The following is a 69,838-nucleotide window of genomic DNA, read 5'->3' as shown; positions in this document are numbered from 1 at the left end:
GGGGGAGGGGAAGACCTAGGTGAAGGCTCCCGGCTGTGAACTCAGCCCCACTATGAGAGATGGGTGTGGGCAGAGGATGGCCAGTGGGAGGTGACAAGGGCAGGAAATTGGGGCAGAAGTCCCCCCCACGGGGTCCTGAGAGCTTTGGTGTCCCAGGTAAAAGGTCCTAAGAAAAGCCTCTGGCTGCTGACCACTCCCCGCTTCCCCCCTACCCCCCTTCCTGGGGCCTGCAGAGTTGGGGAGCAGATCCTGGGTTTAGAGGAACACCCCTCTTAACTTAGTTGCTTGTAGTCTCTTGCCATCCTGCCAGGCGACTTTGCCCCTTCCCCCAGGGCGAGGGGCGAGTAGAGTGTCAATGCGCAGTGGGGGCTGGCGTGGACAGAGCAGGCCATGGCGGCAGCTTGCGTGTGCACCGGGCTGGCGTGCGTTGCCAGAGGCGTTCAGGCCGGACTGACTGTGTGCAGGGCTCGAGAGCCTTGGCAGAGTGAGGACGCGAAGGTGGAGGACCATGACATGCGTTTCCAGCGGCAGGGGCAGCTCCTAAGGACCCGCATTGTGGGTGAGGTGGTGCAGGAGGTCATCAGTGTGGATATTTATACTGCTCCTTCCCCTGTCTCGATGTTCACAGACCCCCCAATGTGTGTGCGCTAGGGAGATGCTCTCTGGCGTGGTGCGTGGCAGCCGGGTGTGCGGGTCTAGGTGCTAAGTCCGGGTGCTAAGTCCGGGTGCAGGAGCCTGTTCCTACAGCCGGTTGGACTGGAGGCTCTGTGCGCGTGCCCTAGGTCTGAACATGGTGTGTGCACACAAGGGGACACAGGAAATAAAGTCCAGTGTGGAAGTGCCATTTCTGCGTAGAGCTGTTATTATTGCTGTGATGGTGATTACTCTGGCTGAGTGTCTCCGTGTGTCCCGGATGGAGGGTGGGTTTGAGAAGCAGGGTCTAGGTGCAGTGATGGAGACGTGAGAGGAGAGGTCGTCCAGGGCTTGTGGGCCGGCCTGACAGCCACCTCGAGGCTGGGTTCAAGAAAACAAAACAAGAAAAAAAAAATCCCTCCTCCTCCCCAAAGTCCGCCAGCCCACAGAAAGCTTCGCAGGCTCTTTCCTGCTAACAGAGTATCCCATGTCAGGGGTGGCTAGCCGGCCAGGGGAGAAGCGGGGAAGAGCCACAGGCAGCATCTCCACTTGCTGGTAATTCTGTTTCTACTTTCCGATTTTGGGGTAATGCCGGGCAGAGGCCCACCTCTGCCCATTGCAGGGGTCCCATCCCTGCTCCCCTTCAGCTGCTGGCGAGGGCTCTGGTCTGTTGCAGTGCCATCCCCGGGTATGTTGGTTGCCTTCACTTCCCTCTGCCAGTCTTTACAGGGGAAATGGAGGGCGTCTGTGGCAGGGGAAGAACTTGGCCACAGTGTGCATGCGTGTGTGTGCGTGTGTGCGCGATGCAAGTAGCCACGCTGTGTGTGTGGTAGAGGTTCGCCTATACATCCTAGACAGCACGCGGTCAGATTTTTCTCCCCCCGGCGGGTCCATCCATGGCTACCTCCATTCTGGTTTCTACACGCTCGCTCCTTATACACAGGGGCCACACACCCTGCTTTCGCAGTGTTACAGCAGAGCTAGGGGCCCCAACCTCAGCACCCCGCTAGGCAGAGCTGGCCGAAGCCCTGGTGCATAATCCTAATGTGTGTGTGGGGGGTGACAGAACTGGGGGACGAGATGGCCACACCAGGGGCTGCTTGGATGTCAATGGGATCGAGGGAGAAGTTTCCCTGTCTGGTATGTGCTGGTTAATTTCTAGGATTTTTGGGCTCGGCATGAAATGGTTGAGAAACCTAGATGCGGAGAATCATAGTATGGAAAGAGTAAGTGTGGGGTCTCGGTCTAGAGGCTGTCCTTTCTTCTATATACATCACTTATCATTTTCCCCTTGGGCCCAGCACCTCCTGATCTGATAATAATAATGATGAAGACGCCGCCCCTTACATCAGCCAAGCTCTTACCGTAGCTCTGATGGTGCCCCTTTCACAGACGAGGGTGTGAGGTCCACACCGTTCTCTCCCCCGGGGAAGCAACCGAGCAGTGCTAGGATGGAGGTCTTTGGTCTGTCCAGAGAGATCTATCCCAGCCCTATTTCTTTTCTCTGGCTCAGCCCCTTCCCCCCTTGCTCTCTGCCCCTCCAGACGTCCATCCACAGACCTATCTCCAGACCCTGACAAGTGGATGGATGCCTTACGTGGCTCAGCAAAGGTTCTGAGGATGCGGGTCTTGCTTTGTGTCCTAAAGGGGAAGCCAGCAAATGAGCAAGGTCGAGCGCCCACTCTGGCGACAGCTTAGGACCCGGCCTGTTCAAAGACAGGGAGGTGGGTGAGCTTACATCTCTGACGTCCCAGCTGGGGAGCCCTGCGCGGTGCAGCCACCTTCCCAAACACACGTGGCAGCCTTGGGGTGCAGGTACTCCTTCCTCCCGCAGCCACAGCCCCACTGTCATCTGTGTCCTCGGGACGGAGAGCTTGCCTGGCTGACAGGTTCTGAAGAGGCTGGTCTGTAGGGGCCCCACATTGTGGGCCCCCATATTCATAGGTATTTATTGAGTGGTGTGAGTCACTGAGAGAATAAAGTACAGTTGGTTCCCGGAGGTAATCTGGTGATGGCGACATGCTCACTCCTTATCTGAACACGATTACTAGGTGCCAACCGTGGCCTCTGATGTGGACACCCTCCTGGCCCAGACAAGATTCTGTTTGCCTGGCTGGCGAGCACAAAGAAAGCTTCCAGGTCATCAGGAGTCTGGAGAAGGAGGGACCCTAGGGTCTTAACAGGGTGGTGGGTATGTGAGGATGCTCAGGGATGAGGAGGGGGAGGCAGAAAGATGACTGAGGGGTGTGGCCCAACTTGGGGGCCTGGCCTAGGGGACAGAGACTGGCACGGCACCATAGGGCCATCTGCAGAAGCAGTGAGAAGTTTGAACTTGACCTGTCTGGCCCTGGAGACCTAACACGTGTGTGAATGCTCGTGCACACACATGTGTCTTGAACACCATGGTGTAGCCCATGAGCCTGGGTGAGCACACATGCACACATAGGCCCTTCACCCTGGCATCTGTTCAGACACACGCTCCCTCTTGGAAACCAATAAGGGGTGTAGGCTAACCCGCGCCCCCAGGATCCCCTGCGGTCCAGCGCTGCGGCCTGCACGCTCAAGTGTAAGAGTGGGCTGGGGCCCTCCCCCACCAGGGTGCGGACTCATGTGGCATTCACAGACTTAATCCGCCGCAGTGAGGCCAGCGAGGCAGCATCTGTCACTTTCACAAACACAGGCAGTGGGGTCTGGAGAGACACACTCCACTTGCTCACACCCGCTTGAGAGGCAGACACTGTGCCGAGCTGCCCCCACCCCCCACGCCCAGGACAGAAACAGGCCCTTGTGACCTCCTCCGCCCAGTCCAGACCTCTCCACTGAGTCACTCCTGCGTTACGGCACATGCATCCATGTACACACGTGAAGCACAGCCCCTGACACCCTAACTTCCCACATGCACAGCCACACACTTGGACACGCTTGACTTTAAACACAGCTGCTGACATCCTAACCCCGTTCTCTCTCTCTCTCTCTCTCTCTCTCACACACACACACACACACACACACACACACACTTTCTCACATACACTCCTTTTGGCTTGAGGCACAGCTCTAGCCGTCCCGCCATCCATACACACATGCCTATGAGCGGACTCACACGCACACACGCTAACACACAGCCCCGCCATCCACCAGAACCCCCGTGGCCAGCGGTCACTGAAGAATGACAGCATGAGCAGTGTGCCGAGGGGGGTGGCCCTGAGGCCCGGGCCACGGCCACACAACAGGGTCCATCAGACTCCCTTGAGGAAAGGGTCAGGCAGCTCCTGAAAGGGCTCCGGTGGTCTGGGCGTTTCTGCAGGTAAGGGAGATTCAACAAATGCAGGCCAGAGGCGGGAGCAGCTAATGGCCGAGGCCGCTGATGACCGAGATGGCCGGTCAGCGAGGAGGGGAAGCTCGACAATTGATGTGACTCGGGGCTGGACAAATGATGGCGCATGTGCCTGGAGCTGGCCGGGGGGCCACGGGCCGGAGACCAGGCGGCCATTCTCGCCTCCGTGGGGAAATGGCCAGCGCGGGCGGCTTTGCAGGAGGGCCCGGTTCCCCTGCTCGGCTCCACCATGAATCCTGCCTGGCGTGTGTCTGGGTCTTTATAAGTGTGAGTGCGAGTGTGCAGGCGTATGCGCACCCACGCACGTTTATCTGCAGTTGTCAGTGTGCACCTACCTCTGTAGAACTTTGTGTCTTTGGGACTCTTGGTTTGCATCTATGGATGCTCCTTTGTGTGTGCGTGTTTGCATGTGTGTTTGTGTGTGCGTGCATGTTTGCGTGTGTGTATGCTGACATGCTCACCCACAAAGTGTTCAGCGACCTTTCTTGTTGGACTCTGGACACCTTTGTGTCCAAGTGTGCGTGTGTGTATCGAGTGTGGAAGGACCGTTCTTATTGTGAGATGGCCATGTGCTCTTGTGTGCTTGTCTGTTTTGGGGGGGCATTGGGGTGAAGGCTGGGGTGAGGGAGAAGGGGTAGGTTTCAGCTATCCATGCATCTGATGGCCCACGAGGCTGCCTTTGTGCATCCTCGATACCGTTCGGGGTCGGCGGCCGTAGACTTGTGTGCTCGCCTGCTCCAGAGTTGGAATATCTGTGTGTCCACACGGCACCTCCTTGTGAGCCTGCCTGTGGGTGGGGCGGGCCAGGCCAGGACGAGGGGGTAATCTCCCTGAATCTCCATGTCCCTCTGGAGGGGTCACACAAGCCTGACTGGGACCCAGCAGCACGGTACAGGGCAGACCACCCCTCCTCCTCCTTCTCCCCCCATGACCTTTGAGCACAGCAGCCCCAAATACATATTTATCAGAGGGGCTGTGGGGACCAGCTCCTCCCCCAACTCTCCCCTCAGGGCCCAGCCTGCCTGGCTGCAGAGAAATTAACCTTGTGACACAGGAGCTCGCTGACACCCTGGCCCCCTCCCCACCAGCACAGCACACATGAGCATGGGTGTGTGTGTGTGTGTGTGAGAGAGAGAGAGAGAGAGGGAGAGAGAGAGAGAGAAAGAGAAAGAGAGAGAGAGCGAGAGAAAGAGAGTGAGCGCGCCAGGAGAGGTACTATCCAGGCAGGGAGGCAGCAGCTGTAGGGAGAGGAGAGACACAGGTATATGTGTGTCCGTGTCACCCCTGGCACACACACACACACACACACGCACACTCCAAACTACAGAGTCCATGTGCGTCTTGAACAGAGGCACAGGCCAATTTTGCAGTAGCTACGTGGACAAATGCGGTGGTGCTGACAGACCCACACAGGTTCTCAAACATGTGCTGGGTGTGTGCATCCGTGGGCCTGAGATCCAGCCACATTATACCCTTGGTCAGAGATTCTCTTCAAATGCATAGATGCTGACAAGGAAGCAAGGATCAGCGCCCCCGCATGGGTGTGGGAGTCCAGAAGTCCACGCATGCACGTTGGCACTCGGTCATCACAGGGCGAGACAAATACCCAAACACCAGGGTGCTTCTCACTGGGGATTTTCATTCAACAGAAAAGGCACAGGCCCTGAATCTAAAACACTGCCGCATCCTGGGGCACATGCTCCCGGGCACGCATGGGCCAGGTTCAGAGGCCCCACAGGGCGGCCACACCCAGTGAAGGGGGGGACACTTCTTGAATCACTTTTGACTCATCGTCCCTTTGGAGCGAGATGAAAATGGGTAGATTCTCAAGTTTGAAGAGGTTCGTGGGATGAATTCACTCATTGCACAAGAGCTGAGCCCTGCGTGAGCCAGACCCTGGCAGAGAGGCTGGGGAACGGCGATTTACAAGACAGAACCTGCACCCGGCTCTCACTGAGCACTGAGCCAGTGGGCCCTGATAGGACTAGGGTGTAGCCAGTTATAAGCGGTGACAAGGTCTGGGGAGGCGAGGAACGAGGGCTGTGGGAGAACCTGGTTTAGATCGGCAGGTCAGGTCAAACACCTCTGAGCATTAGACACAACACAGACTCCAAAGGTGCATACACAACCTCCCGACACTGGACTGAGCCCCCACAGGCACACATAATGCAGGACACGATGCCCCCGCCTCGCACCACTGGGCCTCAGTGCCCCTCTAGAAAATTTCTCTGGTGGTAAATGGGATCTCCTAGCTTCGACTTCTTCTGTCTGGGCTCTGGGAGAGAGGCTGAGCTGCCTGGGAGGTAAGATGGAAAAGGGTGGGTAGGGTCCAAAGGAAAAGGGCAGGAAGGGGGGCTTCCAAGTGGAGGCAGGGAGGTGTGAGCAACTGTCACTGCACTGGCAGGTGCATGCCGGGAGGAGGTGAGGTGAGACCTGACATGAGTGGGAAGGGCCCGGTGGTTCCGGATTGATTCCAGATGCACTTTGCAGTCCTGGAAGGGTTTTGAGGAGGGACTGGACAGGATGTGAGCTGGGCATGAAATCAGGGATCTGCTGTGGAAGAGGGAAAGGAGGAGGGGAAGGGCCTCCTGCCCTGCCTGTCCACTGCAGAACCCTGGGCAAGGCCTGGTCAGGGAGGTGGCACAGACCACTTGCCCCACTCCCAGCCCCATCCCTTGCTCACTGCGCAGAGCTGAAGAAGCTGCAGTTTGCCCCCACATGGAGAATTGCTGGGGCTGGAGGTCAGAGCTTACAGTTAGTTCTGTAACCTCCTATGGCCAGTCCTGAGCGGGGTACATGGAAGAACAGACCCTTCATGATCCAGAAGTCTCAAGACTGGGATGCTCAACCCAACAGAGCCCAGGCAGGGCCTCCACAGGTTGACTGGAGGCTTCTTGAGCTTGTTCTTAGAGAATGAATGGGTCAAGGACCTCAGGTGTATGGATGGAGCCTGGCTTTTGAAGGTGAAACTAACCCTCACTTGCCACATTGAGAAAATCTGTCATCTCCTCATTGCACATAGACATCTTTCTTTCTTTCTTTCTTTTCTCTGAATTTTTTAAAGATTTATTTACTTATACAAGTATCGGGGTACAGGCCAGATGTGCAGGAGGGTGAGAGGATTCACCAGAGACAGGCAGGCTGACTGAAACACACTGCTGAGGGGAGCAGCAGGCGATTCAGGAAAGGTCTGCCATGCCATGTGGGTATCTCCCCAGCCGCCAGGATCGAACCCGCACTGCAGAGGCTGCGAACAGCTTCACAGCGCTGTGCTCAACCGCCTGTGCCACCGGGAGGCCTAGAACATCTTTCTTAACCTAGAAACCCTACATGAGGTGGTGCCAACCTGCCTGTTTCAACCTCTGCTCCTTTGCTGCCGACTCCAGAAGTTCCAGCCACGTTGGTCTTCTTGTTCCTCAAACATACTGAGCTTTTTCCTGCCTCAGGGCCTTTGCACCTGCCATTTCCTTTACTGGGAAATTTCTCACCCCAAAGTGCACTTGGGCTGCTCCTTAAAACTTCCCCGCAGGCTTTCCTGACCTCTTAGCCTGAAGTAACATCATCCTGTAACCTTCCCCTTCACCTGCTTGATTTTCCTGCTTGGCTCTTAAGTATGTAGTCTTGTCTACCATGTCTCTTCTTCCACTAGAAGGTCAGTGCTGTGAGGGTGGTGCCTTTGTCTCCTTTGTGGCTGTATCCCCAGTGCCTAGAACAGTGTTCGACACACAGGAAGTGCTCAGATGTGGTTGTCAGAGGAGTCCTGTTCCCTGTCATCCTAGTTGCCCAATGTAATAGTGCAGGTGGGTGTCTGTTGCCCTGGGTCAGGGTGGAGGGAGTTCATTGTAAGGGGCGGGGTTCTGCACCTACTAGTGCTGTAGGGGCACTGGCAAGTCAGGCTCCGTCCTGCCTGGGCCTCTGAGCAGCCAGGATCCAAACCCACTCTCCTGAGCCTGTGGCTCCATTCTGCCTCCGTCCAGTGCTACCTGAGCCCAGCCGACCCATACTTCCCCCATCATCACATCTGTACCCTCCCCCCCAACACACACAACACACTATGGGGGAGGGGAAGCCTCAGACTCCAGAGTCACCTATCCTGTGTCCAGCCCCCATGGCCATGGCCTTGGGCAAATCATCATCTCTGCTTTTAAGCCTCAACTTTCCTCCTCGGCAAAAGGTTTTTGTGGGGATGAAGAGTGATCGCATGCTTGTGACGATGAGACTAATAATAGCTGCTATTTATTGAGCACCTGCCAGGTGCTGGGCATTGTGCTAGGCGCTTGGAAGTTTTTTTTTTTCCTGTGTAAAAAAAATGGAGGAAAAACACCCCCCACCCCCACCCCCAGCATGGAGTATCCCTAGAGTTTCCTGCCCGGCTCTGTGCCGTGGATGACAAGGCAAACACAGGCCGTCTGCACAGAGCTCATGGTGCCGATGTGTGCTCACACACGCAGCTGAGGGCCACCCCATCAGACGCAGGCCTCAGGCTCCTGTGCTACGCCCTTTTCTGCAGAAGCCCCAAGGGATGGTTTGGAGACATTGGCGGCAGCAACTCTCACAGAGGAAAGACCAGCCCACCCCAGCCCTGATTCCCCTTTGTGAACCTTGAGGGACTCCTGTCGCTCCTATCTGGATTGCAGGGCTGGCACAGGCTCTGGCCCTGGACCGGGAACGCTTATTTCCAATTTCCATTTCCTTGGGAAATGCTTGCTTTAAGTCCATGAATACGTGTATGAATGAATGAACAGGGCATATTTAACCAGGTGTCTTTGTTGCGTTTGCTCATTCCAAGACAGGTTACCTGGACACGCTGTCTCCCTTCCCCTCCTGCCCCCTTCACATCCTACTTGCCTGCAGCACTCATGACTGATAATCGTATCATTTCCACCACTTGCTTGCCCCTTTCTGTGTCAGGCGTGTGTTAAGTTCTTATCAGCATGGTCTTATTGATTCCTCACACCAACACTGTGAGACAGGTGTCAGTAGCTCCATTTTTCCTTTGAGCAAACTGAGGTTCAGAGAGGTGAAGCCATTTGCCAGCGTCACACAGCAAGGAGACACCATCCTGGTATTTGAAGACATCCTCTTCTGCCCCAGAGAAGCACATGCTGTCACCATCCTCTGGCACACTTGCTCTGGCAGTTCTCTCTGCCCAGCATGGAATGGCACAACCCCAGAGCCAGTAGGCTGAGCTTCTGGTGCCAGCTGGGTCACAGTCTGCTGTGTGACATTGAGGCATCCTTTCCCTGGACCTCAGCTTCCCCTCCAGCTGTTCCTCCTCTGTAGATTCTCAGCCAGCTTCTTGAGGAGGGACAGGAGCCCAGCTGGGTCCTACCCTGCCACTCTGGGAGGGGAGAAATGAGAGGAGAAGCCCTTCACTTTCACTCACATGCCCAGGGCCCTGGAGTCCGAGGGCTGGACTCGTAACTGAAGACAAGCCTGGCTGGGGGAGGCAAAGGGCATGGAGAAACTCCACTTGGAGGGTACCCATGAATGCCTGGCCACACTTCATCCCACATTTCATGACTGCAAACAGATGGTAACCAATGAGACTCATGGTCATTGTAGAAAAAAAAAAAAAAAAAGAAATGCTTCAGTGAGATGAAGAAAAACCCACCACTGTAATCTAGTTAAGTAGGGAAAATAAATCTGTTTTTTTTTTTAAATTTATTTATTTATTTATACAAGAACTGGGATACAGGCCAGATGCATGGGAGGGTGAGAGGATTCACCAGAGACAGAGCGGGCAACAGAACAGGCAGACTGACAAAATTCACTGCTGAGGGGAGCAGTGGGTGCGACAGGAGGAGTCTGCCGTGCCATGTGGGACCCTTGCCGGCCGGCCGGGATTGAACCGGCGCTGCAGAGGCTGCGGACAGCTTCACAGCGCAGTGCTCAACTGTCTGCGCCACCAGGGGAGGCCTTCGACTTTTTTTTTTTTTTAAAGATTTTTAAATTTATTTATGCATACAAGAACTGAGGTACAGGCCAGAGGTGTGGATGGTGAGAGAATTCACCCGAAACAGAGTGGGGAGCAGAGCAGGCAGACTGACTGAAATACACTGCTGAGGGGAGCAGTGGGCGAGTCAGGAGAGGTCAGCTGTGCTATGTGTGTTGCTCCCTGGCCTGCTGGGGGATCGAACTCGTGCTGCAGTGGCTGCAGATAGCTTCATAGGTTGTGTCTTCACCCCTTGCGCCACCAGGGAGGCCCCAAAAATTGACTTCTTGATGTCTAGTCTTCTGGATAACTTTTTCTCAAACAGGAGTGTGACTACGTGTTTATCCAAGGAACTTACTAAAATTCAGATGCCTGGGACAAAACTCAGAATTCTGACTTCTGCTGTAAACCTTTTTCTTTGGGGGTGGAAGGTTGAAAGAGAACCTCATAAAAATGGGATCATATGCTACAAAACGGGGTTATAATCTGACTTCCCCCCCTTCCTTACAATGGATTATGAACACCCCTCCTTTGTCAATGAATTCATTTCAGGCACTTTCCCTGCAACCCCGTAGTCTTCCTTTATGTGGCTGATGTATTTCTTTTATCTGTCAGTCCTCTGTGGGAGGACATCCAGGTTGCTTCCCAGAGTTCCCTGTTAGAATCATCCCCAGTTAACAGATGAAGTGATTGAGGCTTGGAGAAGTCCCTCACATGTGTGAAAAGCTAAGGCACGATTCCAGGGCAGCCGGGGATGGTTCCCAGCCTCACTCAGGCTGAGACAGAGGGGCCTGAGGCACCTGAGCAGAGAGAAGCTTGGGTAGAAGTCCCGGACAGAAGACATGTGGCCTGTCAGAGGGGAGGTGGGTGGGCACTCGAGGAGGAGACCACCCTCTTCCAGGCCCCCAGACCCAGACCTGCTGCCGGCCTAGCACTGCCCTATCCGGCTCCCCCAGCCCTCTCGCTGCCTCCTGCCCTGGCCCGCTCACTGCCTGCTCCATGCTTGCCAGCTTATCAATAGGTTAAGTGGTCAGGTCAGCGATATTGACCATTTGATTAGGACCTTGTCAGATCAATCCCTGACTCATCTCATGGGCCTCCTCCCCTGCCCACTTCCTCCACCCTGTTCTTTCGAGTCAGGGAGCAGGTGGCTGAAGATGCCGCCATCCTCCCCATGCAGCACCCCAGAACTGGGAGCCCTGGGGCAAGTTCAGGGGAGGTGAGAGTAGGCCTTGGGCTCACCATAGCCTGTCCCAGGCCCGCCAGTGCAGAACCCAAAATGCCAGCTCTTGTGCTTGCCCTGGGTTGCTCTCCCGGCTGCTGACCTCCTGGCCCCGTGAGACCCTTCTGGCCCCTCATGGAGGCACCAGGCTGCTGCACCCCCTCCTTGCACCCTCTTGCAGTCATTAGACCTTGTTGGCTCTGCATCTCGTGTGCATCCGAGGCCAGTCGAATGGAGCTGTCCCCTCCTGGCTGTGTGACCTTGGGTCAGTGACTTCACTTCTCTGAGCCTCCATTTCCTCATCTATATCATGGGGCACCTCATACCCACAGAGCTGCTAGCCTCGCTTGGCACAAAGCCAGCGCTCAGGAAAGGGGGGCTGCTGTCTCCAAGAGCTAGTCCTGAACTTTCCAGATCCGATGTGTCTGTAGGCATCAGTTGTTCTGTCTGTCTGTCCCACTGGGAGGGTATGTGGGGAGTCTGTGTGGGACCCAGGGACAGTGTCCTCCTCAGGTCGGTCCCAAGCCCCAGCTCGAGGTCATGCCCTGCCCTGGGCGATGCTAGGGTCCCCCAGAGAAGCCAGGCCCCTCTGCTCCCTGTGTGGGTCCCTATGGGCCAGCTGTTTCCCTTTTCTGTCCCTCAGGGTCCCCATCAGTGAAATGGGGAGAAGGCATTCTCTAAATGGCCCCCCACTCCACCAGCTTCCAGTCTCAAGGCTCACGGCAGGCCCTCCCCCAGGAGATGCTCTTTCCTTGGGAGAGGGGTCTGTCTGAGGGCTTGGGGGGTGCAGGGCCTGACATATGGGAGGAGGGAAGAACAGGAGGCAGAAGGGCCTGGATAGTGCCGCCCACCAACCTTGCAAAGGAGGGGCAGTGGCAGAAGAGGGCAGAGACTAGGGGGGGCACTGCTTAGGGGAAGACCCCAGCCCTAAGGCGCGGTCTGAGGCGGACCCCTCAGAGGCCCGGGGATTCCCCGCCCGCCCCGCCATCACTTACACCAATATTGACGGTTAATGCCGTGTCGCCACCGTGTTCAACACTCAGCGCGGCTAATTGTTTTGACTGGGAATCGGCAAGGCGATTAAACGCCATCGATTTTGCCCTGCGCGCTGCATCGATTTTTAAATTTCCTATTGATCCCGGCCCTAAATCTCCTTAACCAAGACCTCACCGTGGAGATGACAGCCGCTGATTAGCTCCGGGGCGGGGGGCTGGGGGGGAGCAGCCCCTGAGGGGGAGAAACCCCAGCCCCTCCCTACCCCCAGGGAGCAGGGGTCTTGGGAACCCCCTCCACCCCGAAGATGGAGGCCCAGGTAGAGCAAAAGGGGCAGGAGTGGATTTGGGGCAGACCCCTTGTTCCTTTTACCACCCTCCTGCCCCCGCTTTTTTCTTTACCATTTGGGCTTTTCTCTGGTCTCTCTGACTATGGCTTCCTCATGCCTCCTCTCCGTCTCTAGATCACCCATCCTTTTGCCTGCCTGTCTCCCGGTCTGTCTGTCTAGCTAGCTAGCTAGCTAGCTATCATTTCTCTCCCCATTCTCTCAGTCTCTCTTTTTCTTTCTCTTTTCTCCTGCTTAAACTCCAGCCCTGCCTCCACTAATGCCGCGTGTCTTGGCTGTTCCCAGGCCTCAGCCTCCCCATCTGTACCAGCAGATTTTTCTTGAGATAAAAAAGTAGTCTGCCAAACTTAAAGGTCTGTCTTCCCTGTCACCCTCTGGCCTCACCCCTTGGGGTACCCTCAGACATCTCTGTGACGCACAGATGTCACATAGTTGTGGGTGTACTGCCCTGTGATCCTGCCCCCAGGGCTCTCCCTCTCTGAGCCCCTGCCCCTGGTGTGGTTAGGCCCCTGGTGTGTCTCACCGGTTGCCCCTCTGTACTCACCTGGTGGGCAAGTCTCCCTGGAATCCTGTCTCCCCTAGGAAGTGTCTCCTTGGCCCATTTCCTTGGCCCCTTCTCTGAATGCCCCCAGCAAACAGGAACCTTTTGCAGGATCGGACAGCTTTTCCAAGAAGGCTCCATGCCCACCAGGCAGGAGTCTGGGTTCAGTAGGAGACCCACAGGCCGGGGCTCTCTAACCAGCTCTGCCACCTCTCAACCAGAGCTCTATCCATGCAAGCCGCTCCTCCTCCCCTCCTCGCCAGGCCCGCCAGCAAAGTGAGCTGTTCTTCCTCCTGGCAGGGCTGCAGAGAGGCTCAACAAACTCTCTTTGGGGACAGGTCTCTCCATACGCTCCTTCCCTCCCTGCCTCCCCATCTTTTGCTCAGCATACATTGGGACCTTTCTATAGACAAACCAGATCATTACCCTCCCTCAGCTGCTGGGACCAGGGTCTGTGGGTACAGCCCCAGCTCTCCTTCCCACTGTCTTTTCCTTCCCACTTCTGGACCAGCAAAGCTCTGATGTTCTTCCTGCCTACTGCCTCTCTGCCTGACTAATCTTGATTTGTCTGCCAGGCTTGGCTTGGGCCTTATGTCCTCCCTAGACCTTCCCTGCCCTCCCCTGGGATCCAGCAGCCCCCTCTGCCTAACCCAGCCTGTTAGCATGAGCTTATTATTTGGTTACTCCAACTTGCCTGCGAGCCCCCCGGCAGACAGGGCAGAGACCTTGTTTAATCCATCTCTGCACCTCCCATCCTTGGCCCAGAGCCCTCAGAGAAGTCTCGATATTTGCTGATTAACCAAATGAATACATGAATGAACAAGTACACAAGTCAGAAATGCCACCGTGACTTTTATTTCCATCTTCCCTGCAGTACAGAGATGCCTAATAACAAGTAACTCTTTTAAATTCCTTTCGCATTGGCTCCTGCCCGAAGTCCTTGGAGATGCATGGTTGCTTAATTCATTAATTCCTCCATGGGTGCCTGTAGTCACTCAGTCACCCTTCACGTACTTTTTGAGCACCCTGCATTTTCTTGGCCTCCTGCCAGAGGCAAAAGTTGTCAGGCACAGCCCTGGCCCTTTCAGGGGCTTCCAGTCTGATGTTCAACAAGGGCAGGCTCCGGTGTGCCCATCTGTGAGATGGGAACACTGAGGCTCAGAGCACGGAAATCTGTGCGGCTCCTCTGCTCCCTGGCGCCCGGGCACTGTGTGCCCCTGAGGACAGCAGGCGCCTGTCAGGAGCTGAGTCCCAAGCCCTAGACTCCACCTTCCCCAGCATGCAGCTCCTGATGACACCACAGGGCAGGGACCCCCTGCAGAGGATTGTGAGTCCTGCACAAGGTGGAGACTTGAATCCCCAGGATGCTGACTCTCCCGTCTCCTGTCTCTGCAGGTTCTCGGCTGGACCTGGACCGGGTTGGTGGCCTGAATGTATTAGCTTCGCTGTGTCTGCCCAAGAGGTAAGGACCGCGGCCTCAGAGCTCTGCTTAACTGCTGGGCTGTGGCTCCTCTTCTCCTGGAAAGCCCCTGCTTTCCCACCCACTGGCCTGGCCCCCCTCCCCCAGGGTGCCCTTCCTCGCTCTGCTGCTGCCCTCCCGCAGTTCCCTCTGACTCATGTGTGTTGCATCCTCTGTGCGTCCTGCAGCTTATTGGCCAAACCTGTGGTTCTGGGTGTTGGTGACTGTGGGGGTTGCTCCTGACCAGTGTTTGGGCTCAGTGGGAGGAAGATGATGTGGACTTGGTGGCTCAGCTCACCGCTGGGGGTCAGGCACACCTGTATTTGAGTCTCCGTTCTCTTCTTCCTAACTGTGTGTGATTTGGGACAGGCAGAGCCTCCATCTCTTGGTCTAGAAGCAGAATCTGCCATCAGGGCTGGCCTGTGCACAGGCAGCTCAGATACCTGCTCCACAGTCCCGTGCCAGCGACGTGAGCCTCAGTTTCCCCACTGGTCAGGGGAGGATATAATAGCATCCACCACACAGGACAAAGGAAGTCACTGCATGAAAGCATGTAGTCTCCAGAAGCAGGAGCTTGAAATATAGCTGGAAGCTCCCTTAAACAAGCAAGGGTTTGTAAAGCCCCCTGGGAACCCCTGAGACTCCCAAACAGAAGCTGGACGTCTTCAGAGGCTCAACTCTGCGGGAGTTTGCTCTGGGGATTGCTCCACTCAGCTTGGTGAGACCTCAGCAGGGAGCATCTTTGGGGGGATGAAAGAGGCAAGGCCTCTAGGGTGAGAGGCCTGGTACTACCACCCCTGTTCTAAGCCAGCAGGCCTCAGGGCCTTGGGGAGACTCACAGGCCTCTTACCCAGGGGTCCTTGCTGCTCCAGGGGTCACAGACTCAGTTGAAGAAGCAGGTTGACAGCTGTGGCCCAGGATTTGCACTTGGTGTGTGGATCGGGACCGGGGTGGATTAGAAAATGCCTCGGTGTGGGCACAGTCCCATTGACTGTCCCCCTGCAGAGAGGTAGCCCTCACTTGCCAGATTTCCTGGTTCTAAAGAGAAGCCAAAATTCTAGACTTGTATGTGAAACCTCTTGATTTTTAAATGTTGGCTACTAGTGCAACATTTCAGCTATCTCCACGTGGTCCAAATCACACGTTTCGGCCAACCTTTGGTCCATAGATTTCTAGCTTTGCAAAATGAAAAATAGACTTTTTCCCAGGAAAACACAGTCCTACGTCTCCCCAGTTGTCCATCAACCTCAGCGTATTCACAGACCTCCTTCTCCCCCCGAAGCTCACCCATGGACCCTGTTCTAGCCGGTAAGGGACGTAGGTGTGAACTATAGGATGAGTGTTTTCTCCAGGGGACGGGAGTTGCAGCTGCCTCAGGAACCCTTGCTTCCTCTCATGCTCTTGATGTTGAAGGGAAGGTCAAGAGGCGTCTAGGATTCAATATTCCTTTGGGGGCTAGAGGCTGACTTTGAGCAGTGCCTGCAAGTTGGCCTAAAGTAACAGAGGTGTTTAAAAGGAATGATGTTGCAGAGTTGGTGGAAGTCGCTATCAGATCTCTGACTTCAGTTCTTTGTGTTCAAATAGATGTTTGTTAGGAATCCAAGGTCTCCTGGACAAATGCTGAATGAAGACTTGGTGACATGTGCAGGGAGTTGTTATCTCCCACGGAGGAAACTGGTATTTCTTAGGGGCCACCTCTGTGCCAGGACCTGTGGTGGGCACCCGCAGCCACCCTGTGTGGTGCACATTCATCCCCTGTGCAGGTCGAGGAAATAGGGGCGCAGAGAGGGAAGGGAGCTTGCCTCAGTTTACCCAGCAAATGAGTGGTGGAGGGAGAATGTGGACTCAGAGCTGCCCGAGCGCCTGTCTCTCCCCCTCCCCTCCTGAGAATTTAGGGGACATCTTCATGCTTTGCGAGTGAATTAGATTTGGGGGTGCATATGAAGTCTTATCGGGTACCCACTCTGGTCCATTTAGCAGTGAAGGGGTTGGATGATATTGGGGTGACTTGCTGGGGACATGACCAGACAGGTAGGAGTCTGTAAACTGGCCTTGAAACCTGTTGCCAAAATATCTGAGAGGTTCCAGGAAAAATTCCAGCTCCCAAGAAGGCCTGTTTACAGGGGCCCATGCTTTCTGAGGTCTGTAATTTGTGGCAAAGCAATAACCACAACACGCTGCCTCCTCTCTCTGCCTCTGCTACAACCAACTTGCCTTTACAAAGCCTCACTTGGAAGGCGAGTGAATGAGGCCCGCTCCTGCCCAGTGCTGGCTGGGCCTCTGGGGACTTACCCCTCACTCCTGCCAGATGCTCTCTCCACTCTTAGCTGGGGTGCCTCCTCTGCCTCTCTCAGATCTCCATCTCCCCAACACTGCCCCCTCCCCACTGGATGCCCCCCACCACCCCCGTTCATACCCACTTCCTGAGCACTGTTATCTCTGATCATGTATGGGGCAGCTCTCCCCATAAGCCTTGTGGTGGGGGAGCAGTCCACCGTCCCCATATTTGTCCTGCATGCCCGTACACGGTCCCCAGCACAGAGCCAGTGCTCGGCGAGTCTGTCGAATGCTTGAAACAGTAAGCACGCAGACACAAGAACCCACATCCACCCATTTATTCCTTCAGCTGACATTTCCTGGGGTTTTCTGTATGTTGGGCCTTGTCTGGTGACACAGAGGGGTTGCCCTGAGGGCCCCCAGGCTCGTGGGGAGACAAACACAAATATACTGCCAACCCGAGCCAGCAGGTCTTCAGGGTTGGGGCGATACAGTCTCCGGGGGTCTTTTGGAAGAAGGGGGTGTAAGAAGGACTCGTGACCAGTTAGAAGAAGCTGAGGAGTAAGTCACAGTCTAGGTAGGTGGGAAGGGCTGACCAGTCTGTCGGCTCTTTTTCTCTTGGGGACTGTAGATGCCAGCCTACCCTCAGAGTCCCCACAGCCAGCTGCCGTCCTCTGGGTATCCGAGGTCTTGCCAGTGCCTTGGGGTGGGGGCAGGTGGGCCTGTTCCCACACCTGGTCTCTCCTTCCTTCTGTCCTTATATCCTTCCACGGCAAGACTTGGTGGCCTTGGATGTGAACCAGGCGTGGGGTCACAGGGGAGACTCAGACCCAAGCACCAGGGTATGCCAGGACACCCCCCACCCCCTGGGCCCTAGGGATGCTTGGGAAGCTGGAGCTGAGTTGTGAGTACAGGCTTCCTTCCTTTGCTGTTCTGGTGAGATGACTTGGGATGAAGCCAGGGCTGCACTGTGGAGGGACCATGAGCGCAAGGGGGGCTCGTCCTCTGGTGTGAGAGGGTGTGTGATGTGGTGGGATGCAGCTCAGGTGTTCTGCTCGCCGAAGCTGTGGAGTCAGGGATTTGTCCATCTCCCAGGCCCAGCTAGCTACCCCTGATTGTGCCTTGGGCCGGGCTTTAGGAAGGGGGCGGAGGCTGTTACATGTGGGAGCTTCAGGTGGTGGAGGCTCCTGGGTGTGGGAGGTCCCCCTGAGCAGGCCGCAGGCGGTGGCACTCCTCGCAGGGTGTGGGCTTGGTACGCGAGGGGCCGTTTGCCATTGTGGGATGCTGGGAGGTGACAAGGGATGTCCTATTCCCTTTTGATTGCTTTTGCTGTCATTGGGTGGGCGGGGACAGCTGTCACCCACTCAGAACTAGGCGTTTCTGTCAGCCACGAGACAGGACACTCAGCGATGCAAGATGTAAACAGGACCTCATCTCCAGCACCTGTGAGGACAGGTGGGTCCCTGGCCCCCTGACAGGCCCTCAAGTGCCCACCGACTGGTCCCAGGGGTCAAGAATAGGCACTGGCCCCACCTTCAAACAGAGGCCACCGTCCAGGGCTGGAAGCCATGTGCAGGCCACGGAGTGGGATCTTGGGTGTTCTTAGTAACAAGCGCCCCGACCCCCACCCGCCACTGTCCTGTTCAGGGCGCCCTGCGGATCTCCACTTCTGGTTTCCACTTCTGGTTTCCTCCTGCTCCTCTTCCTGGCCTGCACGAGACTCCATCTCCTTCTGGCTGCTTCTTTTTTCCCTTTCTTGCTATTCCTCTGTGGCTTGGCCTCTCTCCTCCTCTGGGGCTGCACCCCTTTCTCTGAGTCTGGGTCTGTTTCCAGGCTGGCGCGTAGAGCGTGTGGGTCAGCAGTCAGTGTCTCTGGTCAGTGCGTACGAGACGTGGACCTGGCGGGTGGGGAGAGGGGCCTGAGGAACAGGGAAGGAAAAAGGTGCTTGAGGGAAAAGCAAGAAAGGAGCCCCCCCACCCCCAACCAGGACAGCACAGCCACCAGCTTTCCTCCTCTTGGGACATGCGTGGACGGAGGGCAGAGGGGCCATCTGAGAGCGGGGATTCCAGAGACAGGACAGAGAGGAGTGGAGTGGGGAGAGAGGCTGGGGGTGCTCAGAGACCACCCCATGGCAGAAAAATGCCTGGAGAGGAGGAGCTGCTGAGGAGAGCAGAGACAGAGAGCAAACAAGTCAGCGGGCGAGCAGAGTGAGAGAGCCGGGGGCTGTGGAGAAAAGCGCAGAGTGTGGACTGTGGAGACAGAAGGCCAGACTTGGGGCTAGGGGTCCCCTAGAAAGATGAGGGCTGAATGCAGCCGAGGAAGAGGGGCTCCTCAGCCCGTTACCAGTGCCTGCCGAGTAAGGAACTGGCCAAGGCCCCTGTGTGGGTGTCCCTGAGTGTGGAGGGGCAGTGTGACGGGAACCTGGGGGACGATGTGCCGCGCTCCCACCGCCCCTGTCACATCAGCGCAATCCCAGTCCCCACTTCAGCCCCTCCCTGCCTGGGCCCCTGGGGCCTGGAGGACGGAGTGGAAGGTCTTGGGCCTCCTGACCTCTCCTCTGGTCTGCATGGTGGGGGGGGGGAGAGAGAGAGAGAAAGAGAGAGAAAGAGGGGTGTGTGTGTGTGTGTGTGTGTGTGTGAGAGAGAGAGAGAGAGAGAGAGAGAGATTGAGAGAATGAATCACGGAGAAAGATCACTCTGGACTCTGGACTCGGTCTCCCTGTCCCTCCTGCTCCCCCAGCGTGGCTGTCTCAGTCTCCTGCCCCATCACTTCCCTCCAGTCTAGTCCTGTCTCTCAAGGTCTCACCTCTGCCTAGCTCTCCCTGTGTCTCTCTGTCTTTTATCCCTCCGGCTCTCCTTTCTCTGTCTCTCCGAGGCTTCCTCTCGTCCTCTCGCTCAGTCTTTTTTCCTGTCTGCACGTCCGGCCTCCCTCTCGGTGCTCCAGCCCTCCTGCCTCTCTGCCTGGCTCCGTCATGGGGCTTCCTCTCCGCCGTACTCCTGTCCTCTCTGTCTCTCTGGTCTCTGTTCCTGCGTCTCTCTGCTCGCCCTTCCTCTGCTCTTGTTCTCTGCCGTGGCCTCCTCTGCCCCTCCGAGTCTCTTTCATCTCTGTCTCTCGCACTCTCTGTGGGTCTCTGGCCATCCGTCCCTGCCTGTGTGTGTGTCTCTCGCTCCCCCTCCCTTCCCCCCTTTTTTTCTCTTTCTAACACCCACACTCACATCCTACCTCAGGAGTAATTGCTTTTGTCTGGGTTGGACTGGACTTGTGGTGGGGGGAGGGCGGGGGGAGCGGGTGGCGCTGGGGGGGTTGGGAGGGACGGAGGTCGCTTGGTGGAGTTGAGGTGGCCTCTGCCAAAGCAGGGGTGCTGAGGAGCAGAGGGCCAGCACCCAAGAGGGAGGGACTGGGGCCCCGGGGGTCCATCCTGGAGGGGGTCCGGGGCCTCTGGCAGGGAGGGAAGGAGACAGCGGGCCCCACATTGGGATTTGGAGACATGGAGCTGTGGAGCAAGCTGGACAGCATTGGAGGCAGGGGAGACAGAGACCCTCCCTCACTCAGAGACCCCCCCCCAGACACTGTTGTGGGCCCGAGTCACTGTGACATACGCTTGTGCGGACCACCCAGAGCCTCCCGACCATCGTGGACACACTGGGCCGTGGGCACGCGGGGACACACCGAGTCACGTAGACACACAGCAAGCACACGGGCTTTCTGACGCTGACAAAAAGAATGAACCTCCATCATGCACAGAGACAGCCTCCCGCTGACCCTAGCACCCGTCCACATTTGGGGACACCCCAGGATCCGCACCTAGTCCCCCAGTCCTCGTAGATGCTCGCCAGGGCCCGGCTCCCACACAGCATGCGTACAGGCTTCCTGGGACCAGGAGCAAGCACATGGCCACCACGCCACCTGGCACAGGGTCACAGGGATGCTCCTGGCATGCTTCCACGGCCCTCGGGGACAGACACATATGCCTACGCACAGATATTTGGGACACCGGGGCAAGGGAGACCTCGTGGAGGCACACGCAGTCGCTGAGTGCCCTGGACACACCCACAGACTCACAGCCACACAGATGTGACTCAGTAGCTGAGACACGCGGGGACAGTCTCAGACAGAGCTCGAAAACTGGAAGGCCTGCGGCCACCCCGGCACCCAGGGACACGCAACTCGGACACTGCCCCTCTCCCCTGAACTTTCTGTCCGGAGCCTCACAAACCCCCCTGCCCCAGCACGCATGTGTAGGACAGGCCCTGGGATGAGGCCAAGGCAGCTTCTGCCCACAGACACCCCAGGATGGAGCAGCAGGGTCTCTGGGCGTGAGCAACAGTCTGCTTGGGTGTGCCCCCCTGCTCTTTGCATCTATTCACCCTGACTTACTCCAGAACCCTCCCCAGGCCTTCTTCTGCCCCATGGGCTCAGGACAATGGCTTCCCAGCCCCCAGCTGCCCTCTGCCCATCTCCCAGAGGTCCATCCCTCTCAGACCTTCAAAAGGGCCCTATCTCTCGGAGCTGCTCCCGAGGGGCTACCTGCTTTCTCCCGGGGTGACTGCCCCCAGATTCATCCCGACCCCCTTACCTGCCCGGGTGACCCCCATCCCCACATGCTTCCCTGCCCCTCCCATACTCACCCCCTCTCCTGGCTGTCCAAGCTCTCAGCCTCCCTAAGCTCTCCCGCTGCAGGGGAGTAGTGGCGAGGGGCCCTGGCCCCTCAGAGGCTTGGGGAAGGGGTACGTGAGGGTGGGGGGCCTGGGTGCGGCTCCGGGAAAGGGAAGCTAGGCAAGCGGGGAGAGAGAGAGAGGCAGAGGCAGGCAGGCAGCCAGCCAGCCGGCTTTATATCCCTGCCGTATTGATCTACCATGTCACAGCCCCGGTCGATAGCCAGCCGAGAAAGAGAGGGAGAAAAGGGAGGGGAGGTTTGGGGGAGGGCAGCGGGACCCCTATAGTCCTCGGCCCATCTGGGGCCTCCTTGGCAGGGGTATGGGGGCACGCGTGAGACAACCACCCCCCCAAAAGAGGCCTGCGTGTCGCCCCCCTCGTCCTCTTGGTTGCAGCTCTCTCGCTGAGAGCCACCTTGGTGGAAGAATCAAGCCCAGAAGACTGGCCTGTCTCTTTCTGTCTCTGCTGTCTCTTTATCTCTTGTGAGTTGGGAGTCGGGGGGTGCCCTCACATCTGTTCACTGTCTCGGCTCCCCTCTGCTGTCCATAGTCAGGCTGGGCCGGTACAAGGCCCGGGGGTTGTGCTCACTTCTGGTTTGGGAATGGAAAGGAGTGTGACTCCTCCTTCTCTTTTGCTGTGTGACCGTGGGCAAGAAAGACAACCTCTCTGAACCATCCCTCCCTAGCCTTTGCTAGCCAGGCGCTTGGGAGGCCCTGTCCAGCCAGTGCAGGAGACAGACAACATTTACCATTTCACTCTTGTGGTTCTCCAACCCCACGGCCTGAGAGAGGAGAAAATTCGCCCACTTAGAGTTCCCAGCATCCTCTCCTACTGCCTGCCCCTCTCTTAAGCCTCTCCTGACTGGGGCAGGAAGGCCAGGTAGGAAAGGGAGAAAGGGAAGAGGCTCTGGGCTGGCGCTGAGAATCCTGAGACTGCGCCTCCATCCTCGACACCTACCCTGGCTCTATCGCCCCTTTCTGCCTCAGTTTCCCTCTAGTCCCATCCAACCTGCTCAAACTCAAAGGTTCCCTGTAGCTCTGGGATCCTCAGGGATTGGTGCAGAGGGGAAGCAGGGCTGTCAGAGGGGTGAAGTCAGAGCCAGAGGGGTGCCTGCTGCCCCTCCCTCAGCCTGGATGGCCAGGGTCCCAGGTGCGTACCCCCAGCCCCCAACTCCCCGGGGCTCCTGTTCTTTGTCTGTCTGGATTCTCCTCCCCTCCTAGCCCAGCCTCCGAGAGAGGTTGAGGAATCACCTTAGCCTTGACCCGAGGGGGAGGGCAGAGGAGGGGCAGGCGGCCCCCACCCCCGCCTCCTGCCCATGGCCATCCCAACAGCCTCGCTCCCTGCTTCCCTGAGTACCAGGCTGCCCCCCGAGCATGGTCAGGCCGCTGCTCCCTTTGTTCAGAAGGGGGAGGGGAAAGAGCCGAGCTGAGGGGACGTGGCCTGACCCTCGACCTCTCCCCTTCCCTCCTCCCATCTTGGTCCCCAGGGGCTCAGAGCCCCCTTGACGGACAGTTCTGACCATCAGCCAAATGGCTCTGGGAGTGAGCAGGGGGCCAGGTAGGGGGAGGGGAAGAAGGGCTGGCCAGGGCCCTGAGCCCAGGGTAGGGGGGCATTTTATGAGGGGGGAGGCCCTTAGGATGAAAGGTCCAGGGAGATAGGTACCCACAGAGGACAGGCTTTAGAGGGGGGGATGTCTTGATCGAAGGGGGTCTGTGGAAGCAAAGTGGGGCTCAGCCCAGAGCCAACAGCCCTGGATGGCCCTGTGGGTAGGGGCCTGGCCTGGGCAGACGTCCCCATCCCCACCCCCACCCGGCCTGCGGCATTGGGAGTGCAGCGAGTTTAAAAAAAAAAATTAAAAGAAAAAAAAAAATAACAGGAGCAGGAGAAGCTGGGGGAAAAAATATATAAGAAAAAATATAATAAGAACTAAGCGGTGGCTGCAGGAGAGAGAAAGGGCAGGAGGCGGGGAGGGGGGCGCAGGGGGGAGGGCGGCTCGGGCCCTGGTCGCTGCGGAGGCCCGGCCGCAGGCCTCTGTGCTGAGCCCTCCGCGTCCCCCCTGCCGGCCCCCTCCAGCCCCGATCGATCCAGTTTCTTGGCAATAAAGCATTTTTATTGTCAGCTGCCCTGAATGCCAAATGTGAGCCTGGTCCTGCTCCCCCCTCAACCCGCTTCCTTACCACCCCTCCCCCAGCCCTCCTCCACCCCCTCCCGCCACCCCCCACCGCAGAATCAGCATCGTCCATCACCGAGACCCCCTCCTCTTCCTCTTCATCCATGTCAGCTGCAGTCCTGCACATCCTCGATAATCCAACAAGCCCCCTCCCCATCTAGGCCGCTGTGCTCCCCTCCTTAACCTCAAACCTATAGGAGAGAGAAAGGTGGGCTCTGGCTGAGTGGTCTGGGGGGGACACAGGGATGGACAGGATGGTGTCGGGTAGGCAGGCAGGGAACCGATGGCCACAGGTTGAGGGAGGCGCAGGCAGAAGTCAGGAGAGCAGAAGCGCCCGCCTCGCAGACAGCAGGGGACAAGAACAGGTGGGGGAGGCGGGCTGGCCCCAGGCCCCTGCTCCCTCCAGGTTGGGGCTCCTCAGTGAGCAGGTGTGTCACCTCAGGGCCTGCCTACCTTTCCACACTGACCTTGGGCCTCTATCTCTGGGAGGCAGCTGGGGGCAGGAGGAGAGACAGGGCTGGGCTGGGCAGCCCACCTGGCTTAGCCCTGCCTGGACAGCCCCTTCAGGACTGGGGACAGCACCACGCGCCCCACAGGACTGCGGTGTGAGGTGCTGGAGCACGGGTGTCGGGTGTTGGGAAGCAATTTACAGAAGGCTTGGTTGTCCCACTGGCTTGCTCTCTGCCCCCCCCCCCCTTTTTCCTTTGTCTCTTTCCCCTTTTCCTGTCTCTGTCTCTTGCATTTTTCTGTCTGTCTTTCTCTTGCATGACCTGACTCCCTTTTATTACTGCTTCTCCCTCCTGGGATATAAGAACCTTCCCCTCTCCTCATTCTACCTGTGTATCCCCAAGCCATCCTCTCCCTACACCCCTCTTTTCTCGGCCTCTCTTTGTGCTTTTCCTCCCACCTTTCTTTCCCTGCCTGCCCCCCACGTTCCACTTCTCTCTTGGTTTGTGCCCCCTTCCAAGGCCCAGGTCCTTGGAATGTCAGCATAAAGCACAAGGAAAGGTCTCAACCCCTCTTCCCTCTCCTCTTGGGAGCTTTTGGAGGAGCTAGGATGCATCTGCAGCTGCAGGGATCCAGGGGAGAGCCAGGGTTTTGGGCTATCTCTGCCCAGATGTGCCGTGGGGTTTTGCTCGAGTCACTTGCCTGCCCTGAACCTCAGTTTTCCCTCCCATTTCTCACCCCTCCTGTGGATAACCGTGCCTGGAAAGTATGAGTTCTCCTGGGGAGGGAGTTGGGGGCAGGTCCTCTTGTGGGGGCCATGATCACCTTTCTGACCCCACTGTGGCGTCTGGGCTGCAGGTCCATCCTTTCAGCTGCTCTTGGTGAGCCGCAAAGAGAAGCTAGAGAGAGCCCCGGAGGCCAAGATTTTCCTCTCCATCTGGGCTGGGGAGCGGCCCAACCAGGGCAGGCTTTAGGGGCACCATGTAGAACATGCACCCCAGGTCCCACCTCCAAAATCAGTCTGGAAGGCAGGGCCACACCACGTGTCCCTAATCCAGTGGCTGCCTTGTGTTTTGGGGTTCAAGAGACATCTGGGACTTGAGAGCCAAGAACCTGTACTTGAGACAACCATCAGAGAGAGGGTGGTGGTCTGACACTGGGCTGGACTGGGGGATTCAGACATTTCTGGGCAGAATGGACTGGAAGTTGACAGATGGGGGGGTTCTTTGGGGGAGGACTCTGAGCTCACCCCGGGTTTCCTTTTCAAACCTCTCAGCCTCATTTAAGATTCAGCAACCAGCCCAATCAGTAAATCCCTACTTTTGGACAGCACCCACATTTTCTCCCCACAGTTTGGAAGGGGGGTGAGGCACTCTGTGTTAAAAAGAAGGCGCGCACACACGTACCTGCCCACGTGTCACGTGACCAAAACAGTTCCTGCTTTTCAACGTCAAAGCATTTTGGGTACCACCTCCTGATAATAGTTTTCTGATTAGTGAAGAGCCTTTCTATCAGAAGAGATTACCGTGAGTCATTGGGGAGCTGGGGCCTGAGCGAGAGGGCTGCCCAGCAAGCCCTGGGATGGCAGCTGAGGTGACTGCGGGCTGAGGCCCAGAGATCTGGAAGGAGACCAGAGGTCTCAGGATAGACAGCAGAGAGTGGGGGGCTAGGGATCTGGGACACCTAATTGGCTCCCACTTCCCACCTCGATGGCCCGGCATGGATGGGGAGTCCCTTTCCATCTGGCTCCCGATGCCCCTCCTCTGAGAATTCCTCTCTGGCTGACCCTCTCCCTGATGGCCTCTCATCATCCCCCAAATCTGACCCCAACTTCCTGCCTGTCATGTTCCCTGGCACGGAAGGGTGACACCCGATAGCAGCTTATGAGCTGCTTCCTGCCTGCTGAGCACTGACCTGTGCGCTTCCTTGTCCCCCCGACTTGGTAGATGGGGACACTGAGGCCCTGGGGCGCCTGACTGAGGCAGGGCCAGAGCTGCCATCTGGCGCGGGTGGCTCTGCTTGGCCTCTCTCTCTCTCTTTTTTTTTAAGAGTTTTATGTATTTATACAAGAACTGGGGTACAGGCCAGATATGCGGGAGGGTGAGAGGATTCACCAGAGACAGAGCGGGGAACGCAACAGGCAGACTGACAACATACATTGCTGAGGGGAGCAGTGGGCGAGACAGGAGAGGTCTGCTTTGCCATGTGGAATTCTTGCCAGGCAGCCGGGATGGAACCCACGCTACAGAGGCTGCGGACAGCTTCACGTGCGTCGCTCAACCGCCTGCGCCACCAGGGAGGCCCCTCTCTCTCTGTTTTTTTTAAAGATTTATTTATTTTATGCATACAAGAACTGGGGTATAAGCCAGAGGTGCAGGGGGTGAGAGGATTCACCAGAGAGAGGAACAAAACAGGTGGATCTACTGAAATACACTGGTGAGGGGAGCAGCGGGTGAGACGGGAAGGGTCTGATGTGCCATGTGGGTCAGCTCCCTGGCCGGGGATCAAACTCATGCTGCAGTGGCTAGCGATAGCCAGATAGCTCTGACTTTAACCCTTGTGCCACCAGGGAGGCCCAACTTGGCCTCTTCTCATCAACCCAACCCATTACTGTTTATCAAGAACCCTCGGTTGGGGTCAGGTGGTGCTGCAGGCGCGTGGGAAACGTGGCTCCATGGAGAGTTCAAATCCCAGCTCTGCCTTTGATGCACGGTGATACCTCAGGCAGGTGGTTTTGCCTCTTCGAGCCCCAGTTTCCTCTATGGGGTCATAACCACTCCTCTGAAGGGTTGGGAAATGAGGACGTGTGAAATGTCTGGTGGCCATGCTCTTCTCTCTCTTCCTCTTCCCTGAGGCTCACCCACCCTCTAGGTTCTAGCTTTTCCAAGCTTTTATATTTGAAGAGCATTTTCCCCAAAGCTCTGCAATATTCCTTGTTTGGATCCTTGCCACCACCCTGTGAAAAGAGGAACCATTATCTTGATTTTACAGAAGTGGAAACTGAGGCTCAGAACTCTCGAGTGCTCTGGCCTGGCTGCTCATCTCAAAAAGGGTGTGTTTAACTGTGCTGCTGCAGACCTGCTGAGCGCTGCTGTGTGCCGGGCCCTGTGTGAGCACTGGAGATAAAGCAGTGAACAAAACTGGCGCAGCTGGAGATGACTGACTAGAAGAGATGCAGTGCTCCAAGTATAAATATCGATTAAATGCAAAAATCAGAAATTGTGATAAATCCCCCCAAAGGAGACAAGAATAGGGCACTCACAGAGAGAGAGCAAGACATTCAAACTGAACTTTGAAAGATGAGAGGGATTTAACCAGGTAATGAGTGTTCAGGCAGAGGGAACAGCACATGCAAAGGGCCTGGGGCTGGGAAGAGCTTGGATGAAGAGCAGAGCAGAGACAGTGTGGCTTCAGCAGGGCAGGTGAAGGGGAGAATTATGGATGAGATGGGAGGTGTGGGTAGGGGCCAGACCACAGAGGACTCTGTCTGTGGGGTAAAGGAGTTTGGACTTTATTCCCACAGGTATTGGAAGGCGTCTGAAGGGTCTTAAGCAAGGGAGTGCCAGAACCTGAATATTTTATTATTGTTATTTTTTCATTCATGCCCGCAATAACTGGGGTACAGGCCAGAGGTGTGGGGGGTGAGAGGATTCACCAGAGACAGAGTGGGGAACAGACAGGCGTATCTACTGAAACACACTGCTGAGGGGAGCAGCGGGGAGACAGGAAAGGTCTGCTGTGCCGTGTGGGTCAGCTCCCTGGCTGGGGATGGAACTCGTGCTGCAGTGGCTGCGGATAGCTTCATAGACTGCGTCTTAACCCCTTGCGCCACCAGGGAGGCCCAACCTGATTATTTTAGAGTCTCTTAGAGTGCTGGGGGAGTCCAGACTATGGGGTCAGGCATGGGAGGCCTGCAGGAAGGGAGGTTGCTGATGTCAGCCAGGCCAGAGATGGTGGTGGCTTGGGAGTGGAGGAATTGGTGAGTGCTTTGGAATTGAATCTGATGTCTCGGCTCAGAGAAGTGGGGTTGCCTCTCCAATATGCACAACTGATCAGGCAGCAAGAGGGTCTGATTGTGTCGCTGGCACCCATGCCCCACCCCTCACCAGGGCAGGGGCTGCTCTTATCCTGGGAGGCCACGGGGTACAGCTGGCAGGCAGAGTTCAGAGTTGTGTCTATGTGGTGTTGGGCCCTGAGGAAATGCTCACTGCCTGACAGAGGTCCCGTATGGAGGTGAGGGAGGGCCCTTCCCATAGGAAAGTCCAGGGGGTTCAGGGGGCGAGTGGGTCTCCTCACAGCCGACCTTGCTGTGTGAGCTCAGAGACTCTGCAAGGGCCCCAAATGCTGTTCAGTGTGAGTACTTGACTCAACGCTGGTGAGAGCTCTTATAGACGGCTTGTGTCTGGGAGGCTTTGACTGGGCCGGGGCAGGTGGTCTCAGAAGGCAAGCCCAGGTCCAAGCCCAGTGCCAGACTAAAGGTAGAGGCAGGCAAGGGTGGGAGGTGGTGGCAGGTCGGGGGACAGCAGAGGGACTTTGGCGTCCAAGCTGGTCAGGATGCTGACCTTGTTCCAACTGTGTGGCCCCAGGTAAATGATTCAGCCTTTCTGAGCATCAGATTGCTTGTCTGTACAATGGGCACGTTAACAACTGTTCTCTCTGGAGTGTTGAGGAGATGGGGTGAGAAAATGTAGAGAATTTCTAACCAGTAGGCACAGGCTCTTCCCTGAACTGTCTAAAGCAAAACTCTTGATTCTTTGTCCCTGAGCCACCAGGAAATTTTCCCCAGCTCAGTAAATGATTATCACACATCTGTCTGGGCCCCTCCCTTTCCATCAAGTGTCCAGAGCTCAGGGTTTGACTCCGATGGTGGCAGGCTGTGTCCTATGGTCTGGGCCAGTGCAATTTCATCGAGTTCAACGCCTCTGAATAAATGTTTATGGAGCACCTCTCACAGGAAGGGTCCTCAGATCAGAGACTGCACAGTTCCAGAGAGGCACAGAGAGGTCGAGTGACTTGCTTGAAGTCACACAGGGAGGACTCAGCAGGCTCCATAAAGGCTGAGAGAGACCCAGGCCACTTCTAATTTTTGTGCCTCCCAGTAGGCTAAGAATGAAGTCCAGAATGGAGTCAGAGACTCCACTGACAACAAAGAAATGCCAACAAAATGACACATTAAGTGATTTTTACAGTCATTTCAGGATTTATTAAGACAAAATTCAGTGTCGTACACCATAGAGTTAAAAAAATAGATCTTCTTTAACAAGGTCCTTCCTGGCCAAGTGACCCACGGCTTACACCTCACTGTGTTCTGCAGCTGGGACCCAAGCACCTATCACGGGACTCCAAAGTTGACACCTTCTGCACTATCTTCAGGTGCTTTTACAGAGGTGCAGGACCTCTCACCCTTTTCAGGGGAGCAACAAGCATCTGCATGCCATGTGGCATGGAGAGGCAGGCTCTGGCATCAACCTGACCCTTCCTGCGCGGAGCCAGCCCTCGCCACTCTGACCCACCTCAGGGTGCTCCTCTGAAAAGGGGGGTGGAAATACAGCACCACCTTATTGGATTGCTGGGAAGATGCCAAGAGATGAGGCAAGGGAAGCAGGGAGAATGTGCCTGCACAGATAAGGCACGGGCAGTTCTGTTACCTCTGATAATAGCCCGACATTCAGGGGCTTGAGAATTCCTCCAAGGCGTGGCCAGGGCGCATGCGCTCTGTATCCTCAGCTCTTGGCACTGGGTCTGGCATCAGTGAGAGGGTAGAACTGAATCGTGTGGAAAGGCTGTGGTCAGGCTGAACAGGGATCACCAGGGAGGACAGGAGAACTTAACAGAAGGTCTGGCCTTTGGTTTCTTCTCCACTTTGTCTACCTCTTTATGAGGTCAGTCAGGTTAGCTCCCGTGTGCATGGTGTGGAGGCCATTGTCCCTCTTCTTCTTCAGCAAGTCGATACTCAGTGCCTGCTATGCGGCAGGCGCTGGGGACGTAGTGGTGAATAAGACAGGAGTCAGTGAAATTATTGCCATGGTTCTAATCTGAATGCTGAGTGGTGGGTTCACACAAACACGTTATTCATAATAAAATAAATAAGCAAATAAATAATGAATGAGGGCCCTGCCCAGCCCAGTGATGGGAGAATGCTAGGTACCCAGCACTATGATTGAGGCAATTTTGTGCACCTGAAGCCCTTTTAACCAGGAGGGTAAAACCTAAAATAGAACAAGACAGATATGCTCTCTATCCTCCCGGCTAGAACATTCAAGTGGGGGAAGACAGATGATAACAAGGACGTAGCACAAGAAAGCTTGAGTGTTAGACAGTGAAACATACTAGAAGAAAATGCAAATGGTAAAGGAGAGAGGGGTGAGAAGAGGCTATGTGAGGGAGGATGATCACAAAGACTTCTTGGTGGAAAGGATATTGAAGCAGAATGTTGTAATAAGTGATACACTGTGCCTGGGGAAAAATGTTCCAGGCACAGAGTAGGGGGAGAGGGGCAGGTCGAGCAAGTGCAAAGGCCCTGAGGTTATTGGGGCTTGGTTGGCAGGAACAGAAGGCCAGCCGGCCTGGAGAACGTCAGCAAGGGGGTGAAGAGCAACGGGAAGTGGTGTAACAGAAGGACCAGGCCACATCGCGGCGCTGAGGGGTGACCGCCTAGGTTAGGGAGTCTTGAAGCTGGCGTGTTTGACCAGCCTCGCAGCGCCTCCCAGCCTGCGGCCGTTAGTACCCTGGACAGCGGCCCCAGCGCCGCAGAGCACTTGCAGCGGTGGGGCGCTCCCTTCTGAAGGGGGACTTCGCTTAAAGTCCGCTTCTGGGCAGGGAATTGGGGCGGGTGGAGACTAGGATCAGGCATCGAGTGCAAATTAGCCCCCCGCCAGCGGGAAGCGCAAGCGTGTGGACGAGTGATAAATGTACAGTTTAGTGGATCTTTATCCAGCAGACATCTGTGTGGTCACCCCTTAGGTCCAGATAAAGAAGGCAGCCAGCGCCCAGGAGCCCCCACCCCGCCCTGTGCGTTGTTCCTCTCGCCCTCTCCCCGCTGGAGGTGACCTCTGTCTTCACTTTTAGGATAATCATTTCCTTGCTTTTCTTTGTAGTCACATGTGTGTCCCTTAATACATTCTAATTTAAATTCAAAAAATAAATACAATCTTGTTTTAAAAAACCAGAAGCATAACAAAAAGGTTAAAATCCCCTCTGGGTCCCCTCTGCTCTCCACGTTGTGCTCCCCTCACCAAAAGTCACCGCCATTAATCAGTTACCATTCTGCAGTTTCCTCTGCATTCGCTCAATACCTGCACACTCATGGAAAATGTATAGTGTTTTTTTGTACTTGCCTAAATGATATTAAGTTGTATAAATCCTCTAAATGCAATGTCATTAAGTTGCTTTTTCATGCAGCAGGGTCTGGGAGAACTCTGCATGCCCATCTCTGTAGGTCTGTCCTATTCTCTCACAACAATGAACTATTCCTGAGTGTGTATGGACCACACTGGATCTCACCACTGCCCTGTTGGTGGCATCTAGGATGTTTCTGAGTTTTCTCTATTTTAAAAGTTTATTTTTTGAAGGTCTTGTGCCTGGCGGTGATTATTATATTTAAGATGAAGCAACTTCCCATCAGCCCATATAACTGCCCCTATGTCACACATGAGGAGCCTGGGGTTCAGAGAGGCGGAGTCACCTTCCCAGGGCCACACAGGAGTTTCCAAACTCACACATCTCACTCCCAAACCAGCGCTAGATTAACCTGTCTATGGGGATCGGTGTCCTTCTTCAGCAAACATTCCTGGGGCCCTGGCTATGTGCTGGCCCAGTGCTGGGCACTTACTCCATAAGAATAAATCAAAACAAACCATACGCTCAAGTCCTGCCCCAAGGGGCAGACTGGTTGGGAAGTTGTTACAGCAGCAACAAGATGGGTGTGCAAAGGCCCAGGATGCTTCCCGGAGCGTTGGGCAGGCTGAGGTCAGCACTACATGTTGGGTCTCCTGTGGAGTCAGAGAAGGCTGCCAGAGATGGGACGATTGAGCAGAGGCTGTCCGTGTATGGAGACTGTAGAGGCAGGTAGGATTTCTATATCAGACCGAGGAAGGGACATCCAGGTTGCAGAACAGATGAAGAAGCTGAACTCCCGGCAAAATGGCTAGAGAGGGTGACCGGGACCCCTGTCTGCTTGGCCTGGATCCTTGGAACCTCATTCTGGAACCTGGAGGGGTTTCTTCATTCAACATATAGGGTTTGGGTACTACTAGGCACCAGGCACTGTTGGGAGCACTGCAGCGGATGAGACAAAAAGGACATCTGCTGTCAGAGAGTTTATGTTTCAGAGGGGGAAACAGAGGTAAAACAAAGAGACAGTAACTGAGCTCCAGAAAGTGTGAATAAAATAGAACTGGATGAGGGAGTGGTGGGACAAGGGAGGGTCCTCTGGAGAGTGGCCTTTGAGTTGAGCCCTGAAGGATGAGAAGACTGGAAAGATGGGGTACAGTAGTTGAGGGGAGGGGTCAGCAAGGTAAAAAATCCCAAGGTGGGGACAAACGTGGCTTCTTCCAGTGGGGCTAGATTTCTCTGGGAGAGGGCAGGTCCTGGAGCCCATGGAGAAGGGGTTAATTTGTCCTGGAGGCAGCCAGGATTTGGGGGTGGGTTGGGGGCAGGGGTGCTTCTGGACCGAGAACTAGGGCCTTTGCATTTCAGTCTTTGGATAACTTCTTGCACTGAGGGGAGAGCTGTGGCCTTGAGCTTGCAGAGTCAGTGCTGATGAAGAGTCCAGGCTGAAGCAGTGTGTGCTGCGGGCAGTGGGCAGAGCTGCGTGGTGAGCAGGGCTCCTGGGCCAGGGGGCGGGACATTGTAGGGGAAGGCCCAGGGCCAGGCACCTGTCTTTTTGGCTGCTTTGGAGGCCATGATGGGTATGTGGTGCTGGATGTCATCCTTTCCCCTGTTCTCAGAAGACCTACAGTCAGAGACGAACAAGCCAAGATGAGGAGCGGGGAGCTCCGTATAGTTTGTGCACTGGTTTTGGGGTTGGAGAGACTCTGGGTCCGCATTGACGTAGCTGTGACTGTGGGCTTCAGCTTTGAAATGGGGATAATAAAAACCCTAATAAAAGATGAGAATTCAGGGGCCTCCCTGGTGGTGCAAGGGGTTAAGATGCAGCACTATGAAGCTATCTGTAGCTACTGCAGCATGAGTTCGATCCCCGGCTAGGGAGCTACCCACATGGCACAGCAGACCTCTCCTGTCTCCCTGATGCTCCCCCCAACATTGTATTCCAATTATTCGGTATGTTCTGCTCCCCACTCTGTCTCTGGTGAGTCCTCTCACCCCTCACACCTCTGGCCTGTACCCCAGCTCTTGTATGCATACGTAAATAAATCTTTAAAAAAAAAAAAAAGCTGAGGATTCAGGTATACTGGCTGGGTATACTCAACCAGGCGGTCCTTAGAATAAGCCTAAAATTATTTCTTCTCTTTCTGTTTTGGTCTCACAGTCAGCTGATTCATCAGACCATTTTGCCCACCAAGGAATGTTAGAGCTGGGGCAAGTCTCAGAATATTCCTCCAGGCCACCTCCCTCATATAGATGGGGAAGCTGAGGCTCTGAAAGCACAAGGGGCAGACCCCAATTCCCCAGTGCTTCGTGATTTCTTCCTACTTGAAGTGAATTCCTGGGAACTTTAGTGTTTTTGGGAAGCTGCAATGGGGGATGCAATGAGAAATATGTGTGTCAGTGTGAATTTATGAAGCATCTGCTGGCTTCCTGGCCCATTGACCTGGTGTTTCTGAGATGCCTCTTCCTGACCTCTCCTCCACCCCTAGCTCAAACCCATGCATCTCCTCCAATCTGTTCCACTTCCCACAGTCCATCAGTCATGGCCTCAGTGTCTACCCAGATACCCTGCCCAGCTGCCCACTTTCAGGGCCACTAGAGTCCTGTAACCTTTCACTGGAATTTGTACTCCTAGCTGCATCCTTATGGTCCCTCCCTTCCCAGTCACCTGAACATTGTCCCAGCCTCCAGATTGGTCATCCTTCCCCCAGATTCCAACCACCAGCCTGTCCTCACAACAGTCCCTGATGAATTGCCGCACTCAAAAACCTTCCACCTACATCAAATCCAAGTTCAAGGTAAACAATTCCAGCAGAAGCACAGAGAGGTCAAGTGACTTGCTTAAAGCCACACAGGGAGGACTCAGCAGGCTCCATAGAGGCTGAGAGAGGACCAGCCCCATAATGATCTCATCTCAGCTGGAGTATGCCCTCCCCTAATCTTTGGGCATTCCTGGGACTCATTCTTGACTCCTCCCTCTGCTGCCACACCCCTTCTTCAGCCAATATCCAATCCCGTTGGGTCTACTGTCAACACTGCTTCTAGGGACACCTGTCCCTTTCCATACCCCCTGCCGCCAACCTGGGTCTGGCCCTCTTCTCCTCTCCTGAGAACACTATCTACTTCACGACTGACCCCATCACACTCTGGCCCTTCAGGCAGCCAGTATCATCCAGGAAGATAGTCACAGAACCACGGAGCCTCTCTGCCTACAGCCCTCCCAGTGGCATCTCACTGCACTGGGGTCAAGTCCAGCACATTGACCTGAGCTGCAAGGTCCTGTGCCTGCCTGCCCCCACCCCCTTCTCCTGTGTCCTCACTGGATCTGCATCAGCCAGTTCCACTCCTGGAATTGCCATGCTACTTGCTGCTTCGGGGCTACCACCCCCTCTGTTCCCATTGTCTGCAGTGCTTTTCCCCCGTAGTCCTTACCCTGTGTAAATGCCACCTCCTCGAAAGTCTCCTCGCCGGCCACCTCCCCTCACCTCAGGTACCATCCTCTTCCTAGTCTTGAAAGCACTTTTCCCCTACTTGGCATTACATATTTACTTAACTTTTCAAAAGTGTTTCCCACCCACCAAAGGCTATGTAAGCCCAATGGGGAGAGAAGGTCCACCGTTGTTTTTCAGCTTGATTGAGGTGTAATTGATGGCTCTGCACCTCTATGTCTGAGCTCAGCAGTGTCAGGGCACATCCTAGCCTGTACTGGATACTTACCAACTCGGGCATGGAACATCAGGGTCTTTGTTTTAGCATCCCAGCCTTGCCCTGGGACCGTGAACCCCTTGAGGGCAGGCTTCAGATTTAGCTCACCTCTGGGTCCCCAACCCCAGCCCAGTGCTAAGGGGCATGCCAAAAGGTATCCCGTGCATCGTTGAGCATCATGCACAGGCTCGAAGGGCTATGGAGAGTTGGGCTGTGGGCTGTGGGGAGATCCTGGTGCTCCTGGGTGAGCAGGGAGTGACTTCCAGTTGCCTGTAGAGGATGGGGAGCATTGGCAAGCACTAGGGGCCCATGGCAGAGTAGAGAAAGAGCAAGCTATGAGGAGGACAGGTCTGGCTTTGAATCCTGACTCCACCACTCACATGCTGTGTGATATGGGGTAAGTGACTTCACCTCTCTGAGCTCCAAATCATCAGTAAAATAGGGATGGTAACACATCGTACCTCCTCAAATTGTGATGATGATTAGAAAAAAAATGTATTGGTTCAACTGGCATAGAACAGACAGTGCTGCAGCTGCTGTAGGATGATGATGATGATGATGATGATGTTGATGATGGAATAGTTTAAGTCCGTGGATGCTTCTAAGCAGAACATGGGGTGCTACAGCTTGACCTTGACCTAGAGCTGCAGGAGTAGTATTTCTGAGGGTGAAGCAGGTATGAAAACAGGAAGCAGAGGCTGGAGCCCCGCAGCCAGGAGGGTGGGGAGGAGATGGGCATGCATCCCAGGAATGGCAGCTGGCTGGCTGGGTTTGATTTGAAAGTAGCTGAGGCCCATCAGGGACCACATGGCCCTGCAGCAGGACCAACTGGACACCCTTTGTCTGTGTGTCTGTCTGCCACCCCTGATCCTGCTTTCTTACCCAGCTTTCCCTGACCTCCCCCGCTTCCCCAGAGGCTACCCTGGTCTGGGCTGTGTGGAGGCCATTTGCAGAAGGAAGGCTGTGCAGGGAGGCTGGTTTCCATGAGTCTTAGGCCTGGAGTTCATCTCTAGGCCCAGCCGTTGACTCAGTGTGGCCTGCAACCCATCTCCCTCCTGCCAAGCTGGGGTCCCAAGGGGGCCTCTCTGAGCCCCTCTACCCTACTACCCTACAGTCAATGCAGCACTTTTGGGGAAAGACCCTTTGGGTTCCCAAGCAGTGTGGGGACATGGTGGGGGGCAGAGTGGAGAGGCTGCCTGAGACAGTGGGAGTCCAGAAAGAAGCCGGTGAACCAAGCTACTAGGAGTGTCCCCCGGGGGCAGCTGAGAGGAAGAGGCCACAGCCGGAGGGGTGGGGGGGCCCAGGGGCGAAGAATCCCTCTCTGCTGTCCCCGGTGGGCTGGCTGCTCCCCCCACCACCACTCCCCCGCCGGGCCCCCGGGGGACCTCGCTCTAATAATGTATTTGATCGACTCGCCGGCCGCGTACAAGCGATTATTGTCTTGTCGGGAGTCAAACGTATCGATCCGGTGAGAAATATGAGCGGAGCAATGGGGCCCGCGTGTCAGTTACCAGCCCCGCTGGCCCTGGGGAGCCCCCTACGTCTCCTTTAATTACCGCTCAGCCCTGAGCCCAGCCTGGCCTCCCCTGCTGCCTCCCTCCTGGGCTCCCCGCACCCTGGATGGCCCCCGCTGCTCCCCAGCTACCTGCCCCATCTGCCTCGCTCAACATGGCTTGAGGCGGCTTCTGCAGCTGAGAGGCCACCATCTTCACCCCACCTGGGCCTCCCCAGATCCTGACTGCCAGCCCTACCCACCTGATGTGCCTCAAACTCTGCCTCTCCTCTCTCCGGCAGGCAGGCAGGAGGCTCAGGCCTATTCTTCCAGATTCCCTGACTCCAGCTCAGGGAAGCAGTTCTGGTTTGCCCGAGGCAATAAGGGGGACCTAGAAGGGACGTGAGGGGATGAGCAATTTCATCCCATGGCAGAAACAGAAGGCTTTCCCCAGCTTCCTCCCTACACTGGACGCTCAGCATGGGTGGTCCTTCTCCCATGCTCAGCAAGGGGCCAGCACACGGGGCTCATGTCCAAAAGCAGGACATGTCCCGACATAGATGGTGTTGACTATGTCACTGGTGGAACTAGGGGGTGGCTTGGTGGGGTTTTGGCCCCCATAATGTCCTATGACCCTCATTTCCAAGTCCCTGAAACATAAATGCTAAACCAAAATAGAGCTGACTGGGCAAATGCAGTTTCAAGACAAGGGTACAGTACCCACCGCCACCAGGATGCTGTCCAGAGTACCTGCCAGCTGGGCAGAGGGTGGGGGACTGGGCATGGACCAGCCCCAAAGGCCTGAGTTGGCCCCCAGTTGATGCAGCGTCTGTGTGGTCTCAGGAAAAACGGCCTTCAGATGGCATGTGGTGGAGTGCGGCTGGCTGGGAACTGTCCCCTCTGTGCAGATGTGAGGCCGCTGGTCACTGGGGTGGAGCAGGCCTGGGGCCGGGTTTGCTGGGCTCCTTGCAGACTGCGGATGGGCGGGGAGGGCGCTCCTGTAGGTGTGCCTGGGTGTGAGAGTGGGCACACACGTGTAGGTGTGCCCTTGTGCCCGTAGGTCCCCGTGAGGGTGCCGACGTGTCCGTGCAGGAGAGACCACGCGGGTAGGAGGGTTGGTATTGGGGGCCGTGCACGGAGAGGGGGTTCCCGGTGTCTGCCTGCGCGCACGTGTGAAGCTCTGGGGCCCACGTGTGGAAATACTCTAGTAGATATTTGTGTGTGTGTGTGTGTGTGTGTGTAGAGAGAGAGAGAGAGAGAGAGAGAGAGAGAGAGAGAGAGAGAGAAGAGAGAGGAAGAGAGAGAGAGAGAGAGAGAGAGAGTGCCCAGGCGTCTGTGGGGTGGACGCGCGTGCGCTTTGGGGTCCCCCAGCTTGGGGCGCAGGGAGTCCGGTGGGGCCCAGGGGGCAGGGGGACTGTTTGGAGGCGCTGGGGCTCGCTGGGAGGAGGGACAGGGCAGGGGGCTGGGCCGCGCCTTTGTCTGCGCCGCTGTACGCGGGGAGTCCTGCGCCTTTGTGTGACCCTCGCAGGTGTGCGCGCGGGGGTGGGGGGGCGGGGAGGGAGCGGAGCGGAGGGAGGGGCGCCCTCCTCCGCGGCCGGCCCCGCCCTCCGGCCCATTGGCTGGGAGCTGCCGCCCTCTGGCGGGCGCCGAGGGAAGCGCTGGGCGGTAGCGCCGCAGCGCGAAGGGGCCAACCGGCAGCCGGGGGACCCGATGCTCCCCTCTATCGGAGCCGCCCCGGGCTCTTTCATTTGCGCACAAGCTGACTTCTCGCTGCTCCTGGCCAGGCCCCGACCCGTCACCCGCACTGACACTGCCCGCGGGCACCGCTTCCTCTCAGTGGTGGCCCCGGACGACTCACCTGCGCACAGGTGCGCGGCTGGCTTCTCACTCCCTTATCCGCCCCGTCCCCTTGGGACACCCATAGCCGAGGCCGCCTCCTGCAGGACTTCTGGGCTTTGGGCCCTTGGAGAGAGCACCTCGCCTCTCTGGTCCATCGTCTTTTAGTCTTCAAAACCCGGCAAATAGTGATCCCCTCCAGAGATGACACCTGTCAAGTGGGAAGTGCAAAGCCTCGCCTTGGGAAAGAGCCCCCAAAACGTCCCGCCAGTGTGCTATTGTTGTTATGGGCTCACCTTCTTTCCCAGACCCACTTGCCCTGCTCGAGGTGTCTGCCTGCTGAAGGTGGCAGGCCCTCTGGGCAGTCGCTCCAGACGGCCCCTGGAGGCACAGGGTAGGAGTCAGTTCTTCCAGTCTGCCTGCTCTCTGCCCCACTGCTGCCCTTCCCCAGCACACACACACACACACACACACACACACACACATGATTTGGGGTCCACTGCCTGCTGGGGAGGGCCTTCGGGCCAGGGTATTTTCCTTTTCGAAGGGGGCGGACCCTGTGGTTTCCTCCCTGAGTGACTTCCGGCAGAAAGGGCTTGGCCCCCAGAGAGGGCGGGGAGATGACACAGTTGTTCCCCCAGCCCCGCGGGGCGGGCAGCATGGTTCACTCCAGCATGGGGGCTCCAGGTAAGGAGCTGGGGCTGGCGCCACACTGGGGAGGACAGGCAGCACCTCCTGGTTGTCCTCTGTGTGCTCGCTGGCCAGCCCAGCCCTTCTTCCTTAGCTGCTCCTTTGCCCTTCCACTCTGTCCTTCCAAAGCTTCCCTCTTCCCAGCCCGGGCCTCACCCCAGCTCTTCTTTACCACCCCCTTCCACATCAGCAGGGGGGAGGGGGGAGGTGGTGGTGGGGGGCTTCTCATCTCTTCTCACCATCCCTGCTGCCCAGTTCTGAGGGCCCTTACCTGGAGGCCAGTGGATGGACCACAGGAGCCTGGGAGTGACTTGGGTGGAGACTATACAGGGGCTGGAGGGCTGATTTACTGTGCGTGTGTGAAAGAGCGGTAGTTCTGCATCTTCCCAGTGTGACTGTCATGTGTGTGAGGGCCTGTGTGGGGCATGGTCTTGGGACTGATCTCTTGGTTCACTTCTTCACTTCATTCGCCTCAGATGTCACCTCCTCAGGGAGGCCTTCCCTGATTTCCTCATTTGGAGGTCAAATGAGGGCCAGGGTATTTTCCTTTCTGAAGGGGGCGGACCCTGCCTTTCCTGGTGCCCTCACCCTACTTTGCCTTTTCTTCATGGCACTTACCACTGGCTGAAAACTGATTGCATAGGTGTGTGCTTATCAAACACCTTCACTAAATGTCAGTTACTGAGTGAACATTTGTGTGCCCGGCCCCGTACGACACGGTTTGTGCGTGTGGAGTCCCTAGTATATGGGTCTTTCTCCGCATAACGATAATTATCTCTCGAGGTGCTAATGAGAGAATTATTGGGATGATGTGTGTGAATGCCTGAGTGGGGACATGGCACGCTCCAGTGCTCTGGGGTGGTTTCACTGGTGGTGTGGCATGGACCTGGTTCTGGCTCCAAGGTGTGCGGGCGAGTCTTGCTTGGGGGTGTGCCAGGCGCCCTCCTGCCTTCAACATGGAGCATTGTGCTGGGTGTTGGAAATATAATCGAGAAAGGGGACTTCAAGTCTGTCCTCCCGTGGAAGGTCCCCATTTCAGTGGGGCAAACAGACCTCTCGCCAGACAACAGAAGAGGCACAAGCAGAGGGGCCAGGGCCAGGGTGAGGGAGACACATGGGACTGTGGGAACCCAGATGTGCCCACTTCAGCTTCCTGGATGAGATGCACATCTGGGCTGAGATGTGAAGGGTGAGCATGAGAGCAAAGCGGAGGATGTGAGGAGGGGGTGATAGGAGGAAGACACTTTGCAGGATGGCGCATATTTATTCATCAAGGTGACCATGTGTGCAGCTATGTGTGAGCATGTATGTCCAGTGTGGACACTGCACACGCGTACTGCCTGCTCTACCTGACTCGTCGGGGGTTCCTGTCTGGGCTGAATGGGGCCTCATATGTGCCAGGTGCTGGGTGAGACCCTCAACTTGGAAGTTCTCACCAACAGCCCTGGCCTGGGAAGCCTGTCTGCCTCGCCTGGGTTCCCTGCCTGGACATGGACTAATGCATCTCGTGACCTGGGGCAGACCGCTTGTCCTGCCCGATCACACCTGTGAGCAGGGTTCAGGGGTCCTCCCTGGCTGTCTCCCAGGAGGAGGTGACTCCGAGCATGCACACACAGAGTGCATCTCTGTGTGTGAGCACTGTGACTCTGTCTCTGAGCGACCTGAGTGTGAGTGTGTTGTTGGGTGTCAGTCTGAGTGACTTGTGACTCTGTGCACCCCAGGGCCTGTCTGTGGGTGACTCCAGTGTGAGTGTGTGTGTGTACACACTTGTTTCCATCTGTCTGTAAGTGACTGTGGGAAGTGAGTGTGCATGTCTGGGTGTCACTTGGTGTGAGTGTGTAAGTGTGTGTATTGGGTGTGTGTTTTGCTTATCTGCTCGTGCCTGAGCATGAGTCTGCATCTGTAAACGCTCCCACCTGGGGCCAGTGCACACTGGCCCTGTGTGTGTCTGCGTGGTCTCCGCTGGTGCCGGGGCGTCTGGCTGTGGCTGTGGCTGTGGCTGTGGCGTGGCAGCGTTTGCCTGTTGTCAGCACAGCTGTGGAGCCACCTCTCTTGTTGTGTCTGCTGCCCGGATCTCCACCACCCCCAATCCTGACAGCTCAGAAGTGCTGGTTCCCTTGAGGCTGCCCTGGGGACAGCTGTGGGGTTGGGGTGCATGAGGTGCTGCTCTGGGGAGGCTGGGGACTGGGCCAGCTGGGCCCACAGAGGTTCCTGGCAGCGCAGGCCCAGCCCACAGGGGCTCCCAGGCCATAGCATTGATTGAAGCAGGCTGTGGAGGCAGGGGACCCAGGGGACAGGACAAGCGGGGCCAGGAGGGGTGAGGGGCCGTCCTCAGGCCCTCTATATTTAGTCCCATTTTCGGTAAGTGCTAACGAGAAGCTGGCCCAAGTCTGCTAAAACCGGCTGGGGGAAATGCAGAGGAGAAGTGAAAGTCCAGGCAGGGAGGGCTGAGGGAGGGGTGGGGAGGGCAGCGGGACCCAGAGTCCCAAAGTTAGGGCAGTCGGGCAAGGGAGTGGAGGCCCAGGGGCCTGGACAACCCTGGGGCGGGGTGACTGTGGGCTTTTCCCTGCCCACTCCTCTAAAATGTTATACTTTCCAGGATGAGAGAAGGGAGGACGAGGCACGTTTGAGAGACACTGACCACCTGGGGAGTCAGGGAGCACCTCATGGCGGAGGTGCTGCTCAGCGGTGTGCACGGGCCCGAAAGAGGAGCAGGACTTGCTGATAGAGACGGCAGAGGCCACCCCAGGCAGGACAAGGGCAGCGGCAAAGGCCTAGAGGAGGAGGTCAGGGCCTTGGGGCCAAACTGGTCCATTCGACCCACATTCCTGTGCTGGGCAATGTGGGGACCCCACGATGAGTCAGATCTGCCCAGTCAGACTAGGAGGGGGTTCTTAGTCTGAAGGGGGAGACAAGCTGGGGCCCAGGCAGTGACGAGGGGGTCAGGGTGAGGGACCAGAGAGAGGCCTCAGGGTGGAGCCTTCATAGAGGACAGGGCCTGTACTGGGTCCTGAAGGAGGAGGAGTTGGTTTGGCAGACAGAGCGGGGACCAGCATTCCAGGCAGAGGGACCAGCCCATGCCGAGGCCTCTGGAAACTTTGGTTAAATGGCCGGGAGGCGCCAGGACTAGTACAAGTCAAGTGAGAGCTGTAGGAGGGATGTTCGTCAAACATCTATAACCCGTTCTTCTGGGCTGGGTGATGCTGGGGCCCCTGGAATGAGTCAGGCAGATGCTCCCTGGTCTGGTGGGGAACTGTCTTCGGGTGGTCCTGGCGCAGCAGGCTCAGGGCTGGGGCAGTGAGAGGCACGGGGCTGCGTCAGTCTGCTGGGGCTTTCATAACAAAGTGCCACACACTGTGTGGCTTAAACTATAGAAATTCATTTTCTCCAAATTCTGGAAGCTAGAAATCTAGGGTCAAGGAGTCAGCAGGGGTGGTTCTTCTGAGGCCTCTCCCCTTGGCTTGTCGGTGGCCATCTTTTCCCTGTGTCTTCATGGGGGTCCTAATCTCTTATAGATTTCAGTCCCGCTAGATTTCAAGCCTAGGCCCACCCTCATGACCTCTGAAGACCCTACCTCCCTATAAAGTCACATGCTGAGGTGTTAGGGGTTAGGACTTCTACCAAGGAATATTATTGGGGGGGCCTAACTTAGCCCATCAAAAAGTCAAAGATGAGTCTAGCATGGATTCTCTTGCTGGAGGTGAGGTCACAGGTTGTCCTGGGGTGTGGGTGGGAGAGGCATTTGCCAGCTAGGTGGGGAGTATAGAACCTGATCCAATCAAGCAGAACCCCCAAACCGAGATGCCCGGTGTGCTTGAGGAGCAGAGTACAAGGGTGGCAAGGGACCGGCAGTGGAGGGTGACAAGGGCCACACCCCGAAAGCCAGGATGGGGTGGGGGCTGGGTTTTTCTTGGAGAAATGGGAAGCCACAGAAGGGTTGGCCAGGGTGCCCTGGGTGTGAGAGGAACCCCCCTGGGGCCCCGGAGGTGTCTGGGTGTTCAGGGATGGGAGGGGTGGGATTCAGGTTCCGTAATGGTTAGTAGTGGCCTAGAGTAGGGTCAAGGTCTGGTGAGTGAGAGCCAGGATCAGGCAGGACTCCTGCCTTTGACACCCCAGAGTCAGGATAGGGTCATCCTCCGTCCTCCCGTATCTCCCAAACTGGTTAGGCACTCACTCATCCCCACTGTCTGGAATCCGACCAGAGGCCCCCGGCCCACCCTCACCTGCCTGCACCCTAATAGGACTCCATGCCAGCTTCTTATTTTTGCTTTTTTTTTTTTAATTTTTAAATTAAAAAAAATTTTTTAAAGAGTTAGTTATTTATTTATACAAGCACTGGGTACAGTCAGAAGTGCGGGAGGGTGAGAGAACTCACCAGAGCCAGAGCAGGGAACAGAACAGGCAGACTGACGAAATACACTGCTGAGGGGAGCAGCGGGCGCGGCAGGAGAGTTCTGTCGTGCCATGTGGGACCCTCACCAGTGGCCGGGGATCGAACTGGCGCTGCAGAGGCAGCAGGCATCTTCGTAGCCCAGCGCTCAACTGCTGTGCCACCAGGGGAGGCCCTTCTTATTTTTGCTTTTACCTTTAATGTTTTTGTTGTTGTTTTGGTAAAAAGATTACACACATATAGTAAAGTGTTTCAAATATTAATTGTACAGCTTGATGGATTTTTGCATCTGTAGTGACCCAGGTAACCAAAGGGAAGCATTCCCACCCTCTGCAGACTTCCTCACACCCTTGCCCTGTGAGTTCTCCCTGAGGTACCTACTAACCTGATCAGTGGATGCCCTGACACTCTGTGAACTCTGTGAACTCTGTGTGACTGGAGTCGTGGTGTGTGGGCCTTTGTCTGGGGTGCAGGGGTGTCTACGTATGGGGGGATTGTTTGTTTTCCTTGCTGTGGAGTACTTCAGTGTATGAACTTGCTACTTTGTGTGTGTGTGTAGAACTGGGGTGTAGACCAGAGGTGCAGGGAGTGAGAGGACTCACCAGAGACAGAGTGGGGAGCAGAACAGGCAGATCTACTGAAACACAATCATGAGGGGAGCAGCAGGCGAGACAGGAGAGGTCTGCTGCACCATGTGGGTCAGCTCCCTGGCTGGGGATTGAGCTCAGGCTGCAGTAGTGAGAGCGCTGAGACTTCACCCCTAGACACCAGGGAGGCCCAGAACTTGCTGCATTTTGTGGCTCCCTTCCCCATCGACCAGTTTGGGAGGCCTTTCGGAAAGGCCTCACCTCACATGGTGGGCGATGCCCTTTCTCTCAGGCAGGCAGCGGGGGGGTGGACATGCTGGGGCCTGGGGTGCGGCATGGCTCCAGCCTTGCTGACTTCTGCCTGTACAGATACACGCTGCCACCAGCTTTTTCATTTCATTTTTTATTTTACTTAGTGTTTAATTGTACTTTTTTAAATTGAAGTGATGTTGGTTTCCAACACCGAGTATGACTTAGAGGTACAGGTTCACCCCACACCCACCCATAGTCCTTGACCACAGTCCCTTGGGTGCCCAGCCCCCTGTTTTCCTCCTTCCCTCCCCCTCCCCCTGCTGGCTTTTTAATCAGGAATTAAAAAGCCCAAGTGGTGTTTCAGGGTGCCTAATCCTCAATTGCAAAACCTGTAGACCTTTCTTTCGTGGTGGTGAGGACTTCCCAGAGCTCTTTTCAACGAGCCTTTAAATATCTTCAGGGCAGAGCACCCTGGAGTTGGGCAGCTCCTGTGTCCCATGGGCTTGTAGTTTAGGTGGGGATTTCACAGTGAGTTGTTGGGGAGACTTATGGCTCAGGAGTAAGGTCTGAGGCTGACGTGGGAGTCAAGGTCAGATGAAGGACATGGGCCATCTGGGTCGGGGTGGAGGTGGGGTTCAGGGCAGGTAAGAAGACTGATAACCAGTGGGGCAGAAAACCAGATTTGTGAGGGGTTTAGGACAAAGAGAGGTTGAGCTCAAGTTGGTATCAGGGTGAACTTGGGTTGGGGTGGTTGATGGAGTTGAGGGGGTGGGTGGGAGTCATGACAGGGACCCTTCAGCTGGTATCAGTCCTGAGAAGTGAGACCTGAAGTCAAGGCGCCTCTGCCATTGGTGTGCTTTCAGAGAGGTGACGCCCCCTCTTGGAGCCTCAGTTTCCTCCTCTGTAAAATGGGGGTGATATTAGCACCAACTGCTAGCTTGAGCTCTGAGTCCTGTTTTAAGCTCTACTTGGCACTGGTAAGCGCTCAGCTCTTCGTGGCCCGTGTCAGAGCGCCATAAGAACAGGGCACTTATGTCCCCTGGGCCAGTGTGCAGCTTGCCAAGGCCCCCCCTTCCCCCCCACTGCCTCCTTTTACTTCCTGGGTCCATGAAATTAGAGAATAGGACTGTGTTTGGGGCATCAAGATTGGGTGTACAGCTGGGATTCAAGGCCGAAGTCCCAGGTCAGGTGGAGGATCAGGTGCAAGGACAAGGTGAAAGGCAGAGACAGAGGGAGTCGGGAGTCAGAGAGAGTGGAATCCCAGCAGGGAGGCCAGTGGGAGTGAGGTGTGGATGGGAAAGTGGTGGGCCGGGAGGGGGCCCGAGGGTGGCTGAATCACGCCTAGAGATCTGAAGACTTGCTCCTTTGGGGATGCTGCCGTCCCTTCACACCCCAACCCCACTCACAGTGGAAAACACGCCTCACCCGAAACCTGGTGAGGCGGGACGGGCGTTTGGGCGGCCGCTGGTGGGGAAGCTGAGCTGACAGATTCCCTTGGAACATCTCCAACCTCCTCCTGGGCCACGACCACCACTGTCTACGCCCACAGCAATGAGCCTGGGGTGCAAGTGGAGACACACTTGCCATGACACCTCTGGAGGGTTGAAAGGAGCAGGCAAGACCCTGCGGACCTGAGGGCTCCTCTCTTGTCCTGCCCAAGGAGGGCAAAGGGCACGGAACAGAGGGCATGTCTTCAGGAAAGAGAGGCTTCCAGGCTGGCAGGTGCTGGAGGAGGACCTGGTGCCCTCCTGGCTTCCCCCCCTCAGCCCATTTCTACCCTGCTCTGTTTCCAGAAATAAGAATGTCTAAGCCCCTGGAGGCCGAGAAGCAAGGTCTGGACTCCCCGTCAGAGCACACAGGTGGGTGGAGAAGCAGAGGAGGGCAGGGACCCCTGTGGGCAGGGGCCGGTTTGGTGGGGGAACCTCAGGTGCCTGGTGACATGTCTTTTTCCTCTCCCTGCAGACACTGAAAGAAATGGACCAGACACTAACCATCAGGTCAGGAGCAGGTGCACGAGCAGAGGGCTGGGGAGGACACAAGAGGGATGGGGGACAGAAGAGAGTGGTGTCAGAAGCTGCTTTACCTCACGGGCCCCATCCCCCACCCCAACTTTCTCTTTGCAGAACCCCCAGAATAAGACCTTGCCGTTCTCCGTGTCCCCAACTGGCCCCAGCACCAAGGTAAGCACCTGTGAGAATAGCAGGGAGTGGGAGGGGTGTCTGGTGATGGGCAGCAGTTGGTTTCAGGAGAGGGTCCCATAACTGCCTGTCAGGAACTCTAGTACTTTGAGGACAAGGCTCCTCCCACCCCTTCTCACCCTCGGGTTCCCGCCCCAGGCCTGTGACTCACCCAAGATCCTTCCCCTTCCCTGGGGGGGTGGGGGTGGCCAGGGAAATCCCCCCCAGAGCCCCAGGGTGGTGAACAACAGGAAACCAAGGGCCCGCCCCCATCCCAACTTCTCTGACCTAACAAGGGCCGTCCCAGCATACACCCAGGGGGCAGTCTGGGGGTCTGGGGAGAGGCAGACCCCTTGAGGATGACAGCAGGGATGTAGGAGGAAAGGAAGATTGGGGAGACAGGAAGCAGAGAAACAGCGCAGATCCCAAACCCGCATGGGGCCCTGCTGCTGGGCTTCCTGGGCACCCAGGGAGGCCCAATTCTCTCCCTACTAGTGAGGGCAGCAGCCACAGGGCCTGGGGCCTGAAGGCAGCAGAGAGGGAGGAAGGGAGCCGAGGGGACTTGGCCAGAGTCCTTCCCTGATCAGAGGTGGCAGAAGGAAGGGGTGGGGGGACCAGACCTGTTCTGTGACCTAGGGAACACTACTAGCCCCCTCGGGGCCTGTCAGTTTCCTCTTCTGTAACCTGGGAGGGGGCCCTCAGCCTAGAGCGCCTCTGAGGTCTCTTCCACGCCCTCATGCAGGGCGCAGGTGTCAAGTCCTGAGCATGGTGGACAAGACCCAGGGGAGAAGGGCTCCCTTCTCACCCCCTCCATCCCTCCCTCCCCAGCTGGATGGGTGCAGCCTCTCCTAGCCCCATAGCAGCCCTGCTCCCTTGGGAACTTCAGGGGGACCCAGGGAATGAAGGGCTTTTACTCCCCTTCCCCAGCCTGACCCTGGTTCTGGGAAAACCTGAGGCATGAGGAGGGTGTCCATCCACACCCCCAACCTGTTTCCTCTCAGCCTCTGCTGCTCCCTGTTGCCTTCAGTCTTTCCCCAGCTGCCTTGATTCATGTGTTCCCATCACCGTGCAGACCAATCCACATACCCACCGTGTACAGTGATTTACTTACCTCATAATTGTGTTAATTGGCTCGATTTTGAAAACATTTTATTATGGAAAATGTGAAGCAGACACAAAAGCAGAAAGAAGAGTGTAATGAAAATAAACCCCCCAGGTACCCATCAATCAGCTTCAACAATTATCAACTCACGGAACCGGCTGGCTTTTTTCAAACCAGCTTAAATAAATGTTTTTTAAATGGAAATTTCACGAATGGAAAACCAGAACCACTTGCCATGGAAATAAATACAGTGATTATTAAAATGTACCTAGAGACACCCGCCTGCTGAGGAGCCAAACCCTGAGGCTGAGCCAGTGCTGGGCGGGGGGGTGAGGGGGTTGCCTGGCGCCCACAGAGCTGGGGCCAGAGAGGATGAGAGAGCCCGAAAGAGGGGCTGTGTTCTCACCATGGCATGCAATGCTTTTTTGTTTGTTTTTTTTTTTTTTTTAATTTTCATGAAAATGTGGTGCACAGAGTTCCTCAGCCTACGGCTCTGTGGATTTTCACACACGGAACGCGAGTCGCCAGCCCTCCAATCCAGAGCTCGGCCCTTGGTGCCACGCCTGGGACACTCGGCTTGGCCCCTACTCAGTGGTTTCATGCTGCATCCCTGCACCCCTCAAACTTTCTGACCTCTGTATGCCGTGTTATTTGATCTTCCCTGGGCTCTCAGTCTGTTCTGCCGGGTCTGCACGCCAAAGGCCACACCCCTGCCAGACTGCTGTGTTGTTTTCTCTCTCTGGACCTCAGTTTGCAAAATGGTGGTGGTGGTGGTTGGGGACACTGGCTAGAGAGTGATCCCTGCCATCCCTTCCCCGGGGACCTGAGGGTGTGATCCCTCAGGCTGTGCCTCCCCCACCCCCATGTGTCTTGTAGCCAAAAGGACCTTTCAGGAGCCAGATTTGCCTGGCTTGTTATCTAAGAGGGGAAGAAGGGCCGGCCTTTTCCTGCTGGTCTGTCCTGTGTTACAATATGAGATGCACCCCGTCCTACCCAGAGGGGGGCGGGGACTCACATGGAGCTGAAACTGGCAACACCCAGGCCACCTGGCTCCTGCGCACACACTTTGCTTATCCTGACAGTGACTAAAGTTTAGGTTTTGAATGAGTGCCTGGTAGGAGCCATGTAGGGGCTGGGCAGGCCTCCCCCTCAGGCAGATGGGCACACCCTCTTCAGCCCACCCAGTCCCCATCTCTCTGCCTCACCCGATTTTCTGTCAGCCTGTATCCATCTCACTTTAGATCATGATCTGTGTCTCGAGGCGGATGATTTTTTTTTTTTTAATACCCAAGACCCCGCCTAAAAAAGGTCCTACTCCATTGAAGAATAAGAGCTGTACCTCTAGCTGAAGAAGATGGGGGGCCAGCATTTCCCACTTTACAGATGAGGAAACTGACTCCTAAAGACCCCCCCAGGGAGTGGAGGCCGGGGTGCTGGCCCTTCTGACTGGGGAAAGACTCAGCCCAGAGGGGTGGCCTGAGGGTCTTACTCCCTATCCCAGTCCCCTCCTGTGCCAGCCCACGGCTACCTTGCCATACACGTACCCTCTCTTTGGTTCACAGGTGGGCATTCTCTCTGGCCTCCACTTAACATTCTGGGGTCCCGGACCCTGCCTCTCTCCCCCCCAGATCAAGGCTGAAGACCCCAGTGGTGACTCAGCCCCAGCAGCACCCCCGGCCCCCCAGCCGGCTCAGCCGCATCTGCCCCAGACCCAACTCATGTTGACGGGCAGTCAGCTAGCCGGGGTAAGTACTCAGGGAAGGGCCAGGGAAGGATGAGACGTGGCGCGGGGTGCACAGGCCAGCCACCTCCCTGCTACAGGACTGGAGGCTTGGGGTGTCCCGCTAGGCCCAGGATCTCTCTTCCTCCTGCCGCTTGCCCTCCTCCGGGCCTCCTGGAAGGTTTGCTCCTTAACCGCTTGGCCCAGGCACTAACCCCTCTCTGCCTTCTCTGCTCCCCACCTCCTCCTCCCTCTGGCCCCTGCTGTGCCCGCCCGACCCGCAGCTCACGGCGCTGATGCCAGCCCAGCAGCAGCTCCTCCTGCAGCAAGCGCAGGCCCAGCTCCTGGCCGCCGCTGTGCAGCAGTCCAGCGCCGCCGCCGCCGCTGCCGCCGCCTCCTCCACCTCCTCCTCCTCCTCCTCTTCCTCCTCCTCTGCCTCCTCCTCGACCTCGCAGCCCCAAGCCTCCTCCGGGGGAGGCGACCTGCCGCCACCACAGCCTGCCAGCCAGCCCCCCGGGACCCCACAGCTCACCCTGTCCCAGCCCATCCAGCTCACAGCACAGGTAAGGGCCGCCCTGGAGCAGGTTCCCTCTGCGGAGGATGCAGAGACCGGGCAGGGGCTGCTGGCCCAGGGCCCTTCTGACCACCACCTAGTTTCCTGCGGCTTAGGGAGCCTCAGGAGAAGCTGCACCCGTCTTTCGGCGGGAGGACAGACTCTCGGGATGGAATGCCTGGTGGTCCTCTCACTGGGGACTCCCGGGACAGGGGACTAGCACCCTGACCTCAGTGGGCAGGATGCCAGGAGCCCCCATGTGGGGTGCCCGTGTAGGTACAAGTGAAAGGCAGAGAGCCCAAGGCAGAGCCCGTGCCGTGTCCCCAAGCTCATCCCGGGAGACGCTCCTTCAGAAAAGGGGTCCATGGCCTGCGAGTGAGGAAGCCTGCAGCCTTGCTCCCATTGTGGAAATTTGGGGTGTGCCCAGCATCAGGAATTGCTGGCTGCATCTACTTCCTAGAGCTGCCACAGCAAAGCACCACAATCCAGGTGGCTTAAAACCACCGACTTTTATGGTCTCTTACCACAAGTCCAAAATCGAGGTGTCACAGGGCCACACACTCGTGGAAGGCACCAGTGTGGAGTCCCTCTTTGTCTGGCGGTGCCGGGAGCTTGTGGCGCCTGGCTGGTGGATGGGTCCCTCCGATCTCTGCCTCTGTGCTCATGTGGCCAATGCCTCCCTGTGCATGTCTGTCTTTGTGTCCAAATCCTTGTATGGGCCCCAGTGCTTGGATTAAGGTCCACCCTAATGACCTCATTTAACTTGATTACAAATGCAAGGGGGTCAAGAACTCTTTCCAAGAAAGGTCATAGTCACAGGCTCCAGGGGTTAGCGCTTCCAACACATCTTGAACCCAAAGGGATTCCCCATCAGGATAGTGGTTGGGAGCAGAGGAGAAGGGGCTGGCTTATCCTGCAGACAGCCCTGCTTGCTCCCACCCACCCGGCCCTTGCCTGCCCACATGATCCACCTGGTCTGCCTGGTTTCCCTAAGTGTTCGAGTCTGTGGTCCGTGTCCCAGATCTGTGCAGGCCCACAGAAGCCCACAGCAGGGACCCTCTTCCTTTCCCTTAGCTCTTATTTTCCTCAGACAGCTTTTCTCTCTTTCTTACCCACTTCCATGCAATCCTGGCCGTCAGGCTCCACAGGGAGCTGTCCAGCGCCTGCGAGCCTATTTCCTCTGTGCCAGTCCTGACTAGCACCCCATTTGGGACTGGCCCTAATGCCAAGCTGGTATCTGCCTCCTTTGAGCTGAGTCCTGGATCTTGTTCTGCAGAAACACACAGTGTGATCTGCGTCCGCTGCTCCGTGATGGCCCTCCCAAACGGGGCCTCCCCAGATCTGTCTCCCCGGTAGCCATCACTAGGGTCTGTCAGGGCTCCCTTTGCACCAGACATAGAGCTAATGTTGACCTCCTTGAACCCACAAATCCTCACCATGGCCAAGGCTCTGAGGGGCAAAGCCCAAGAGGCAGAACTGGCTTGGAAGCCAGTGCTCTAACCACATGCTCCTGGCTGCTACCTTTAGGAAGCGCCCTTTCAAGGGACCCCACCCCAGCCACCAGAGGCCCCTGCAGCAGGCGTCCCCATTGTAGTCCACCAAGTTCTTCACAGGGCTGAGCTGCCCTTTCTCTCGTTCTTTCTACCTGGACACCTGCCCCTCCCTTTAACTGGACAGCTCTTCTTCATCCTTTACATCCCAGCTAGGGCGTCCACACCTCAAGGAAGTCTGCAGTGACTTCCTTCCTTCCAGCTGCTTTGATTTCCTGCCTCTGTGTCTTCTGGGAGCCTCTGCCCAGCCCTCTTCCTCTGCCACCAAATATGCTGGAGGAAATAGCTGCTGAAGGAATAAAGACTACAGGGAGAGAGGACAGGACCGGGCAACGTAGGGCAGACCAGCCTGGCCACCATACACCCCTAGGCCCATCTCCCCCAGCCTCCCAGGACCCCGCAGCACCAGGCTGCCTGATCTTCCATCCAGACCCAATTCTCAAGGTTTCCTTGATCCCCTTCCTGCCAAACCCTTTCCTGTTCCTCCCACCCAGCTTCCCCCAGCTCTGACCAGTCCCTGTCCTCAGCAAGTGCAAAACCAGGGCAAGTTCTGCCTCTCCTTGACTTTACTTTCTTCACAAATGCTTATCCTGTATCTCCCAGGTGTTGGCATCCTGCAGGGCCCAGGCTGCGGTGGGGCTACGTTTCTCCTGGCCCAGCCACCCATAGCCTTCACCGCTTCCCCCCCAGACTCCCCCTTCCTCATGGCCCATACCCTCCAACTCCTTCCCACGCTGCAGTCACCTCGGGGCATTCCCTGGCCTCCTGTGTGTCAGTCTGGAGGGACACCCAAGACTTGGGAGTGACTCAGATCCACCCCTTTGTCCCCAAGGGGCATGCAGTCATGCAGGGGGACCGACACAGCCATGCACCAATTTGAATGTTTGGCTAGGGAAATACTAAGAAGCTCAAAAGAAAGACAGGGCATCCACAAACCTATTACTTTAAAAGTCTATTAAGCATGAGAACCCCTTTCTGTTCCTCTCACGCCAGCTTCCTGAGTCAGGTCAGTTCAGCAGTTGGGTAGTAACATTCCCAGCATTGTTTAGTTTGTACAGGTAAAAAGCCATGATGATAATACTGGTTTATGACGTGTGTGTCCGGAACTCAGTAGGAGATGCCTCCACTGAGGGGGCTGCGTGCATGTTCACTGCATCTGTGCGGGGGTGGGGGGGTTTGCTGCAGCTTTTGAGGGAGGGGGAGGGGGGCAGCGGGCGAGTCAGGTGAGGTCTGCCACACCAAGTGGGTTGCTCCCTGGCCAGCCAGGGATCGAACTCGTGCTGCAGAAGCTGTGGATTGCTTCATAGTGCGGTGCTTAACCCCTTGCGCCACCAGGGAGGCCCCTTGCTGCAGCTTTTGAATCAAGGGAAGGGAAGACATCTCTCTGGGTAGGGATTCAGGGTGTCTGGGGGAGGGGCAGGCAGTGATTGAAAATTTACACAAACTGTTAAAACATCACTTTGTACTTGGAGAGGGGAGAAAAATCTCTATTTTTGTAATATGATCACAGCGAGTAAAACATGACAGAATTGTTTTGGCTGGTGGGACCTAGTGAGTAAAGGTTGTCCGGAGAAATCTAATGGATGTGGCGGGAATGTGAAGAGGCATGAAGGAGTCAGGGGAAGCTGCTCAGAGGAGGTGGTATCTGAAGTGAGAGAGCAGGGCAGGCTTTGGGGGACCCTGCGGAGGCAGACATGGAAGGATCAGCTGCGAGGGTTGTCAGCCACCCCAGAGACCCGGGTCCTGGGCTCCAGGGGTTACTCCTGTGGTCCGTCTGGCTCAGGTCACTAAAAGGCCCAGTATGCAGTGTTGGGCCCCAAGGACCTGCCTCCCTTTTCATTTGCCAGGGCGAAATGGGTGCTGGCACTGCTAGACTTGCAGCCACCCTGGGAGATAAAACACACCCCCTGGTGTAAATTGGTGCCCTTGGCCCCTGAGAAGGTGGGTCAACCCCACCTGGAACATATGACATGAGAGGGGGAGGGCCCACTCCCAAGGGTAAGAGATGGGTCCTAGGGTTTACTTTTAGTTTTCAAAAAGATTCAGTCTCGTCAATCTGTAGCATCGTTAATGATCATTATTTTTTTTAAAGATTTATTTATTTACGCATACAAGAGCTGGGGTACAGGCCAGAGGTGTGGGTGAGTGAGAGGATTCACCAGAGATAGAGTGGGGAACAGAACAGGCAGATTGACTGAAGTACACTGCTGAGGGGAGCAGGGGGCAAGACAGGAGAGGTCTGCTATGCCATGTGGGTTGCTCCCTGGATGGCCGGGGGAATCGAACTCGTGCTGCAGTGGCTGCGGATTGCTTCATAGGTTGCGTCTTAACCCTTGTGCCACCAGGGAGGCACTGATCATTATTTTTTAAAAAGATGTATTTATTGGGGCCTCCCCAGTGGCCAGCGGGTTGATCACCGCACTGTTAAGCTGTCTGCAGCCTCTGCAGCGCGGGTTCGATTCCCAGCCAGCCAGGGAGATTCCCACATGGCGAAACAGACCTCTCCTGTCCTTCTCGCTGCTCCCCTCAGCAGTGCTTTCGGTCCATCTGCCTGTTCTGTTCCCTGCTCTGTCTCTTGTGAATTCTCTCACCCTCTGGCGCCTCTGACTGTACCCCAGCTATTGTATAAATAAAAAAATAAATAAAGCTTTAAAAAAAAAGATTTATTTATTTATGCATACAAGAGCTGGAGTGTAAGCCAGAGGTAAGGCAGTGTGGGGTGCGGTGAGAGGATCCACCAGAGACACGTGGGGAGCAGAACAGGCGTATCTACTGAAATATACTGCTGAGGGGAGCAGCAAGGAAATAGGAGAGGTCTGCTGTGCCATGTGGGTCACCTTCCTGACCAGGGACAGAACTTGTGCCACAGTGGCTGCAGATAGCTGCATAGTGCTGAGACTTAACCCCTTATGCCACCAGGGAGACCCCTGATCATTAAGTTTAAATCCCTAATTTTCTTACGTTAACTTATTTTTTATATGTATGATAATTTTATTTATTTGAAAGAGTTATTTCTCTGTTTATTTTTCACTGAGGTATTGGGGCACCCCCTTCAGGTGTTGCCACCATAGTGCACCTACCACCGAATCGCCCATAGGCTACCACCACATAGTCCACTGTTTCCTCCTTCCTGTGCCCTCCCCCTCCCCTGAGCCCTTCCCCTCAGATGGTCAGTTCTGTAGTTTTCAAGGGTCTGTTGTTAAGCCTGTCTTTTTCTATTATTATTATTATTATTTTACATCATTGTTCATTTTTTTCTCTTTTTTAAAGGTTAACAAAAGGTTTATTTACAAGGGAAGGGGAATGAGGAAATGTACAACTCAGGGAGAAAAGAGGGAGATGAATTCTTAAATGTGTCCTACCCAGTTCCGCCGACCTGGAATTCCAAATGACCTGCCGAGACCAAACCTGCCTGGCCAAGAGCACGAGCCAAGTGTTCCCGACCCCATTAACATGGCTAGTTTTTATTTACAAACAGAGAAAATGGCTGCTTAGGTCCTCACAACTTCCCTTTGGGGATCATGGGATTTGTAGTTCCCGGTGTCTTGATGGAGTGGGGGTGGCAGCCACAAAACCTATATGGAATTAGCTCAGAACATTCCATCCCCCTAACAATTCCCCCCTTTCACTTTTTGCCACCATTTACATGGTGTTGAAGATCAAATGTATGGATGCTGGGGTACAGTCTCAGATGAAAATTTTTCTCAGGGTTAAACCTGTCTTTTTCTGACTCTTAGTTTACTCTATTTTCCACAGGTTAGTATGGGTCCTAGTGTTTAAACGGGGCAGTGGCTGCCAGTCAGCCAGCCTATGCCCAAGCGTGTGTGGCCAGGGCACCCACAGGCCCCTGAAGTCCAGGAGCTGGGCTGGTGTGCCAGTCACCCCACGATTTCTGGGCTAGCATTCGTCATTGCTCGTCTCTCCTGGGACTTGAGGGTGAGGTATCTTGAGCTGAGCATGCAAAGTGGACGCAGGTAGTCTTTCTCCCTGTGGAATGGCTGTTTCTGGGTGTCCTCTCCCAGTTGCTGGGATTTCCTGGGCTCCATGCAGCAGGGCCAACCTCGGGGGATGGGGTTTCACCAAAGAGCCCAATTGTGAAACAGGTCACCTCTGTCCACGGCTCCCCTCCCCCTTAGAGCTTCCCTCAGTGAAGTGACTGGAACAACCGTAGTCATTTATTCAACTATTATGAGCACCTGTGTATGTTCAAGGCCCCCAGGGGACAGCTGTGAACCATGCAGAGGTGACTGCCCTTGAGGACCTTATGTTCTCACAGGGAGACACATAGTCAACAATTAAACCAGCAAAATGAGACCGTTGTAGAGTAGGCGTAAATGAAGAGAATGCAACAGGGAGGTGTCTTGGGGATGAGGTGTCTCGGTGGAGCAGTCAGGGGAGTTCACTGAAAAGGCCTGAATGAGTCAGTCATGCAAGAAGGTAGAAGGCGAGCTCCGTAGGGAAGGAAGAGGGGAAAAAAGAGAGCTTAGGTAGCAGCAAATGCCACAGCATTAAGGTAGAAACCAGCTTGACTAGTTCAAGACTTAGGGTGAGGGGCTTCCCAGGGTCCCACAATGTATGAAGGACAGAGTCAGACATTGGCTGTCGACAGAGCCTGGATTTCAGTGCTCTGTCCTCCATCCCCTGCACAGTTAAGGAGGCAGAGGCCCAGAGGGACAACTGGCTTCCCCCATGTCAGGGAGGTGGCCACACCTCACACCTACCCAGGCTCTCAACTGGGAGGGACCCCTGCCCCCTCTAGTCTACCTCCCCAGCCAGTGTTGGCACTCACACTGGTCTGAGCAGGTGGGTTACGTTTCCACCCAGGTGGCGCCCGCTGCCTGGGCTCCCCAGGCAGCCCACACGACTGCTGGCACATGACATGGCCCAGTCTCGTGGTCAGTTCAGTGCAGCCCAGTGTCACTTACATGCTTGCAGACCCCACCTGCTGTTCGCTCCATTCTGGACTTAACTCTAGGCTCTGTGTCTTAGAACAGGGTGTCCAGAACTCACCATAATTTGCTGTACCAGGGGTAGCAAGTGAGTGTCCCTGTGCGTCTCACACCATCCCAGTGGCAGTTGCTGCCAGAGCAGGTGTGATGGGGGTGGGGTGAGAGGCCCCAGTGGTGGGGTGCAGCGGGGAGGCTGCCCTGTGCTCTGGGTGAGACGCTGCACCTGGGCCAGCACTGCTGCCAGCTCTGGGGTCCAGTTCATGTTTATGGCTTTCTTCCCCTCCACCCCCAGCCCAGAGACACCTGTGTCATGTCACCCTCTGGCCCTTAGGCTTTACTGCCTTCATTCATTGAAAAGTCCTTCATGCCATGTTAGGCACCTGCATTGGGGTGTGGGGTGATCAAAAGACAGAAATGAGTGAGAATGGGTGTCTTCTCTTGTTGGCTTTGATGGGGAACGCCAGCCCTCTGCTAATTTGTCCCGTGGGTAGGTACAGAGCAGATGAGGCACGGAACATCCTGGCCCCCAGTCCTTCTCTGCAGCTCCTGCTTCCTCTAATTCCTCTGCCCTCTGACTCGGTCGCAACACGCCCCCAAGTGGCCTCAGAAAGCACGCTGCCTCTAGACTAGAGAAATGAGGCCTCCTACCGGCTGTCTATGCTCTCTCATTCTTGAATTGCATTAGTCGGCAAACATTTAGTGACCGTCCACCCTGCCCAGGCCCCTTTCTACACTGGAAATACAGTGCAGAAGAAGGCAGCTATGTCTGTGCCCTCAGAGACCTGGCATCCAGTCTGAGGAGACAGACAGGAAGCTGATAATCTATGAAGAATGTAATGATCAGAAGTGATAGAGGAAAGGATGACATTTGTCAGGGCAGATGGGTGGAGGCCTCACTGTGGAGGGGGCATTTGATAGATATTTGAATGATGAGGAAGGATCAGTCATGTGCAGAGCAAGAAGGGGGGGCACCAGGGACAACATTGGCAAAGGCCCTGAATCAGGGGCTTCTTTCTGGGTTCTGTTACAGGAAGGAAACCAGTATGGCTAGATCAGCACTAGGGAGTGAGAGCATTGTGGGAGGTGAGGAAGGAGAGGCGTGTGGGGAACATGGCAAGAGTCGGATTATATCACAAATATAAGATAGTGGAGGGTTTATGGTTCAGTGAATATTTTAGAATAGGGGCCTCCCTAGTGGTGCAAGGGGTTAAGCACAGCACTATGAAGCTATCTGCAGCCTCTGAAGCATGGGTTCGACCCCCTGCCAGGAAGCTGACCCACATAGCACAGCAGACCCCTCCTGTCTCACCCACTGCTCCCCTCAGCAGTATATGTTGGGCAACCCACCTCTTCTGTTCCCCACTCTGTCTCTGGTGAATCCTCTCACCCTCCACAACTCTGGCCTGTACCCCAGTTCTTGTATGCATAAATAAATAAATCTTAAAAAAAATGTATTTTAGAATAGGGACCAGATTGCACAGGCCACCCGTACAGGGGTTTGTAGACAGAATTCAGGAGTGGTCCATGACCTTGCATAGCAATAAAATGACATCTTCATTTTCACTATCCTCTAATTAAAAATGTGCCATTTAGCTCTATTACACATATAGCCAGTAGGCCACAGCAGCATGAGCAGTAGTGTCCTGGTCACCAAAGGAATCCCACATGTTGTGACAGTTGGTGCAGATCTCTTGAAATATAATTTTTAGTATTTCACATACAAAAAAATCACTTTTCTTGGAAAAACCGTCCTCACTTTTCCTGGAAAAATCGTCCTACCTACTGCTTGGTTCCAATAGCACCTTAGGTCTTCAACCCTCTTAAACTGATGATTAACAGCTGGAGTGGGACAGCTGGGGGGTCAGGGAGCCACTGGGCACTCTGTTCCCCTGCCAAAGCACGTGGGGGAAAGGAGAGGCCTTCACAGATGGACAGGGAATGGCCATGAACTGCCCCAGACAAGTGGTTGGAAGGGCGAGAATGAGGGCAGAAGTGACTATTCATTGGGTGGGTGAGAGTAGGGTGAATCTGTTTTTTTCTTTGTACTTTGAAAAGTTTCAAAATTCAAGAGGAATGGAAGGATTTACAGTGATACCAGTTTCTTATATAGTTTCTTTTTTGTTGTTAAAGATTTATTTATTCATACAGGAACTAGGGTGCAGGCCAGAGGTGTGAGGGGGCAGTGAGAGGATTCACCAGAGACAGAGTGGGGAACAGAACAGGCAGATGGACCAAAATACACTGCTGAGGGGAGCAATGGGCAAGTCAGGAGAGGTCTGCTGCACCATGTGGGGCAGCTCCCTGTCTGGGGATCGAACTTGTGCTGCAACGGCTGCGGATATCTTCACAGGTTGCATCTTAACCCCTTGCGCCACCAGGATGGCCCTTTTCCAGATATAGTTTACACACACTTCAGCAACTACCTCAATCTAATGTTTTTTAACATGAACAGCTGCGGAACACTGTTCCGTCCCTTGAGCTTTCTTTCCACTCCTAGGAATTCTCAGGGATTGTTCCATATCCAGACACAGATGTTCTTTTTGATGATTGCGTAGTATTCCACTAGAAAGCTCCACCCTCACTCATCCCCCTGGCACCTGCTGGTTTCTACCGTTTTACTAAAATACTGCTTGCTCTGGGAATTTCTTTCTAGAAAGCTGAGGTCATTTTGCACAAGTGTGAGTATATCATAAGATAAAGTCCCAGAAGTAGACAGCTGAGACAAGGGTCTATCTGCAGGTTTCACAGACATCACCAAAGACCCTCTCATACACGGAAGCATTTCCCATACCCCTCAACAGGGCCTGGCATCATCTTTGCCGATAGGTAACACCAGTCTCTCCAGGCAGCTATTGCAGTGTTTGTTTTACTATGAGTGTCTGTCTTAATCTGAGTGCATTTTCATTCAGAGCTGTGAGCTGTTCGTATTTCCTTTTCTGGGCAGTCTCTAGATCCACTAACCAGATTATTGTGGGGTCACTAGTCTTTTTTTTTTTTACGGGTTTGTAATCACTTTTTATATAATAGAGAGGTAAGTGCTTTGTGTTCAGTTGCTCATGTTTTCCCCCAGTTTGTTCACTTCCTGGCATAATTTGTCTTCAGAATAATAGCATTGGGAGGAAGTGAGGGGCATGCATCATCTCCACCTCAACTTCTCAGGAGAAATTGTAACTATATGTTATAACTGTAAATACTACAACTTTCAACTATACATAGAAGTTGGTAAGTAAATAATGAAGCATGGTCTCGGTTCATTCAGCTAAGAAATGTGGAGCAGCAACTGGGTGTCAGGTGCTGTTCTAGGTGCTGAGATGACAGCTGTGACCCAAACGGTCAAAACCATACTCTAATGAAGATGACAGCCCAGTAAGGGAGACACGCTGTCAAAGAGCAAACAGAAGAGGGATACCTTGAGGTGGTGATGAGTCTTACGAAGGAGGTGAAAGGAAGGTGAAAGGGAGGGTTGGTGGTGGGCTGGTTTAGATTTAAGGTAGTCAAGGAGGGCATCTTTGAATGGTGACTTTATCCAGGACCTGAGTGACAAGAAGGACCCAGGCAGAAGGATAAAAACTAGAGCTGCCTGGGAGCAGAAACAGCATGTGTAAAGGTCCTGTGGTAGGAGCTGAGGGCAGGAAGAAGACTAGTACAGGCTTCAGGATAAAGGACCTTAGAGACCAGGTGAGGAGTTTTGCTTGTGTTCTGGGCAACAACAACAAAACATTGAGAGTGTGTGTGTATAAGGAGTTTTTGCTTTTTCTTTTGGACTTGTCCAAACCTAAAAATGAAGGGAATGGTAGTGAACTCTGTGCACCTTCTCACCACTCAGCAGCTATGAACGTCTTACTCATCCTGTTTCAGTTGTATCCCTCACTTTTTTGGTAAACAGACTAGATTTTTTTCTTTCTCCCTCTTGCCATACCTCATTCTCCCCCTACAAAATCTTTTTACTGAAATATAACAAATATAGAAATGTGCACAAATCACAGCTACATGGCTCAATGATACTCATAATTTGAGCACACGCATGTCACTGGCACCCATATGGTGAAACTGACTATGGCTGGTTCCCCAGAACCTCCTCCTCCTCCCAGATTCCTTCCAGGTTCTGCCTCCTGAACCTCTAATGTGCAAGTGGAACATAAAAGGTTGACATGAGATGACCTCTGTCATGAACATGGTGTCTGGGGCATAGAGGTTACAAATGGTTCTGCCATGAATAGTCTAGCACATGTGTCTCTTGGTGACACCTGTCTGTGTGTGTGGTGGGTGATACCCAGGAGTGAACTAGCTGGGTCATAAGGCAGGTGTCTGATCAGCGCTGGGAAGCAGTGCCTGTGTTCGTTTGCTAGAGCTGCTGTAACAGAGAACCACAAGCTAGCTGTCTGAACACTGAGGCATTTTCAGGTGTTGGCCGGGTTGGTGTCTGGGAAGAGGGATCTGTCCCAGGCCTCGCTCTTTGGATTGCACGTAGCTATCTTCTCCCCATGTCTCTTCACATCAACTTCCTTCTGTACGTTTCTGGCCTGTGTCCGAATTTCCCCATATTATACGAACACCAGTCCTACTGGGTTAGGGTCACCCAAATTACCTCCTTTTAACTAGATTATCTGCAAAGACGCCCATCACCAAATAAGGTTTGGGAGGTTAAGTTTCCAACATACCTTTTTGGGAGAACACAATTCAACTCATAACAGTGCTTAAGAGTTTCCTGAAACAGCCACACCAATTTACTCACCTACTATTTGCTGGAGTGTTTTAGAGTTAATTCCAGACATGATATCATTTGCCTTGGGAATGTTTTAAAAGGAGGCAAGACTTAGTCTGTTTACATTTTTAAACGGTTCTATTTGTTCTGTGGGAATAAAAAAAAAGGCAAATCGTTCATCAAGAAAGAAAATGTGTGAGCCTCCCTGGTGGCGCAACGGTTGAGCGCTGGGCTGCGAAGCTGCCTGCAGCCTCTGCAGCGCCCGTTGGATCCCCGGCCGCTGGGCGAGGGTCCCACATGGCGCGCAGACCTCTCCTGCCGCCCTCTGCACCCCTCAGGGGTGTACTTCGGTCCTTCTGCCTGTTCTGCTCCCCGCTCTGGCTCTGGTGAATTCTCTCACGCTCCCGTGCTTCTTACTGTACCCAGTGCTTGTATAAATAAATAAATAAATCTTAAAAAAAAAAGAAAGAAAGAAAATGTGAGGAAAGAGCAACCCTCCTAGGAAGTGCCAGGTAGGACCCTGGTGTTGGAAGAAGCCTCCTGGGTGCCCTTAGCTCAGGGATGCCTTGCAGAGACTGGGTTCCATCCCTTGCTGCCACTGAGGTTCCTGGCTGCCCTGGGGCACCCCTCAGGGCTAAGGTGATACAGAGGGAGGAGCCAGGCCAGGACTCAGGCTTTCTTTCTGTCCATCCTCCTTCCTGCCAGGACATACAGCAGCTCCTCCAGCTCCAGCAGCTGGTGCTTGTGCCGGGTCACCACCTCCAGCCACCTGCTCAGTTCCTGCTGCCGCAGGCCCAGCAGAGTCAGCCAGGTAATGTACCCCCCCACCTCCACCCCTGCCCTAAGACCTCCCCTCAGGTCCCCCTCCCCGCTTACCCTGTGCTTTCCCCCTTGTCTCCCCAGGCCTGCTACCGACGCCAAATCTATTCCAGCTACCTCAGCAATCCCAGGGAGCTATTCTGACCTCCCAGCCCCGGGCCGGGCTGCCCACACAGGTGAGTGCCCACCAAGTACCAGGCTGGACCTGCAGGGGGTGGGAGTTTCCTCACCATTTGGCCCACCCCACAGCAGCCAAGACAGGAGTAGGGAGACCTGGGGCCCGGCCCTGCTCTGCCACTCATTTGCTGTGGGAGTTCATCAGGCCAGTGGCTCCAAACCCTACAAGGCATATGACACCCGTGAGAATCTGATAGAAGCTGTGGATGTGACCCCAGACCCCATCATGCATGTGTGCACAGACTCGAAGTGTTGGGGCATCAAATTAGTACCCGAGAGTTACTTTCCTCAGAGAACACACTGAGTATGTTCGGGTACACTAAAGTGTCTCTCGGGTACTAATTCCATTCCAGGCCGGAGACTGAAAACCAGAATTTTTTATTTGGCCCACACCATATTTTAAAAATCGAATTAGTTGTAAAAAAAATTCCCAGAATATGCCAGAGTCCTAGCTTCTCTTGACAAAGCAGCAGTCCTGGTAAGCCTGGGGGCTTCTGTGGGGCATGGTAACTGCTGGCGGGGCAGGGAGCCCCTCAGACAGAGGCAGCTCCTTGGCCCCCGGCCTTTCTTTCTCTTTGCTCTTGGATTCTAGACTTCCATAATAATCTTTCGGGATCCTTTACAGATTTCAAAGTTCCCTTCTATCCATTTTTTAAATGGCCCTTTCAAAAAAAAAAAAAATATATATATGGACTATTTCTGAAAACCCCAAACGTAAGGCTTAGCTGCAATTTTGAAATCCAAAGCTGCTCAATAAGTCAGGCTGTTCTTATAATGTTGGCCCCAGAAGTCACTCGGCTACAAAATCTGCCTTGGTCAGAGACATATACAGCATCTGACTTTTCTTTATCCCTGGTGGTGGTGTAAGCTACATGTCCTTCTCTGCGGACAGTTCATGTGTGTGGTTACAGGGTGATGCCTTAACCCTAATGAGGGGGTCACATCCTATAGGCTTTCCAAAATCTGAAAAATTTCTGAATTCCAAAACACATCTGGCCCCCCCAGGGTTTGGATGATGAATCTTGTACCAGTGACTGACATCCCTGCACCCACCACTTGCTTCAGAGCTTTTATTTTTAGAGAAATGAACTATTCCAGAGAGCTGTTGCTTTTTTGTAAACCCCACACCCACCCCCTTTACAGGAACCCTTCCCATCTATTAAAAAAACAACTTCCTTTATTTGTAACCCACTCATTTTTTTTCAAAATATTTTTTTATTTAAATTTTATTTTTATATTCCCCATACAATTACAACCCCCTTATTTTGACCCCAAGCCCTCCTTTCCCCACCCCCACCCCCCATAGAGTGTCTCTGGTTCATAGTTGTTTGTTGATTTTGATATTTTCTTTCTTATAGTTATTCTTTTTCCTGGTCCCTTATTTAAGTTTTCTAGATCCCTGCTATGAGTGAGACCATCCGGTATTTTTCTTTTTCTTTCTGGCTTATTTCTTTGAGCAGGATCCCTTCCAGCGCCATCTGTGTTGCTGCAAATTGCATGTGTTTATCTTTTTTGAATGCTGAGTAATATTCCATGGTGTATATGTACCACATCTTCTTGATCCAGTCATCTATTTTTGGGCATTTGGGTTGTTTCCAAAGCTTAGCTATTGTAAATAGTGCTGCTATAAACGTAGGGGTGCAGGTGCTCTTTGGAATTGATGTTTCTGTGTCCTTTGGGTAAATACCTAGGAGTGGAATTGCTGGATCCTATGGAAGCTCTATGTTTAGTAGGTCCAGAAATCTCCACACAGCTCTCCATAGTGGTGGACCAGTTTGCACTCCCACCAACAGTGCAGGAGAGTGTAATTCACTCATTTTTAATCAAATTCATCTAGCTGCCCCATGGGGCAGGTAAAGCTCCATGTTCCTATCCTGTTTCCATCTGGGGAGCAGGAAGCCAAGACCCAGAGAAGTTAATAGCTTGCCACAATTACCCAGTAGTAGAACTAGTCCCCCCAGGCCCCAGCTCCAGGGAAAAGAGCCCTTCTTGAAACAAGCTGTCTGCTCCTTCTGGGAGCTCACGGGCTGGGAAGGAATGAGCAGAGTTCTGGGCAGTGAGAGGACCCTATGAGACTGCAGAGTGTAACCCCCATGGCGACTGACTTGGCATGGGGGCCCTGCTGCCTGGGAGCCAGTAGAGGGGAGTCTACAGGAAGAGACTGGCCCACAGGGAGGCATGGTTGGGGAACGGGCAGCCATTGCTGAGCCCATCCTGGTCCTCGGTCCTACATCCCACCCACCTGCCCACCCCACCAGGCTGTGACCCGCCCCACGCTGCCCGACCCGCACCTCTCACACCCGCAGCCCCCCAAATGCTTGGAGCCACCATCCCACCCCGAGGAGCCCAGTGACCTGGAGGAGCTGGAGCAGTTCGCCCGCACCTTCAAGCAACGCCGCATCAAGCTGGGCTTCACACAGGTCTGTGGCCCCCTCAACCCAGCGGGACCCGAGTTGCGGGTGGGGTGGTGGGGCATGGCCAGCTGGGGGGAAGGGTGAGGAGGTGGTCTTCTAGTGAGAGGGATACGGGGTGCCACCAGCTGGGGGGCAGGGTATTGCCAGGTAGAGTTCAGGTGAGAGGCAGGCCCAGCTGGGCAGGGCATTACCCTCAGGGTTTGAGGGGTGGGTGGTCAGGGTTTTGTCAGCTGTGGGTGAGAGCTTCCCAGAGCTCTAAGACCGGACCCTGACTGCCACCCCCAATCTCTCCCCACTGACCCAGGGAGATGTGGGCCTCGCTATGGGCAAGCTCTACGGCAACGACTTCAGCCAGACGACCATCTCCCGCTTCGAGGCCCTCAACCTGAGCTTCAAGAACATGTGCAAACTCAAGCCCCTCCTGGAGAAGTGGCTCAATGACGCAGGTAGGGGACTGGATCGGGGCTTCCTAGCCGGGGCATGTAGGTGGTGTAGGGCGAGGCCGAGTTCGGGGAGGCGCCCTCTCACGCCCTGGCCTCCTTCCGGGTGCAGAGACTATGTCTGTGGACTCAAGCATGCCCAGCCCCAACCAGCTGAGCAGCCCCAGCCTGGGTTTCGACGGACTCCCTGGCCGGAGACGCAAGAAGAGGACCAGCATCGAGACCAACGTCCGCTTCGCCTTAGAGAAGAGTTTTCTAGCGGTGAGGCCCCCCTTCCCCAGTGCCGGTCCTGGGGGGCCAGGGGGTGGTGGGAGGATGGGCTGGGGCTAAGGAGTCCTCTGCCTGCAGAACCAGAAGCCTACCTCAGAGGAGATCCTGTTGATCGCGGAGCAGCTGCACATGGAGAAAGAAGTCATCCGTGTCTGGTTCTGCAACCGGCGCCAGAAGGAGAAACGCATCAACCCCTGCAGCGCAGCCCCCATGCTGCCCAGCCCGGGCAAGCCAGCCAGCTACAGCCCCCATCTGGTACTGAAAGCTCCGCTACCCCCTTGTCCTTTGCCCGCACCTGTGTGAGCACCTGGTGGTCCACAGTACCTAGAACCGAGGCAGTCAGAGACACCCTTGGGGACAGGCCATCATGGTGGTGCAGCACAGCCACACAGGGACACACAGTGGCCAGGGAGGGAACTGTGGTCTGGTGTGGGGGTGAGAGCACCGCAGATATATACCCACATAGCCAAACAGTTATCGTAGGTCGGAGCCACACGGGGATAGCTACATATTTCCAGGACCCATGGTGCCCCCACACACACCTCCAGGTTCAACCGCACAGACACAGGCAGGGACATCAGCGCTGCCTGGGTGTGCATGCAGGTCCACAGCTGCACACCGACCTGCTCAAGTCAGACACACTGGGACATCCCTTTATTCACCGGGTGTGAAAAGAGCTGTAACACCACAGGAAGGAGCAAGGGACCTAAAGGGCCCCCACTCCAAGATGTGGAGGAAGAGGGGACCTTCTGAGCTGGGTCTTGTAGGACAAGAGAGTGTTAGCCAGACATGAGCAGGACAGGCAAAGGGACTGGTGAGTGCAAAGTCTCAGAAGCCAGAGCGTTGAACCTAATTTGAGGAAACTGAGTGTGGTTGGAGTGATTGGAGCTGAAATGTGTATGAAGAAGTGGGGCTGAGTTTGAACTTGAACCACAGGCAGTGAGGAGCTAAGGAGCAATTTTGAGCCAGGAAGGGACAGGGTCACATTTAGAGTAAGCCTCCTGGGAAGGATGAGACTGCAAGTGGGGAGACCAAGAAAGAGGCTGGTGGGTGATCCCAGGAAATCGAGCAGTGTGGCTATGCATGTGGGCCTGCCTTTGCCAGACCGATGGGGCCGGGGTGGGGGGGCACTCTTAAGTGACAGGGATCACTTCCTGCTGTGGTTTGGGCTTCCCTGGGATAAATGTGAGGAGAGGTATGGAGGAAGCCCCTGGCACAATACAGACATAGCATCATCCCCAAAGCCCCTCTCCCCCTGTCCGGGAGGCAGACGAATGGGGGCTGCTGGAGACAGTGGCTTAACTTGCCTTCTTTCCTCTCTCCCCAGGTCACATCCCAAGGGGGCGCCGGGACCTTGCCGTTGTCCCAAGCTTCCAGCAGTCTGAGCACAACAGGTCAGAGGGGACAGAAGGTGGTGAGGGAGCACAGTGTAGGCCTGAGATTCTTGAGAGGGTTGGGGTGTTCAGAGGCCTCAAGGCTCAGCCGGGATTGAAGGGGGCAGGAGAGGGCAGAAGGGAGAGGGCCGCTTCCTCCCTCCAGCCAGAGCAGGTCACTTCCATCTGCTCCATGATATCACATGAGCAAAGTGTGTGGTTGCTGCAGGATCTATTTGGGTTGTTTCTGGCATTTATCAACATTCACCAGAAGTGACTTTGTCTCACTGAACCTCAATTTTTGACATTATGAATGTATACTATGTACAGGAGCTACCTGCATGAATATAGATATATAAGCTTTTGTACCCAAAGCCCTTCCCCCTTGCTGGGACAGGGCCTGCTATTTAACACCATATATATACACACATACACACACATACATACCTATGTATGTGAATAATATAATATATATATGAATAATATAAAACAAAACTGTTATGGCAATCTCCCGGAGAAATCAGGTGGTAGTTATAGTTATAGTTCCTGCTTCAAAACTATATTTCCCTTCCTTATATTAAGAGCTACTGGGGTGGAGAGGTTGCAAAGGATATGCCCGGCACTGTTCTAAACTCGAAAATATGTTGACTCATTTAACCCTCACACCCATTTATGAGGCAGAGTCTATGGTTGTCCCCATTTTCCAGATGAGGGGACTGAGGCCTGAGAGGTGAAGGCCCTGGTTCAAGGACCCACCTGGTACTGACTAGGCTCTGAGTGCGGTGGGCCTTGGGGATAGCTGAGCCGCACCCCCCTGCCTGGCCCCTAGAGGGAGCCATAGGGCTCTGTCTTCCGGGTGCCCAGGTCTTGTCTGGGTAACAGGAGTCAGGGCTGAGACTCAGAGTGGGTTTTTGGTCAGTGAGCACCTGCTGGGCACAGGGCTCAGGTTCAGTGGGTGGCAGCTGTTCTTTCTGTGCTTCTGTGACTGCTGTCACTGTGGCAGAGGCACAGAGAAATGGCCCTGGGCGGAGAGGGTGGAGTCGAAGCTCTGGGCAGGGGAAGAAACGAGTTGACCCCAGTTACTTGGTGAAGAATGAATGAATGGAAGCTGAAGTCTCCCTCTCTGTGTCTCTCTCTGGTAGTTACTACCTTATCCTCAGCTGTGGGGACGCTCCACCCCAGCCGGACAGCCGGAGGAGGTGGGGGCGGGGGTGGGGCTGTGCCCCCCCTCAATTCCATCCCTTCTGTCACTCCCCCGCCGCCCCCGGCCACCACCAACAGCACAAATCCCAGCCCTCAAGGCAGCCACTCGGCTATCGGCTTGTCGGGCCTGAACCCCAGCACGGGGTAAGTGGACAGCTGTGAGGGGGTGGGGGGAAACTTCGGGGAGAAGCAGGGTCGCTGCTGCTTCTGTATGGGGAGCTGCCCTGCAGTTCTGCCAGGGTCCTGCCCCTGCTAACCCTCTGCTTTGCCTCTTGCAGAAGCACAATGGTGGGGTTGAGCTCCGGGCTGAGTCCAGCCCTCATGAGCAACAACCCTTTGGCCACTATCCAAGGTGCGTGCTGCCACATGTCACTCCCATGGTCACCTGCCCTGCCCCCCCGGGGCCTCCAGCCCCCCCATTGCTGCTCCAGCCATGCCATCTTGCCCCTGCTCACCGCATCGCTCGCCTCTTCATGCCCATCTCACCTCTGGGGAAGGTGTGAGGGGTGCTGACAGGGGTCAGTGGGGCAGATGGGAAGACAGGGGGCGCTCTGGGCAGGATGCCGGAAGGTGCCCCAGCCCAGCCTCTCTCTCTCCCCGCCAGCCCTGGCCTCTGGTGGAACCCTGCCCCTTACCAGCCTTGATGGCAGCGGGAACCTGGTGCTGGGGGCGGCCGGTGCGGCCCCGGGGAGCCCCGGCCTGGTGACCTCGCCGCTCTTCTTGAACCATGCCGGGCTGCCCCTGCTCAGCGCCCCGCCTGGCGTGGGCCTGGTCTCCGCAGCCGCTGCAGCCGTGGCAGCCTCCATCTCCAGCAAGTCTCCTGGCCTCTCCTCGTCGTCGTCCTCCTCCTCGTCCTCCTCCTCCTCTACTTGCAGCGAGGCGGCAGCACAGACCCCTGGAGGCCCAGGGGGCCCTGAGGCAGGGTCCAAGCCCGAGTGAGGGCCCACCATGCCTCCCCTCCTCCTCCTCTGACCCCCACCTCGGCTTCCCACCTGGGAAGAGGGCAAGGAGGCCAGCAGTGGGGACACAGGGGGTCCTCGAGCAGGAGTGACAAGGGAGGAAAGACCAAAAAAACCAACCAACCAAAAAAAATTAAATAAACCAAGAGAGAGAAGAAACCAACCAACAAAAAAGAAAACCAAAAATAATCACAACAGAAACCAGCTGCCCCAAAGGAACCAGAGGTGAAAAACAAACAAAACCAAAAACAAACAACCCCCCCACCCCAAGCCGAACAAACCAAAAACCACACCAAAAGTCACGAGCCAGACCTCAGCGTGCTCACCCTCACCGCTGTGACACCAAATAAGAACCCCAGCCGCGGAGAAGCCTCCGAGGTCGGACCTCAGCTGAGCCCTGGCTGTGGGACCAACCCCAACCTTGCCTCCCCCTTGGGGGGCAACAGAGAAAGAAAAAGAGAATGTGCCAGCCTCCCAGCCCCAGCCCAGACCGTCCCGCGATGGGGCACAGCCCGGGGCAGAGGGCTTGGGCTCAGAACCATCAACCAAATGTTCTTTTCCAGAAGGTGAAAGGGCCTGAACAACTTTACACCAAATATTCAGTAGCTTCATCCAAAGGATGTACAGAATTTTTAGCGTTGCGCTCAACAGAATGTGTCCCTAAAATGTGTCCCCTTGTCCCTTGGACCCCAGGCTCTCCCCACCTGGGCAGGGGGTCTCGCTTTAACCTCCTCACTCCCCCTTACCCCCAGCCAGGGGAGCGTCCAGGGGAAGGCCTGGGATGACTTTTCACCCCTTGTACCTCCCCTTTTTCCCTTTGAAGGGTAGGCTAGGCCATTTTGCCAAGTTCTAGCTCTCACACGCTCCACCCCCCCTCAACCCCATCACCCTCCTCTGCTCTGGAATCTACCCTCCTCCCCTGCCCGTGGGAAGGTGGACATTTCAGGCAAGAGGGGATGAGGCGAGGGCATTCAAGTTGTCTTTTTTTCCATCCTTGTCTGTCGGTTTCCCTGAAAAAAAAATTCATATTCCAGTGCCTATCCGTGGGATCCTTCCCGTCTTTGACCAGAAACCAAAAAGAGAGCTCACCTCGCTCTTCCCACCCTGTGCCCCTCTGACACTGGCAGATGCCT

The 69,838-nt window shown here is 55.4% G+C and overlaps 1 protein-coding gene across 14 annotated transcripts; it reads left to right on the top strand.

Moving 5' to 3' along the window:
• Nucleotides 1-39,034: 39,034 nt before the first annotated feature.
• Nucleotides 39,035-69,455, top strand: POU2F2 (POU class 2 homeobox 2; the record flags this gene model as incomplete). 14 transcript variants are annotated; one of them, XM_084257984.1, is made up of 15 exons in its annotated part: nt 39,035-39,062; nt 46,088-46,153; nt 46,257-46,291; nt 46,418-46,474; nt 49,202-49,318; nt 61,756-61,861; nt 61,954-62,045; nt 64,353-64,466; nt 64,765-64,906; nt 65,013-65,161; nt 65,249-65,425; nt 66,498-66,564; nt 67,686-67,890; nt 68,025-68,098; nt 68,351-69,455. In XM_084257984.1, 15 exons carry the CDS (start codon nt 39,035-39,037, stop codon nt 68,683-68,685), a joined length of 1,764 nt encoding a protein of 587 aa, XP_084114110.1. The 14 variants fall into 14 exon arrangements, with proteins under 14 accessions (XP_084114110.1, XP_084114109.1, XP_084114108.1 ...); XM_084257983.1 differs by having other exon boundaries at nt 64,305-64,466; XM_084257982.1 differs by having other exon boundaries at nt 49,136-49,318.
• Nucleotides 69,456-69,838: the final 383 nt, after the last annotated feature.

Source organism: Talpa europaea, assembly GCF_964194135.1.
Source record: "Talpa europaea genome assembly, chromosome: 16".
Taxonomy (NCBI): Eukaryota; Metazoa; Chordata; class Mammalia; order Eulipotyphla; family Talpidae; genus Talpa; species Talpa europaea.
Note: the sequence above shows the minus strand (reverse complement) of the source record. Positions and strands in the feature narration are given on the sequence as shown.